The sequence below is a fragment of the Coccidioides immitis genome, assembly GCF_000149335.2.
Source record: "Coccidioides immitis RS genomic scaffold supercont3.1, whole genome shotgun sequence".
Classification (NCBI taxonomy): domain Eukaryota; kingdom Fungi; phylum Ascomycota; class Eurotiomycetes; order Onygenales; family Onygenaceae; genus Coccidioides; species Coccidioides immitis.
This window is the reverse complement of record NW_004504310.1, coordinates 2793288-2861862: the sequence shown is the minus strand read 5'-3', so window position 1 is coordinate 2861862 and position 68575 is coordinate 2793288. Positions and strand designations below refer to the sequence as shown.

Here is a 68575-nt window from a genome sequence, read left to right as displayed (position 1 = left end):
TATTACAGACAAAGAAGTATGAAGAGAATAAAGTGTTTCTACAATACTTTAAAAATCAGAAGAAACAACATTAGTTAGACAATTAATAAAAGACATGAGGTTGGCCTAAGTAGTTAGTCTGAGAACAAGAAAGATAGTACAGAAGATCTACAAGATCAGTTTTTGTACTATCTCAAAAAGCTTTAATTTCATTTATCAAACAAGTTATAAGATAGTTAAGTAAGACTTGAACATTTGCAACTTCATTTTCAATCTGAGAGAGAACAGTATGAACTGGGCTTGATGAATAAGAGAACTCAGACAGACTGTCTTTAATAAATTCTATTTCAGACACAAGGTCCACAGTCTTAGCTATATGGCATGAGACAGAACAATAATGTTTCATGAAAGATTCTTCAATAACAGAAGTGGCCTAGCAGCAGCAACATTTAGCAGCTTCTGAGTTGAGCCCACAAAATTCACATATGAGTATACTTATGCACTTAATATTGTACAGATGATGTGAATTAGCTGCATCAAAACTATAGTATTCTTCTTGAAGTTACAAGAGCTGACAAACTAGTTCAACAGCAGATTCTGAAATCTACAGTTATCTCAGAACAATAAGAAGAATGAATAAAGATACACTTACATTATAATAGATACAGATTTAATATTCTAAATAATAAGAACAAGATTTCTTTTCAGTATTTCATAAATAAGACTTATTTTTATCCAGACAGTTTATAAATATCAAGTAAATACAGATGAAGTACAGAAAAGTGTTTTCTTTATTGTGTGCAACAGAGTCTTTTAATAATGACATCATGACAAGTTATAAAATAAAGAGGAACAACACCTGAGCCTAAACAAAGCAGAAGAAAAGAAGAAAGAAAAGGGCCAGAAACTCTCTATTTATACTCATTATAATACACTAAGATTGCTAGTTCTACAACTTGTTGATAAACAATGTGACAACAGACAACAGATAATATAGCAACCAGACAAGCAAACAAACAAAGAAATGAGTATATGATAAAATGCTGAACTTTTATAATAAAATAATTGCTGTTCTATAATAAAGAATGTCTACTGCAATCAGCAGTAATACATATGCAGGATGTTTATATAGATAAGCAGTAGTAATGCAGAAGCTTGCACATTCAAGAATTTACAATACTTCACCAATAATAGAGAAGCTATAATAATATATGAAAAAACTACTTTGGTGGCTTTATGTCTTGAAGTTCAAGATCTCTGAGAGGGAAGATAGTGTTACAAACATAGATCTAGACTAATCAAGTATCAGATGATATTGAATGTTCAGAGGTATTCATATGGCTCTAACTCTGAACATATAAGAATCACACAATTTACATGAATTATGGAAACTTCAGTATTCAGTCTCCTAGTTAGAGAATCTCTATATTCTATGCATGACTCTCTCCCATCAGTTGCAGGCATTGTACATACTTAGCTCTTTCATACTCTAATCCTGGAAAAACCTATGTAATCTACAACTGGTTCTCCTAACATAAGTTGTAATATTAATTAAAGACAGTTGCAGAACTACAAGAACAAGCAACTCTTATTAAGTTCATTTTAAAAAAGAAGAAGCAAAGACAGAATAACAAGAATTTGAATGAGAAGAAACAGAAAATCTCAATCTCCCAAGAAAAAGATGTGTTTCAACAGAATAATAAAGAAAAATTCTTATAGTTAAAGAAGACACCTGTGAAACCACTTCTGAAGATATCTGAAGAGAAACACAAATAATAAATAAAGAAGAGACTCTGCCTAAGATATAATCAATCAGATTATAAAGCAAACTTTTGTTCAAACAGCTCCAACAAGTTCCAGCAGATAGACAAAAAGAATAAGAACTGGGTAAAAACTAGAGCTGTAAAGCCTATGTATGAACCAGATCAAATATTAGAAAGATGGGAAGTCAATTCATTAAAGAAGACAAGCAGACACAGTATGTGTTTGTTGATCATACTGACTATATCATCAGATGGTTTTATGGAACAAGCTGTACTGTTGGACTCAGGTACTACAGTAAACAGTATTTTCTATAAACTGATGTCCCAATTGAACTGGAATCAGCTGGAGATATCTATAGAAGTTATTGAGATATTGAATAGAGCTGAGGCTGACTGATATAATATCTACAAGGCCCAACTCACTATAATAAACTTCATGGAGATCACAAAGATAGTAAGATAAATATTTGCAGTGATCAATATAATTAATGTGAATGTAGTTCTAGACATGCTGTAGTTAGAAGATTTCAACCTGAATATTAACTGGAAGAACAAGATATAGTATTATTGATCTTTAGAGAAAACAGTAAAACTTCTGAGTGCAGATAAATTTCTCTAAGCAGTGCACATCAAGAACAAATTCTTCTATATTATTTTTGCATCAGACAATAATCAAGTTCTGACAAAGATGTTTGAGTGGTTGAGAAACTATAAAGATGTTTTCTCAGAAGAAAAAGCAGCAGAATTACTAGAATTAATAAAGATCAGTTATTCAATTATTCTTAAAGATGGCTGTAAACCCCCACACATGCTAATCTATAAACTATCATTAAAGTAGATAGAGATTCTATAAGAGTATATCAAGAACAAGCTCTACAAGAGTTGGATATATTCATCATAAAATCTGGTAGGAGCTTCAGTATTGTTTGCACTCAAGACTGATAAAGAACCCAGACTCTGTATTAATTATTGTGATCTTAATGTAGTTACTGTAAAGAACTATTACTCTCTGCTGTTAATAGATAAGATGTTAAGTCAGTTAGTGGGAGCATGTTACCTTTTCAAGATGAATCTACATGATACCTACTACCAGATTAGAATTAAAGAAGGAGATGAATGGAAGACCATATTTTACACAAAGTTTAAAAGTTTTGAGTATCTTGTCATGCTTTTTAAATTATTAAATGCACCAGCAACCTTCCAGTTCTATATTAATAGAGCACTGACAGGCCTGGTTGATGTATGCTGTGTAGTTTATCTAGATAATATTCTTATCTTCTCAGCCTCAGAGAAGAAGCATGAGAAGCACATTAGATTAGTTATGAAGTGTTTAAAAGAATACTAGTTCTTTGCAAAGCTTGCTAAATATACTTTTAAAAGACAAATAATCTTGTATCTTGAATATATTATTAATACTGAAGATATTAAGATAGATCTAAAGCAGGTACAGATAATTATAGAATGGTCTTTACTATAAAGCTTTTATAATATTCAGATATTTCTGGGCTTCACAAACTTCTATAGAAGATTTATATGTAAGTACTTGATTATTATAGCACTGTTGACAGATCTCTTGAATAGCAGTAAAAATAGAAGAAAGAAAGAATCTTTTCTTCTGATATCTGCTATCAGAAAAGTGTTTTACAAGTTGCAGATAGTTTTCTCCAGAGAGCCTGTCATCTAGCACTATAATCCAGAATATAAAATATATCTGGTGATGAATACTTCAGAACATACTGCAGATATAATATTGCTATAGCTGTTTAAAAATGAATGGCACTCAGTTGCCTATTAGTTATTCAAGTTTGATCAGACTCAACAAGTCTATAGTATGCTGGATAAGAAGATGTTAATCATTATTCAAGTATTTGTTTATTAATAGCAGCACTTAGAAGAAACAAAGTATTCTGTAGAAACTATTATAAACCATGTGAATCTTTATTTATTTATAAAGTCCATAAACAAGATGGCACAATAATGACATGTAAGATAGATTGAGATTCTCAGAGTATATAACTTTGAGATTCTCTACTGCTCTGGAAAGTATAACCCAGCTAATGCACTATCATAAAGACTGAACTATATTAAACTAGAAGAGAACATTAGTTTGCCAATGTATACACTTAAATAATGTGATGCAGATGATGTTTCAGAGTAGAATTCATTTAAAAAAACTTTCTTTAACAAAGAAAGTATCCAAAGACAATATGATGTGAATAATATTTCAAAGTAAAGCTCATTCAAAGAAACTTTTTTTAATGAAGAAGATATTCAAGAACATGCTGCTTGCACTGTCCAAAGCAGCAGAATAGAAATAGTACAGGAAAGATCTAATAGCATCAAGACAATAGTTAAGTTAGTTCAAGAAGCACTGGGGAGACTTAATATAGAAATTGCAGAAGATTCTTGATTCCTTATGTGTGTATGAATATAGCAACAAAAGACAAAAAGATTTATAATAAATCAACTATAAGCATGTTGAATCTGCTGCTAGAAGTACAGAAAAATAATTCTTCTGTACAAGTAAGATTTACTAAGATAGAATCTCAGTAGTCAGAGTGAAAAATAGATAAACAAGATCTTTTAACAAAAAGCAGCAGAATCTATATTTCTAATAATCTGGCTCTAAGACAGAAACTACTACAAGTCCACCATGATAATCTATTTGCTGATTACTTTAGCATGGTGAAGATGTTTGCCTTGCTCTGACAAAAATACAAATAGCACTCAATAAGACAAGATATCCAGATGTATATATGTGAATGCCAAATCTGCTAACAAGAAAAGACTTTAATACACAAATTATATAAGCTGCTTGCTTCATTACTGACATTCAGTGATCTCTAGTATTTAATATTTTGTGAGGATTGTACGTGTGGATCAGCATGACAATGAATCTCTAGAAGGAATATACATGGAAAAAGAGTATGTGAGGTAAAAGGTCTGTATTCTGGCAACTATGTATGATCTGTAAACAAGATTGCCACTGGCTTTCAGCAAGAGATTCATGCAGTGATGGCCTTTTATGTGTGCTCACAAGCACATGACTTAGTGCCTTGTGAGAACACATGCAACTCCCAGCAGCTTGCAAGCTGAGCCTTCTGGCCCTCACAGGTGCTGTTTGTCTGTATAAGGGGTTTGTGGCAAATCCTTACATATTTATAGACTTTATAACAGATCTTTCTCTAAGTGAGAAGGAGAGAAATCCATACAATATAGTTCTAGTTATTATGGATTAATTTACAAAGCTTGCATGTTTTCTTGTATGTAGAAAGAAGATTGATGCACCAGAGATGACAAATCTTTTGCTAAAGAAGATATTTAAGAACTTTGGATTTTCAGATAATATTATCTTGAACTAGGGATCTGTATTTACAAGCAAATATTAATCAGAGCTATGTTTCCACATGAAAGTTAGATAAAAACTTAGTACAGCTTTTCACCCACAAACAGATAGTCAAACAGAGATACTGAATAAGATCTTGAAGAAATATCTCTGTGTCTATTGTAATTATAAACAAGATAATTGGAAGAAATAACTTGTGTATGCAGAGTTTGCATACAACAGGTCAGTACACTCTGTAACACACATGTTCTCATTTAAAGTAATGTACAGCTTTGAATCTAGAGAACCAGATGAGATTTAGAAGTTCACTGATGATACACAGATAATATCTGACAGAAGACTGAGAATAATCTCTGCATTAAGAGATAGTCTGGTAGAATATTTGATAAAAGCAAAAGAAGATCAAGCACAGTTCTATAACTACAAACAACAAGACAAGATGTATGCACCTGGTGATGAAGTGATGTTATCATCAAGAAATTTACAAATAATATATCTCTGTAAAAAGTTAGATGACAAGTACTACAGGCTCTTCTCAGTGGTAGAGGCCATAGAAAATAACATATATTGACTGAAGCTCTCTCTGAGCTATCAGATTTATAATATCTTCCATGTCTCATTGTTGAAACTGTATTACACAAGAAACAGTGAGATGCCAACACATTCTCCTGTGATACTAGTGAATGACCATCATGAGTGGAAAGTAGATGAAATCTTGAACAACAAAGTATACTATTATAAGAAACATTATCTAGTAAAATGGAAGGAATTTTCTATTGAGAAATCAACATGGGAACCTGAGGAAAACCTTGAAAATACACAAGAAATTCTTAAGAATTATCTATAAAAAAAGCAAAGTCATTCTAAGACAAACAAACCTATATACAAAAAGAAGACTAGATGCTAAAGATCATCACATGTAACAAAACTAAACAACTAGTAACAAGAAGAAGTATCACAAAAGCATCTGAAATACAGCTACAATAGAGACAAACCAGTCAAAGACAGATATGGTTCTGGAGTCACTAGAACAGATGGTATCACAACAGACAGTACTGCACTGGAAGTAAACTTAACAGGTAAAGAAGTATAAGAAGAACAAATTATATCTATAATACTCCAGAAACCAGAGAAGATAATATCAGCCAGACAGTTAATGAAAGATGTAAGATTAGCTTAGACAGAAATTAGTCTGACAACAAGAAAAAATAGTGAAGAAAATCTACAAGACTGCTTTCTATAGTATTCTGAAAAGCTTTAGCTTCATCTATTAAATAAGTAATAAAATAATCAAATAAAACTCAGATGTTTCTGATTTTATTTTCTATCTGAGACAGAACAGTACAAACTGGAGTTGTTAAATAAAGAAGCTCAGACAGACTGTCTTTAATAGATTCTGTTTCAAATACAAGGTTCACAGTTTTGGTTTTATGATATGATGCAGGATGACAGTATTTTGTAAAAGATTCTTTGAGATAAGAAGTAGTCTGGCAGTAATGATATTTGACAGCTCCAAAGTCAAGCCCATAAAACTCTTGCATGAGTACACTCATGCACTTTACATTGTACAGGCAATATAAATCAGCTATATTGAAACTATAGTATTCTTCTCAAAGTTACAAGAGCCAACAAACTAGTTTGATGATGGATTCTGGAATCTACAGTCATGTCAAAACAACAAGAAGAACAGACAAAAATGCACTTACATCACAACAGATACAGATTTGATATTCTAAATAATAAAAACAAGATTTCTTCTTGATGTTTTATAGACAAGACTTACTTTCATCCAGATGGTCTGTAAATATTAAGTAAATACAGACAGAGTACAGAAGAGTGTTTTTTTTATTATACATAACAGAGTCTTTCAACAATAATATAGTGATAAGTTATAAAATAAACAAGAAACAATGCCTGAGCCCAAACAAAGTAGAAGAAAAAGAAGAAAGAAGAGAGTCAGAAACTCTTTTTTTATACTTATACTGCAACACACTAAAGTTGCTAGTCTCATAACTTGTTAATAAATAATATAATAACAAACAACAGATAATATAGCAACCAGACAAGCAAACAAACAAAGAAACAAGTACATAACAAAATACTAAATATTTGTAATAAAATAATTACTGTTCTATAATAAAGAATATCTACTGCAACTAGTAATAATACATATGCAGAATATTTATATAAACAAGCAGTAGTAATGCAGAAGCTTGTACATTCAAGAATCTACAATACTTTACCAATAATAGAGAAGCTATAACAACATATAAAAAACCACTTCAGTAGCTTTATACCTTAAAGTTGGAGATCTCTGGAGGGGGAAATAGTGTTACAAATATAGACTTAGATTAATCAAGCATCAGACAATATCAGATATTCAGGAGTACTCACATAACCCCAACTCTGAATATATAAGAATCTCACAATCCACACAGATCATGAAAATCTCAGCATTCAGTCTTCTAGTTAGAGAACTTCTACATTCTACACACAACTCTCTTCTATTAGTTGCAGACATTATACCTACTTAGCTCTTTCATACCCCTAATTTTGGGAAAATCTACATAATCTACAACCAGTTCTCCTAATAACCACTTTCTGTACCAGCTAGTATACAACTATCAAGATAACTGTACAATGCTAACCCTCCAGAAGACCTGGTTATTTTTGCAGTTTTGCTGACTAACTCTTCATCTAACCAGGTTACATGGGGTGCCTGAATAGTAACCTGCCACAACCTGCCACCCCACTAACTAATAATAACTGATGATTGGGTAGAGATAGTGGGTTCATCTAGCATCTAGTGAAGCTAAAATAATGCAAGTAGGTAGGCTCTACTGTACTACTAAAAGCTACTCCACCTAGTAATTCAATAATAACTAATAATTAGGTGACTACGTGAGGTGCCAATTCAGGGGAATAGATTTGAAAACCACCTGACAAGGGCACCCCTAGTTATCTAGAGATGGTTGACTATCTCTAGAGATAATTGGTTAATCATTAGTAAAATGGCGAGACCATGACAGCTAATTGGTAGGCTGGGATGCTGAGATTAGCAACTGGAAGGCAAGGTCTAGTTATTAGATCAGTAAACTGGGCAGTAGTGGCTTAACTAGAATCAGAATAGTTAATGCTAGCTTGAGAGGATAGTTTGTAGTGGTCAGTTATTATAGGCACATATATAATAGCTTAAGATGTATCCCTCTGCATTTGCATGCCCTACAGGCCTAGTTGACCCCTGGATGGGCCTTAGAGACTCCAGGGTTAGAGTGGCTGTAGGGCCAGGGGCTGCTTTAAAAAAGATTCTAGGAGCTTTTAAAACCTCTCCAGTATATGCTATAGAGATTGAAGCTGCTATCCCCCCTGCCAAAGTAAGATTTAATAGACTATGTAGAAACTATGCTTATAGACTATTAAAAATGTCAAAAGAATATGCAATCAGAGAAAGAGTATCTTCTAGCTTTCCACCATATAATAATGATGTTGATCTTGATTGGAGAAGGTTTTTAAACTGGAATCAATCAGAACTAAATAATGAATATGTTGAACAAGTATCAACTAAAAGAAAAAGAAGAAAAATCAATAAACAAAAAAAGTATCCAAGTCAACTATTCAGAGTTTGTTCAATGATTTCAAACATATTATCTTCTCTAAAAACAGAGAAAATCAAAGCAAAAGGGAATGCACCTTGGCTTGAAAATTTAGCTGATTTAATAGATATTCAAATTGAAGAATCAGACAAGAAAACAGCTAAAAATAGTCATCTAAATAGAATTAAAAATCTAGACAATAGATCTTTAATTCTCTATTCAGATAGACCAAAAGCTGAAGAAAATCAATATGCTGGTGCTAGTGTATACAATTTACAAGATAATATTAGATTCTTATAGAATCTAGATAAATATCTTGAAGTCTTTGATGCAGAACTCTTTGCTATAGATAAAGCATTTAAATTAGCAAGTTTCATCTCTGAGTCTTAATCAAGATCAATATCAGATATCTGGGTGTTTTCTAATAGTCAAGCTGCTATTCAGAAACTTATAAATCAAGATCTTAATTCTGGCTTATATTATCTTCAATCTATAAGAAAAACTGCTAAGTATATTAAAAATCAACAAAGTAATCTACATCTTCATTGGGTTCCTGCACATGTAAATATACATGGAAATGAAGAAGCTGATCTAGCAGCAAAAAAAGCTACAGAATTAAATCAAGTTTATTTAGAGAGATATATATCTCTTACTTATATAAAAAGACAAATAAAAAACAAGCAATAATAGAGTGGTATAAAGATCTTTTTAATAGAGAAAGCTCTACAAATTACTACTTTTAATTTAAAATAAAGCTCAGATGAAAAGCATCAGCTCTTTCTATATTCAAGAAGATATAATCAACTATTTGTCAATTAAGGCTTGGTCATGAATATTTCAGATCTTATCTAGTAAGATTATCTGACTACTCTTCCAACTTATGCTCTTTCTGCAATTATATTGAAAATCTAAAGCATCTATTATTAGACTGCTCAGCTTATTAAAGTGAAGGAAGAAAAATTTAACAAGAGCTTGATATTTCTCAACTATCTTTAAATTTTATTTTTGAAACTGAATTAAGTCTAAGATGGCTAGTTTTATTTCTGAAATGTACTGGAATAGCTACTAGACAGTGGCTTTCTCAAATATGTTAACTTTATTTCTTTGATTTATGTTACACTGCTATAAGAATTTTGTTTTTCTTTGAAATTTATTTTATATACTATCTGTTATTTGACTTTTGTGGAGAAAGAACATCTTATATTGCCTTGAAATACTGTAATTCTTCTATTTTTCAGCTTTTACAATGTACACTAAATAAAGTCTAACAGATAAGCGGCTAGGTAGTCTTCATAGTCACTGACTGCATAAGACTATAATAAATAATAATAATAATAATAATAATAATAATAATAATAATAGTCTATCTTCTTCAGCAGGAGATAATTTGTGTGAATTTGCACATAAATTCATTCATGAAACTTGTTCTTTTAGCTGATTATAAAGTGTAGTGTAGGGAATATTATAGACTCTAGCAGCTTCACAAATAGAGGTAATTTCTTGATTTTTAATAGATTTTATCACAAGTTCAATTCTTCCCTTTCTCTCAATTGAATTCAAAGAATTTTTATTGTGAATTGGTGGCATAATTGCACATTGAAGTGGAAGAGTTCTTTAATTAAGTGGAATTTTAAAATAGTAATTGGTTTGCTTGGGTGATCAGCTCACTTGGGAATTATGTTAATGTAATCCACCACCAAGCCAGCTAATGTAATCTACAAGCAAGCAAAATCTGCAAGTGAGTAAAAGATATTTTTTCAACTTTCTCAACCATCTACTTCAACACATCACAATGCCACTAATTTGCAATAAAAATGCAAGATTCTCTATAGAAATAGAGAGCAGGATTGAACTTGCTATTTCTACTTTTAAAAAGCAAGAAATTAGCTTAATTACTAAAGCTGCACAGCTATTTAATATATCTTATACTATCTTATACCATCAAGTGAAAGAAAGACATGCACAAATCAGTCTATATACAAATTTAACCAAATTAACTGAGTCTGAAGAAAATCAGCTGGTTTAATAAATTCTAGATCTAGCTAAATAAGAAATTCCTCTCTGACTGGTATTTGTTGAGAATATGACCAATTACCTTCTTACCATATAAGATTCTATCTCTTCTCTTCTCTGTATTGGCTAGAACTAGGTATTAAATCTAATTAAATACTATACAGAGCTCAAATATTGTTATTTCAGATACTATAATTATGAGTAAGCAAAATATAAAAATAGAATGATTATTCAAGATTAATTTAAAACTCTAAAGAATATAATTACTAAGCATGGAATTTTAATAGAAAATATCTATAACTTTCATAAAACTGGATTTGCAATGAGTTTCTACATAATTATTAAGATTATTACTAGTGCTGAGTACTATAACTGAGCAAAGCTTCTACAGTCTGGAAATTAAGAATAGATTACAGTAATTAAATTAGTTAATGCCTCAGACTAGGTCTTGTCTCTGTATATCATTCTTAAGAGACAAAATCTACAGAAAGGCTGGTTTGACAGACTTCCATCTGGCTGAAGACTTAATATTAGTTTTAATAACTGAACTACAAATAAGATAGAAATTAAATAACTAACTAGACTATTTATTTCTGCTGCAAATTTATAGAGAATTAGCACTCATATACTTCTTATTCTAAATAGATACAGTAGTTATCTTACTTCAGAATTTAGTTATATCTGCAAGAAAAATAAGATTATTTCTCTGTATATGTCAGTATATTTATTCTATCTCTTGCAGTTTCTTGATGTAAGTATTTTTGCAGTTTTGAAGCAGACATATGATAATCTAGTTAAACAGCAAATATAGCTTGAAATTAATATTATTAAAAAGACAAATTTTCTGGATACTTATTCTACAGTATATACAGAGATCTTCAAGACTCAGAATATTTAAAGTAGCTTTATAGCTACTGGAATAGTCTTATTTAATCTAGATTAGGTTTTTCAGCAGCTGAATATTTAACTCTGGACCTTTACTTTCTTAGCTAGCCAATCTAGTAACTTGATGTTATTCTGAATTTTACAAACACCTCACAACCCCCGGCAATTGCATAGGCAGGCAGATAAGGTCAAGAATCTTATAAAACAGAGACTTGAAAGCTTACTCCAGGATTTAGTAGAAGGATTTGATTGAATTATCAAGACCTGTGAGTATAAAATAATCAACATCACTATTATAAAGAAGTAATATCAGGATATATTTGCTGCAAATAAGAAAGAGAAGTAAAAATATATGAGATCTAAGTGCTGAATCCAATATGAAGAAGATCTAACAAGAAAAGAGATTGCTGAGCTTGCCATTCCACCTGCTTAATCTATTGAATAGACAGTTGCTCAACTCTCTAAGTCTGCAGTCTCAGAGTCTGTATCATATTTGTGAGCACTACCAAGATGTATAAACTGCCATATTTTAGGCCATACAAGAAGAAGCTGCTGCAGTTCTATTGCAATATAATTTAATCTATTTAGGGGTTGTTGAGTGTAGATATTTTGGGTTAAATTCTAGTTAGTTGAGATGCCTTAATTTAATCTTTCGCTTGCTTGTGGATTTCACTCACTTGTGGATTACATTAACCTAGTTAACTAAGTTACAACTAGTTAGTTACTAAGTCGGCTACTAAAATCAAAATATCTTCAATTCCCTAGTCAAGTCACTTCGAAACTCTACGGAGTACATAGAGACTAACTAGCGTCCTGACAACTGGAATACTCTGCTGCCAAGCACCAACCAGCGGCTTTGATATCAAAATGCTTGCTTTTGATTTTTGCGGGTCTACTCCAAAATGAATTCCTATAAGAAGCGTAAGGGCCGTCGAATCGGTGGTGAAGATGGCTCTGAATTACGAGCCTCCCAAGAGCAAGGTACGTTTTTCGCCCAATACTTCAGGCAAAAGGCATCATTACGGACTTAGGTGCTAATGTTTCCGACAGATCCTGAGGTATCGGGACAGAAACCGAGTACAAATCTCAAAAGGAATTTAAAATTACGGTTATCGTTCGAGCCGGATCCCACCGGAATGATATCTGATGATCGGAGTGGTACTGGGATACGTAGCCGAAAAACACCGAGTGGGAGATCATCTGCAGCGAATGCAAGCGTGTTTCAAGAATCATTAACAGGAAAACTGTCTCCCCAGAATCCCACTCTAGGACGATTAAGCCAGGGGGCTGGTCCCGTATATGATCTCGAACATCTCAAAGAGCTTCAAATTTCTACCCTTTCGCCGCTGAGAAACGTTCCCATCCATACTCACCCCCTAGAAGAGCAAATCACAGTGAGATCCGGTGGCGAATGTGGCCAAACGGGCGAAAACTCTGCGCTATTTATACATTCACCCGATGCTAACGTCCGAGAAGGAATGGAAGGGCGGATGCACTCGGCTATGGACCAGGATTACATTTCACTAGAATCAAAAGCGGAAAATACCTTAATTCCTCGACCACGGACGTCCCGTTCCGATAGGCGGCTAGTCCCTGATGCTGTGAATTTTACAGCAGACTTTGAAGATTCTGATGACACCTCTGCGTTGCCACTTAGCATGAACATGCAAGGTGATAAAGTACGGAGGCGTCGCACGAAGATTCAGAGGCTGATTGATGAAGCAGAGACTGCATCGGAAGGAAATGGATCTGAGTGCGCTCGTGGAGCTATATATGAGATAATGCAGCTTCGTGCAGGTATGGAAGGCCTCAAAAAGGGCAGAGAATCCCATTCGCGGCTGGATACCCCGGCAAAGGTTACTCCAATTCCCAGTCTAAGCTCTGCTATCGAGGATTTTTACAACAGCTTAGCCCTTACGGAGAATTGTAAGAGTGACCTAATACAGAAACTCGAAATTTTGAACCATGAGGAAATCAAAATCCTAGAACAGAAAAAAGATATTCAAAGCTTGCTAAAACATGCTGGAAACACCTATGAACACATCTACAGAACCTGAGGATGGAATGCGGAATCCAGATCCAGCCACATGTGTCAAAACTAGAGGAGGAAGAGCTAGGGAGCTGAAACTGTTCCAAAAAAAAAAAAAAATTGCATAGAGCATTCTTTGTAACATTCAATCTAATGAGGGAACTAAGCCACACAATATAACTACCCAATGGATGTGATGGGTGACATACATTGAGTGCGAAAAAGTTTTTGTAGTTGTACTCTGTACTCCATAAGGTGGCTCACCACTCAACGAGCCAAACCACTCAACAAGCCAAATTTTCGCACCATCAAATTTCTTCAACACTCAACTTCAATATGCAATAGCATGGTCAACAACAAAGCAATTAAGCTTGCAATTGAAGATCTTGAATTGCAAGAGACTCCAAATTACAGTGTGACTGTAAAAAAATATTCAGTCAGCTGAGAGACCCTGCACTGGTGGCATCAAGGCCTACAAGTTAATCACCATGAAGCAACCTCCAGACATAAGAAGAAGCTCACCAATATACAGGAGGATGAGCTCCTAGAGTATATAAACAAGCTCTGCAACTGTGGCCTTGCTTCTACACCTCAAATCCTTCAAAATGTTGTGCAAGAGATGATGGGAGAGGACATGGGAATCAACTGGGTGACACAGTTTTGTGAGCACCACAAGAACAAGATCAAGTCTGTTTATCTCAAGCTGCTTGACAAGAATAGACAGGTAGCAGATAATTACCACTGCTTTCAGCACTTCTATAGTCTTGTACTTGGATGCTTTTTTTGCTTCTTTGCAAGTGCAGTTATTGAATTTGGCTAACTTGTTGTGCTGCTGCATTTAGTTGAGCAAGAAAATCAGCCAGTATAATATTACACCAGAAAACACATACAACTTTAATGAAAAGGGATTCCTTCTAGACTCCTGTCATGCCTCAAAGTGCCTTGTCTTTATTAAAGCTCTACAAGCTGGTAAAAGTGTTGCAACTCAGGATGGAAGCCAGAAATTCCTCTCACTGCTCTGTTCAGTCTCTGCAGATGGGATTGCATTGCCTCCAGCTCTTATTTATCAGGGTGAATCCAGAGATCTTCAGGATACATGGCTGGATGATTTTGATGGAAGCAAATATGCCTACTTTGCAGTCTTAGTGAATGGCTGGAGCAATGATGAATATGGCCTGGAGTAGTTGCAACAGGTTTTTAATCTGCATACAAAGGCAAAAGCAGGTAGGGCAAGACATCTGCTTCTACTAGATGGGCATTCTTCCCATATAAATATGAAATTTATTGAATATGCAAACCACAAAAGAATTCTGCTGTTGATCCTTCCACCACACTCTACCCACCATTTGCAGCCTCTTGATGTTGGTGTTTTTGGGCTGCTGGACAAGACATATTCCAGCAAGCTGGAATCCCTACTATGCTGTGGACTGGGCTATATTCAAATGACAAAAAGGGATTTCTGGAGACTATTCAATGCAGCATGGAAGAAGGCTTTGACAGGTGACAATATACATGCTGGCTTTGCAAAGACTGGGATTTATCCCCTGGATCCCCAGCATCAACTAAGCCAATTTGAAACTGCTGATCAACAAGGCCCTGCATCACTAGTTAAGCCTTCCATCCCTACAAATATACAGGAGCTTCATCAAGAGGTTAAGGGTATTCATCTTCAGCACAGCTTAAATTTGCAGAGTATTGAACAGGTTATCAAAGCCAGCAAGCAATTTGCAATACAAAATGAACTGCTAGAGCATGAAAATTGGGCTCTAAAATCAACTATCATGACAGAGAAACAGCACTGCAAGTGAGGCAAGCCCCTAGGCCTACTCAATCACAATAAGCCAAGCCAGGCCCAGTTCTGGAGTCCTACAAAAGTCCTGCAGGCTTGGGAACACCAGAATGAAATAGAGGCTGAGAAAGCTCACAAAATTGCTCAAACACAAGAGGCAAAGCTTCAACAGGAGCTTCAAAGAGAGCAGGCAGCTAGAGAGGCTGAAGAAAAACAGATTGAATGAGAGACTGCCCATATGAAGACCTGTGAGCAATGAGAGGCTGAAAAGCTTGAATGTGCTATACAACAAGAGGCCCAGCATGTTGCCCATGAGAAGAAAAAGGCTTTACAACAAGCAGAGAAGGAGAGACAGGCTGTTGAACATGCTAGTAAACACCAGCAGTCAGAGCTTCAAGCACCAGCTTCAAAGTGCTGTCGGCATGGCCTCCCTATGAAAGAACCTCATCACAGCAAGCCTATACAATCTTCCCAAAGCAGTAGTAAGAGCTCTACAAGCCTCCCTAACAAGCCTTTACACTCTCTAGCTGAGAAATCTACTGCTGACATTCCTTTACAATCTTTCCTATCCACCCCCCATATCTCTCGCTCTGGCCGCAATATCAGGCTGTCCACATGTTTATTTTCATAGCCACACTAATTTCTATGCTTCAAAGAACACACTCATTTAATATTTAATAGCTAGTTTAATAATAATAATTCGTTGTTGAGATAATTAATAAATTCGTAGCGTGGAGCATTGAAAGGAATTTGGCTCGAGTGGTTTGGCTCGTTGAGTGGTGAGCCACCTTACTTGGCCACCTAAATAATTGCTTGTTGGGTTGGTCAGCTTGATAAATATGGTACAGGCCACAATAGTTTGGGAACAGACACTCAAACTCATCTTCAGAGGATGACGGTACGCTGGTCATAACTAGCTAATCATGTACAACTCTAGACAAAATATGCCAAAGTCTAGTTCCAGAGCACCACTGATGATTTTAAAGATGTATTGCCAAAAGTGCCACACACTTTTAATGGTTGATGACGATTCACTTGATGCATTGAACCCGGCTCCTCTTGGTCTCATAGGTAATGTTCCCATGTTGGGTCGATTCGGATGCTAGCTTATCTTTATCATAGCTTCACCTGGAGCTTGTTGCCTCGGATTCTCCAGTCACGATCCCGGTTCCTTCTACGGGAGGCTTCATCAATGGCGAGACTCATTTCAGCCGGCCTATGTACCTGTTAATAAACGAGAAACCCCTCAATTAGTGCACGAGCATAATACTGGCCCAAGACCTCGAGCAGGACTCAAAGATGGACCAAATATGTCGTTTGTCGTGCTCACAGAGTCCCAGCTAAGCGGAACCGCGGGGGCATCTGGTATCACTGATGACGGCCCGCAACATCCAAGACCCAAAGTTGGACAAGAAGGTGGTGACAAATCATTTTCTCACTTTGAGAGGGCTACATATTTCTTTGAAACTGTATCTGCACGTACGGATATAGATCAACCAGTTTGTGTTGATTGTGCCGAGCTTCTTGCCGCTGGTGTTCAAAGCCGCTTAATAGGTGCAACAAGGGAACGAGATTCCTATGTCTCGTTCTTGAGAAATGTGAATGCATCCATCCCTTCCCAGGAGGAAGTAAACGCGGCTCGACAATCTCTACAAACCATACTGGAAGCGGAAGGCGATGCGTTTCATGAGCTACAAATGCTTGAAAATGAGAAGTTCGCAAGTGACAGGGAAATCGCGATCTTAGTTGAGCAATGCCAGCAACTCGATCGGGACGAGGAACAGTTTTGGACTGACCAAACCACATTTGGGCTAACTCTTGGGGGTTTCTTGAATGATCGTGATACCCTGAATGTTAAATTCGATCATGATTCTCGACAGCTTGAACGTTTACAACGCACGAATGTCTACAACGATACTTTTTGTATTGGCCATGACGGGTACTTCGGCACCATAAATGGACTACGGTTGGGACGTCTTGGAAATCCTCCAGTTGAATGGGCTGAAGTCAATGCTGCTTGGGGTCAGACTGTTTTGCTTCTTTCGACAATTGCTAATAAATTTGGCTTTCAATTTGAGGGATATAGACTGCGGCCGATGGGTTCAGTTTCAAGGATTGAAAAGGTAGAGCAAAGTCAACGAGAACCAAATTTTAGGACAGGTCGCGACGACAACCTGTCACCCATTATCACTTCCCTTGATCTCTTTTCCTCCGGGGATCTTCCACTTAACCTACCCTGGCTTCACCGACGCTTCGATGCTGGGATGGTAGCGTTCCTCGAGTGTCTTCGACAACTTGGCGTCTACCTTGAAAAGGTACCACTTTCGAATGGAGTTCCAGCTGCGTCCTCAACTGCAAGTGCCCCGAGGGAACACAGAAATGTGGGTTCTTACTACAGATCTCAGAGCCATTCACAGCCATCAACTTTTGGCATGAAACTACCTTACGAGATACAAAAGGATAGGATTGGTGATACTAGCATTAGGCTTGGGTTCAACCAAACTGATGAGTCATGGACACGTGCATGCAAATACATGCTGACATGTTGTAAGTTTCTGCTTGCAAATGCAAGCAACTTTGGCACTGCAAAATTTAACAATTGTGCAACTGAATCCAGTTATGAGCATTGATGATTTGGTATCAATGAAAGCTTTGATTCAGAAAATATACTAGAAGATGATGGAAGTGATTAAGCACAAAACAATTCTATGTGAGAATCATACAGTGTGAGAAGAGATCTCTAATAGAAAATTGTGTCACATCTTTCACAGTGAACTCGGACACATGGTGAACTCGGACACTTTTGCACATGATATAAAACTGTCACAGGCCGAGCTGAAGCTACTAGCTAGGCTCTACAGTATATATACAAATGTATTGCTTGGGAAAAGGAAAAAGAAGGAGGGTAGGTAAGTGTGTGTATGATATATTCACAACATTTGTGTATGGTGCTAGGCCAAAAGAGGAAGTGGAAACTAAGCCAAAGAGGGAATAGCATAGAAGTCTCTTGTGCAGCATGTCATTGAGAAGCTCAGTCTGAGATTCTTAGCACAGCATAGTATCAAGAGCTCAGTCTGAGAAGAATAGAGAGTTTAATCCTCTACAATATCTCTCTTCTGTTTCTCAGGCATTGCACTGTTGCTGGTGTTTGTGAACACTAAAAGTCTTCTCTTGATACTTATAGTACTTTTATTTATCAAGAGCTACTAGTCTTCTTTATGAGTATGGTATTATTCTATATTGAATATGTATATTCTCTTTATTTAACAAGGTATTCAAGATGTTGATGATTTTTCTGCTCTTTAAGAATTTTCTCCACCTTATACTTTTTTCTGTTCTCAGTTATTATCTCTAATGATTGCCAATTTGACTACTGCTAGCTGGGAAAAGGATCTGTGGTAGCTGGGTGGAGAAGCTGCATATGAAAGATATTGTACATTCTTAGAGATATATGCAGATGATAGCTATATAAGCTGACCATCTCAATAACTGTAAACTTGATATTTTTTGCATTTAGCTTTTTGCTCTGATAATCTATCTTGATATTGTGCAGATCCAGATCTTGTGTAAGAATTTGCCCGCGAACCCCTTATACAAACAAACAACACCTGTAAGAGTGGAGAGTCTTAGCTTATAAGCTGTTGGAAGTTGCATGTGTTCTTATAAGATGCTAAGTTACATGCTCACAAATACATATAAAAGACTGCTACTGTGTAAATCTCTTGCTGGAAGCCACTGGTAATCTTGTCTATAAGTTATATATAGTTACCAGAATACCAGAACTTTTATCTTACATACTCTTTTCTATATATATTTCTTCTAGAGATTTATTGTCATATTGATTCACATATACAATTCTCATATTTTGCTACTCTTCTTTAATAATGCTTAATAATAGTATCTATACAAAGAAGTTAACTCTCTGAAGCTTATAAATCTGAGACACTAGCAGAAAATCTATCTGAAGAACAAATTCAAGTTTGTAAGAAGATTACAAATCTTGAAACCACATTACCTCTCTCAACTGTTGATGAAATTAAAACTAGTATTATGATCTCAGAAAGAGAGTTTACTTTAAAAAATAAAATCCAACAACTTCACAAGAAAATCAAACTACTAAAGAAAATAACAAAATAGCAAGAAAAATTAAATACTTTTCAGATTATTCAAAAGCACTTATAAAGTAAATCTCTTGATCTAGCTATTTTTAATTCAATATCTGTAAAGCATTGGTCAGTCTTAAGACTACTACAACATACAAAGCTCTACCAGACTGGCATCTATATAAAATATTAGCAGTTCACCTCCAATATTAAATTTATTTATAATGCAAGCAAACTGAATAATAAGAAAGCTCTTGTATACACTTTTATAAAACTTGACTATATTAAAAAAAATCTTAAGAAATTTTTCTATATAAAGCTAGAAGATTCAGCACACTACACACAAAACTTTTAACAAATAATCTTTAGTTTTTACAAGATTTAGATAAAACTGATCAAGTCTATCATCAATAATTTCTAGAACTCATAACAGAAATTGATGAAGAATTTAAAAGCTTTAAAAAAATAAAGAAGAATTTGTATATAGAAATTTTGAATAAGCTCATGCAAGCCAAACTAAATAAACAGCTGGAAATATTAGATAATATTAATGATATAGTAGCACTGACTACCCAACTTTAATCAAGTATGTCAGCAGCTCATGCAAAGAATATCTTGCATACAAAGTTTACTAATTTAGTTAAAAGTACTTGTAAAAATATAAAGATTAATAATAATAATATTATTATTATTCATTATAGTCTTATGCAGTCAGTGATTATGAAAACTATCTAACAGCTTCTCTGTTAGAATTTATCTAGTATATATTGTAGAAACTGAAGAAAGGAAAAATTCAAGATATTTCAAGGCAATATGAGATGTTCTCTCTCCACAAAAGCCAAATAACAGATAGTACATAATATTAATTTCAAAGAAAAACAAAAATTCTTGTAGCAATATGATACAAATCAAACAAAAGTAAGCTTAGTATATTTAAGAAAGCTATTGTTTAGTGGCTATTTCAGTACATTTAAGAAATAAAACTAGCTATTTTAGATCTAATTGAGTTTCAAAAATAAAATTTAAAAATAGTTGAGAAATATCAAGTTCTTGTTAAATTTTTCTTCTTTTAGTATGATAAGCTAAGCAGTCTAATAGTAGATGCTTTAAATTTTCAACATAATTGTAGAAATGGCATAAGTTGAAAAAGTAGTCAGATAATCTTATTAAATAAGATCTGAAATATTTATAATCAAGTTTTAATTAGCAAATAGTAGATTATATTGTCTTAGGTATAGAACAAGTAGATGATTTTTATCTGAGTTTTATTTTATTATTAATAATAATAACATTATTATTATTTATTATAGTCTTATGCAGTCAGTAATTATAAAAACTATCTAACAGCTTCTCTGTTAGAATTTATCTAGTATATATTGTAGAAACTGAAGAAAGGAAAAATTCAAGATATTTCAAGACAATATGAGATGTTCTCTCTCCACAAAAGCCAAATAACAGATAGTACATAATATGAATTTCAAAGAAAAACAAAAATTCTTGTAGCAATATAATACAAATCAAACAAAAATAAGCTTAATATATTTAAGAAAGCTACTGTTTAGTGGCTATTTCAGTATATTTCAGAAGTAAAACTAGCCATCTTAGGCCTAATTTAGTTTGAAAAATAAAATTTAAAGATAGTTGAGAAATATCAAGCTCTTGTTAAATTTTTCTTTTTTCAGTTTGATAAGCTGAGCAGTCTAATAATAGATGCTTTAGATTTTCAATATAATTGCAGAAAGAGCATAAGTTGAAAGAGTAGTCAGATAATCTTACTAGATAAGATCTGAAATATTTATAACCAAGCTTTAATTGGCAAATAGTTGACTATATCTTCTTGAATATAGAAAGAGCTGATGCTTTCCATCTGGGCTTTATTTTAAATTAAGAGTAGTAATTTGTAGAGCTTTCTCTATTAAAAAGATTTTCATACCACTCTATCATTGCTTGTTCTTTTATTTATTTTTTTATATAAGTAAGAGATACATATCTCTCTGAACAAACTTAATTGAATTCTGTAGCTTTTTTTGCTGCTAGATCAGCTTCTTCATTTCTATATATATTTACATGTGCAGAAACCCAATGAAGATGTAGATTAATTTGTTGATTTTTCATATACTTAGCAGTTTTTCTTATAGATTGAAGATAATATAAGCCAGAATTAAGATCTTGATTCATGAGTCTCTGAATAGCAGCTTGGCTATCAGAAAATACTCAAATATCTGATATTAATCTTAATTGAGACTCAGAGATGGAACTTGCTAATTGAAATACTTTATCTATAGCAAACAGTTCTGCATTAAAGACTTTAAGATATTTGCCTAGATTTCATGAGAATCTAATATTATCTTGTAAATTGTATACACCAGCACTAGCATATTGATTTTCTTCAGCTTTTGATCCATCTGAATAAAGAATTAAGGATCTATTATCTAGACTTTTAATTCTATTTAGATGACTATCTTTAGCTGTTTTCTTGTCTGATTCTTCAATTTGAATATCTATTAAATCAGCTAGATTTTCAGATCAAGATGTATTCTATTTTGCTTCAATTTTTTCTGTTTTTAGAGAAGGTAATATGTTTGAAATTATTGAACAAATTCTGAATAATTAACTTGAATACTTTTTTTATTTATTAATTTTTCTTTTTTTTCTTTTAGTTGATGTTTGTTCAACATATTCATTATTTAATTCTAATTAATATCAATCTAAAATTCTTCCCTAATCAAGATCAACACCATTATTATAAGATAGAAAGCTAGAAGATACTCTTTCTCTGATTATATATTCTTTTGATATTTTTAATAGTCTATAAGTATAGTTTCTGTATAGTCTGTTAAATCTTACTTTGGCAGGAGAAATAACAGCTTCAATCTTTATAATATAAAGTAAAGAAGTTTTAAAAGCCGCTAGAATCTTTCTTAAAGCAGAGTTTTGAAATTTCTCATACTTATTAAGAAGATTCTTTTGATTCATTCACCAAATCTCAATATTATAATCAGCTACTGAGATAATACAAGCTATATAAAGTTGTTTTATAGCTTGAAAAGTAAGATGTTTTTCAGTATTTAAGAATCTAATTATTTAATTAAAAATTCTTTCAGCAGCTAATATCTTAATGTTAATATAGTTCTTAAAAGTAAGAGTATTATTAAGCTAAATACCTAACTATTTCACTAGCTTTTTTGATTTGAAAACTTGATTATGTAGTTTAACTGAGTTATCTTTACTAAATGATTTAGTGAATATGAGGATCACATGTATAGATCAGCATGACAATGAATCTCTAGAAGAAATATACATGGAAAAAGAGTATACAAGGTAAAAGGTCTGTATTTTGGCAACTATATATGACTTGTAAACAAGATTACTACTGACTTCTAGCAAGAGATTTGCACAGTGACAGTCTTTTATATATACTTGTGAGCATGTGGCTTAGTGTCTTGTAAGAATACATGAACTTTCAACAGCTTGTAAGCTGAGACTCTTAGCTCTTATAAGTGTTAGTTTGTCTGTATAAAGAGTTTGTAGCAAGTTCTTATTCATATAAAAAATTACAGGTGAATTCTTATTCATGTAAGAGATTTACAGATAGATTCTTACAGATTCTCCTCTCTTGTAAGTCTTAGTTTCTCAAGATGGCTGTCTCATTAAAAATCTTCATAAGTGGAAAACAAAAACCTCTTAGAACAAATAAAAATTTCCTTATAAGAAAAAAAGTACAGTCTCACTAAAGATGTGATATTAATACAACTCTAATAATACAACAGAATCCAATAACACAATAATATATAGAAAGTCTTTATTGTTCTCACTAGTCCTGTATCACTATTAGATAATGAACACTAGCTTAAGAAAGAGCTTTCTCTTGCTTTTTCTTTCTCTTCTTTTCTTCTCTTTCTTCTCTAGTCTATTTATTTTTATTAAAGATAAGTGAACTCTCTAAGCACTGCTTCATATAGAAGGTAGGCTTATAGAAGATCTCTAATATTCTGGAAGAAATAATATAACTTCATCTTAATGTTCTGCATGTTTGGCCTTGTGACTACAAGTTGGTAAGTTCACTCTTGATTGTGTCTTTGCTTCATATAATTATAAGATTTTGTCTTTGTGTGGGGTTTAATTTACAGAGAGACTAATACTTGCTAAAAGTTTCTGCTGGTATGTAGTTCTCTTTTTCTCTCTCTTATAACTTGTCTCTGCTTTTCTTTCTTGAGAGAACTCTCATCCCCCTCTTTATAAATAAGATTGAGCCTTCAGTAAGTAGTCAAAAAAAGTTAAGAAGTGTTTGTAACTGATAGTTCTAGAGTGTTGTTGCTCTCTCTTTCTCTTTCTGCTAGTTATTACTTTTTTTCTGCTAGCCTAAGCTGTAAGTACTTCTTATAAGCTGACATTAATTTGTGTGCTGATGGAGTTAGGGTTCTGCTACTCCCCTCTTTGCAGTTGTTGTTGCTCTGACCCTGACTAGAAATGTGAGTATCTGCTATTATATTTCAGTTTGTGGCTAATCTTCTCTAGATTATTATTGCTGTTCTCTCTGTTCCAGCATAGTCTGTAAGTGTTGTGATTCTGCAGAGTGCTTGAGACTGCCCAGTACTTCTTCTGCAAAACTAAGAATAATAATCTCAGATTACTCTTATCTTCTTGTCATCAGCTGCTATCTTTGCTGATTCTTTACAAGTCAATCTGATGATTTTTTCAGATCTTTTTCTCTACACAGGAGTACAAGCTTTGTCTGTCTGTGAAAGAGCATGATATTGTGAGTCTATTTAAAAATCTGTGCTTATTGCTGGTTTGAATAATTTAAATCAGTTAGCTATATATGCTTAGCTCTGCAAGAGTATCTTTGCAACTTGAGCTGGGGTCCATCTATTATCTGAATAGAAGTGCTTTATCTGCAAGAGAGCTTAGCAAGACTATAGTAATATAGTCTTTACAGAGTGCATCTCTGTAAGCTTGGGTTAAAAGTATAACAACTGCCTATATTATAAGCATCTTGCTTGCTCTTTCCAGCAGTAAGATTATAGGTAGTTGTTACAGATCTTTATAAAAGAAGCTGGAGGCTCTAATTATATAGTCTTAGTTTAGTTTTTCTTTTTTTAAAACCAATTTAATTTGATTTAGTTCAGACTATATCTTTTCTCTTTCTAATCTATTTTCTAGCTCTACTATCTTCATTCATCTCTTTCACAAACCAGGCTGGTCTGGGTTTCTACTATGAAATTGTTGGAGTAGCTTTTTTAGTAAATGAATATTGCTTATGAGAACTTATGTCTTGTTCTTCTTATTATTATATTCTTTCCAATATACTCTGTACTACAGCTTGTGACTTTCTCTTTTTGAGTTAATTATCTTGTGAATTTAATACTTCTTTTTATTCTTATCTGTCTTGTGAACTTATGATAAGATGAGCTATTAATTTCTTTATAAGTCTTGTGCTTGCAGAGCAGAAATACATAAAAGATATTATAAGTTTGTAGATCTGGAGACAGCTTCAGTCTGTAGACTTATAGATTTATCTTCTTCATAATTATACAAGATCTGTGCCTTAGCAAATTTAGCTTTTTGTTAGACTGTGTAGTCTTAATATTGTGAAGGTCAAGCAACATCTTGTCTTCTATCTGAAAGATTTTTATAATGTACTTCTGATTATAATACTTTTTCTGATAGACTTGTGTCTTTGTGAGTGATTTCTTGATCTCTTTATAAAGCAATCTTATTGCCTCTGTCTAATTTCTTGAATTCTTGCACATATAGTCATATCAGAATTCAAGAGATCTGTTTGTAGATTTAACTTATATATCAGTTAAAAAAATAATTTCTGTGTGAAAGCCTGCTGTGAGCTATTGTATGTGAACTCAGCCATTAATAATCACATTACTCAGTTATCTTGATCATAACTGATATAGCTTTACAGATACTGCTCCAGCACACTATTCAGTCTCTCAGTCTGACTATTAGTTTGTGGGTAGAAGGCTATATTTATTACTTTTGTGATCTTCAAGATATAAGTTAAATTATATTAAAATTCACTTGTAAACAGAGATTCTTGATCTATTACTATATTTGTAGATAATCTGTACAATCTTACTATCTTGTAAATAAAGAGATGTGCCAATTTCTCTGATATCAGCTTTTTTGTTATAGATATAAAGTGAGCTATCTTTGTAAGTTGATTCACTATAATCAGAATACAGTTAAACTGCATCTTTTTAAAATTCAGACTTGTGAGAAGATCTGTAATAATATCTATACTAATGAATTTTCAAGAGTAATTTGAAATTGGTAAAAGTGATAGTTCTTCTTGAGATTTTCTGTAAACTCTTCTTGAGCTCTGGCAGACTTTACAAACTTTATAATACTTCTTCACCAGTTCTGTTATGAATCTTGCAGCACGGCAGCCAAAGGCACAGAATGATTAGATGAGGCCTGACAAGGTGAAGTCACAGACTGTTGTAGAGAAATCTTAGAATAAAAAGTTATATGATTAGTGATAGAACTGATAAGCTGACTGATCATACTGAGCATGATAGAACTAATTAGAGAATATAGCAAGTATACTGTAATAGAATGAATAGAACAGCTTAGTAGAACTATCACCAGAAAGCATCATGTATATAAGAATATTTATTACCAGAGATCTGATGAACTTGTTTATTGTGATCAACTTTTCTATCTATCTTACAGATATCTTTAAATCAGATATCTTCATATCTTGATTACTTTCTATATTATTGAAGTCTTGTGATACTGTATAATTGTACCTGATTCTGCTACTCTTGAGAAGATATAATAGTCTTGCTCTGACTCTGATATATCTGTATAGAAACTCTTTGTTATCAGAGTAAGACTGCCCACTTAACTGGAGCATTATTGAACTATTGATCACTACTCAATCTATTGTTATTCTTTTATAGCTCTTTGACATTCTTTAAATTCTAAAGAACTTCAGAAGAACTCCAGTCAACACAACACATTAATTACTTCTGACTCAGAAGAGAGTATATCTGAGACTCTAGAGATTGCATACAAAAAAAGAACTTTCTGCATCATATTAAAGATAAAAGTATGACTCTATTCCATGTCAAGATTTAATAAAATATAGAAATCATGTCTGTATTCAAGACATCAGCTGTTAATGCTCAAGATCTTATAAATAGAATCTTATAGCTTAAACAGATTACTGAGAAGCTTGGAGAGTAAAACTGTAAATTAAAAGATTATAATAAGCAGCTTGAGGCCTAAGCCATGATCATTCCATTCATCAGATAACAGAAAAAGAAAGATAAAGCTGTAAGAATTCACCCACAAACTCCTTACACAGACAAATAACACCTGCAAGGGTTCAGGGCCTTAGCTTGCAAGCTGTTAAAAGTACATGTGTTCTTGTGAGGCACTAAGTCACATGCTCATGAGCACATATAAAAGACTGCCACTGCATGAATCTCTTGTTAGAAGCCAGTAGCAACCTTGTTTACAAGTTGTATATAGCTGCTAATACCAGATCTTTTACCTTGCATACTTTTTTCTATATACAATTTCTTCTATAGATTTATTGTCATGCTGATCCACATATACAATTCTCACATTTTGTTACTCTTCTTTGGTGATGCCTGACAATGATATTAACATGAAAAAGTCAACCCTCTGAAGCTTGTGAACCTGGAACACCAGCAGAAAATCTATCTGAAGAATAAACCCAAGTTTGCAAGAAGATAACAAATCTTGAAATCATCTCAGCTTGCTTAACTGTGGATGAAATCAAAACTAGTATTGCAATCTTAAAGAAGAGAAGTACTTTAAGTGTGATCAAAAGAGACATCTTATAAAAGACTGTCTCAAGAAGAAGAGTAGCAAATAGAAAATTGGGGGGCTGCAAGTAGATAGAATCAATATAATGAAGTTGTTCAAGAAAAGTCTTCTTGCTCTCCTCTTCATTATTCTAGATACATAAAGCTCAACTGACAGAAGTATTATCTGGTCAGCACTAATAGATTCTGGTTGTCAATCTCTAGTGATTAGTTTGTGATTGGCTGCAAAGCTAGCACTAGAGATGCACAAGATGCCTATAGAGATTGAAACTGCTATAAATTATGAGAATGTTACTCTTGTGAAAGAGATTGTGAATATATTCTTTGAAGCCTGTAACTCTCAGAGAAACTGGCAGTTGTTTCATGAACAAGTAATGATTATGAATATAAAAAATGAGATGCTAGTGAGTTTAAGCTGGCTGCAGCAATACAATCTCAAGATATATTTCAGAGAACTAAGGCTAGAGTTCCAAACTGTATGTTGCAACCTGCTTGTGAAGATTAAACTAGTTAATTTCTTAAAGCTAGTGAAGAGAAGAAAGCTCATCTATATGATGATTCTCTGTAAATCAGAACAGATGATGACAGCAGATCTAGATCTCCAGATACTGGAAGCCTACTGTGAACTTGTGAAAGTGTTTAGTAACAAGAGAGCTTGAGAGCTGCCATCACACTGTAAAGATGATTTGGCCATAGATCTTGAGCCAGAAAAGCAGCTAGAATTTGAAAGAATATACAGATTTTCACAAGCTAAACAAGAGACTTTTCACAAATATCTGAGTAGTACTCTAACTTATGAGTTCATCTGCTCTTTCAAGTTATCTACAGAAGCACTCATTCTGTTCACATTTAAGAAGAATGATGAACTAAGAATGTGTGTGAACTATTATGATCTGAATTCAAAAACAGTCAAGAATAAATATTCTTTACTACTGATTGAAGATGTATTGTATAAGCTTGCAGAAGCTGTAATATTCACTCAGTTAGATATCAAGAATATCTATTATAGATTGAGAATTTGTGAAGAGAATAAGTGGAAGACTGTATTTTGAACTTTACAGAAGCTATTTAAGTACTTGATAGTGTCTTTTAAACTTGTGAATGCACTGACAGCCTTTTAATTGTATATTGTGAAGGCACTTAATGAATATTTGAATGTGTTTACAGTAGCCTATCTTGATGATGTGGTTGTGTACTTAACTTGTGAGAAAGATCATGGAGAGCATGTGAAATTAGTACTTAAGGCACTCAAGAATGCAGACCTTTATTACAAGCTGGCAAAGTGCAAGTTCAATGCTTGCAAGATTGACTATCTTGAGTATGTTATAACACCAGAGAGTGTTCTTATGGAGAAGAGCTGTATAGACACTATTCTTGACTAGTCAGAGCCAACTAGTAAGAAGAAGATTTAGATCTTTTTAGAATTTGTGAACTTTTACAGGTGCTTCATCTCAAGATTCTTTAAGATAGTCTGTAGCCTGACTGCTCTTCTAAAGAGAGGAGAAGCAAAGCTAAGTAGACATGTGTGAAGAGAGATGAGAAGAGAGATTAACACTTTCATGACTAAGAAAGATTGTGAAGTCTTTATAGATCTAAAAAGAGTGTTTGCAGAAGCTGTTATGCTTCACTATTTTAATATAAAATAGAAGATCAGACTGGAAACAGATGCATCTGGCTTTGCAGTATGTAGTATTCTATTACAGCTGGTGAAGAATGGTATTTGAGTTCCAGTTGAATTTTATTTGTGGAAGATACAACTTACAGAGATGAATTATGGCATTCATAATCAAGAACTGCTTGTGATTGTAGAGTCATTTAGATATAAGCACTGCTGGTTGGAAAACTTGTGAATACCAGTTCAAGTTCTTACAGATCATGATAGCTTGTGCTATTTCTAGACTGCTTAAGATCTCTTGCAAAGACAGATCCACTGGGCACAAAGACTGACAGCCTTTTGGTTCACAGTTAATCATGTGAAAGAAATCAAGAACCTGGCAGATGAACTCTTGTGAAGACCTGATTATACTAAGAAGACTGGTCTAGATAACATGGAGGATCACAAGACTGCAAACCAACTGAGAATGATGTTTGTGAAGAAGCAAGAGACTATAGAAAAGTTAGAACTGACAGCTCAAGTTTCTCTCAATCAGAGAGAAGAGAAAGAAGATAAGAATGTGTAACTTATCTCTATAAAGCTTTGAGTTGTGACCAAGAAACTACTTGTGAAGGTTGTCTTGAAAGACATGTGCAAAGTAAAGAAAATTGCAATGCAGGTTCAGAAGATTAAAGATCTGGTTTGTGAGAAGAATTCTTATAAGAAGAGCAGCTCCAACCTGTTAGCATCATTACCAAATCTACTGCAAAGTAATGACTATACAGCTGAAGTCCACAAAGATATTAAGATGAGCATGAAGAAATTTATAATGTAAAAAGAGAAAAGAAGCATTCTCTATAAAGATAGTTACATGTACATCTCTCAGAATGAGGTCTTGCAAATAAAGCTGATCAGATATCATCATGATCTATCTCTTGTAAAGCATTTTGCTACAGCAAGAATGTATGAGCTTATAGCTTGCAAATACTTTTAGTCAAGAATAAGAGAACTGGTGAAGAAGTACTGTAAAGTCTGTAGAGTCTGCCAGAACTTAAGAAGAGTTTGTGGGAAATCTCAAGAAGAACTATCACTCTTATCAATTCTGAATTGCTCTTGAAAATCTATTAGCATGGATATTATTACAGATCTCCCCACAAGCCTGAATTTTAAGAAGATGCAGTTTGACTGTATTCTGGTTGTAGTGAACTGGCTTATAAAGATAGCTCACTTTATCTCTATAATAAAGAAGCTGATATCAGAGGAATTAGCCCATCTCTTTATTTGTGAGATAGTGAGATTGCACAGATTACCTGCAAGTATAGTAATAGATTAAGAATCTCTGTTCATGAGTGAATTTTGGGGTGATTTGACTCACATCTTGAAGATTATAAGAGTAATGAGCATGGTGTTCCACCTGCAAACTGATGATCAAACTAAGAGACTGAATAGTGTGCTAGAGCAGTATCTGTGAAGCTATATTAGTTATAATCAAGATAACTGGATGATGTGATTGCTAATGACAGAGTTTATGTACAATAACTTACAGCAGGCTTTCATACAGAAATCATCTTTTCAGCTGATATATGAGTTGAATCTGTAAACAGATTTATTGAACTCTGATAAGTATAACTATATGTGCAAGAATTTAAAGAATCAGATGAAGGCAATAAGATTACTCTGCAAGAAGATCAAGAAATCACTCATAAAGACACAAGTCTACTAGAAGAAGTACTATAATCAGAAGCACATTATGAAGACTTTTCAGGTAAAAGACAAGATGTAGCTTGATCTTCACAATATCAAGACCATGTAGCTTAACAAAAAATTGGATTTGTTGAGACATGAGTCTTGTAGAATTATAGAGAAGATAGACTTATGAGTCTACAGACTGGAGCTGCCTTCAGATCTGTAAACTTATGATATTTTTTATGTATTTCTGCTCTGCAAGCACAAGATCTGTGAAGAAATTGATAGCTCACCTTATTATGAAGTTTGTGAGACAGACAAGAATAAAAAGAAGTATCAAATCTGTAAGATAATTAACTTAAAAAGAGAGAGTTGCAAGCTGTGGTACAAAGTATATTGAGAAGATTATAATAATAAGAAAAACAAGACATGGATTTCTGTAAGCAATATTCATCTACTGAGAAAGCTACTTCAACAATTCTATAGTAGAAATCTGGACAAGCCTGGTTTATGAAAGAGATGGATGGAGATAGTAGAGCTAGAAAATAAGTTAGAGAGAGAAAAGACATAGTCAAGCTGAACTGAATCAAATTAAATTAATCTTAAAAGAAGAAAAAACTAAGCTAAGAACTATATAAGAGTCTCCAGCTTCCTCTCATAAAGATCTGTAATAACTATCTATAATCTTACTGCTGGAAAGAGCAAGCAAGATGTCTATAGTATAGACAGTTATTACATTTTTGATTCAAGCCTGTAAAGATGCACTCTGTAAAGACTATATTATTATAATCTTGCTGAGCTCTCTTGCAGACAGAGTACTTCTGTCCTGATAACAGCTGAGCTTCAGCTTGAGTTATGAGAATACTTTTATAGAGCTGGATGCAGACAGCTAACTGATTTGAATTATTCAAACCAGTAATAAGCATGAATCTTTAAATAGACTCACAATACTATGCTCTTTTATAAGCAGACAAAGCTTGTGCCCTAGTATAGAATAGGAGACCTGGAAGAACCACTAGATTGGCCTGCAAAGCATCAGTAAAAGTAGTGACTGGTAACATTTAGATGAAGATAGTCTGAAACCACTATTATCAGTCTTGCAGAGAAGATGCTGGATGATTTCAGGCATTCTGCAGAACTACAGCACCCATAAACTCTGTCAGAGCAGAGAGAATGACAACAATAATCTAGAGAAGATTAGCTGCAAACTGGAATGTAATAGAGAATACTCATATTTCCAGCTAGAGCTGGAGCAATAACAACTGCTGGAGAGAAAGACAGAGCAGCAGAACTCTAAACTTCATCAGCATGCAAATCAAATATCAGCTTATAAGAAGTACTTACAGCTGGAGCTGGTGAGAGAAGAGTAACAGCTGATAGAGAAGAGAGAGAGGAAGAAACAGTAATGCTCTAAAACTGTCAGTTATAAACAATTCTCAGTCTCTAAGTCTATTTACTGAAGGCCCAGACATCTCTTCTTTAAAGAGAGAGGATATAGGTATTCTCTCAAGAGAGAAGAGTGGCAACAACTTATAAGAAAGAGAGAAAAGAGACTTCAAATCAGTAGAAACTTCTAGCAAGCATCAGTCTTTCTGCAAATCAAACCCCACACAAAGACAAAACTTCATAACTATATAAAGCAAAGATGCAACCAGAGGTGAACTCACCAGCTTGAGACTGTAAGATCAGGCATGCAGAATGTTAAAGTAAAGCTATATTTTCTTTTAATTATTAAAGATCTTCTATGAGCCTGTCTTTCACACAAAGCAGTACTTAAAGGGTTCACTTATCTTGATAATAGTAATATAGACTAGAGAAGAAAGAGAAGAAAAGAAGAGAAAGAGAAAGTAAGAGAAAGCTCTCTCTTAAGCTAGTACTCATTATCTAATAGTAATACAGAGCTAGAGAGAATAATAGAGACTCTCTATATATTGTTATGTTATTAAGCTCTGTTGTATTATTATGTTGTGTTGTATTATTAGAGTTGTGTTAATATTATATCTCTAGTGAGGCTGTACTCTTTTTCTTATAAGAAAATTTTTATTTTTTTTCAAGAGATTTTGTTTTTCTACTCATGAAGATTTTTAATGAGACAGCTGTCTTGAGAGATCAAGACTTACAAGAGAGAGAAATCTGTAAGAATTTGTCTGTAAACCTCTTATACAGACAAATAACATCTATAAAGACTCAGAGCCTCAGCTTGCAAGCTGTTGAGAGTATATATATTCTTGTAAGACACTAAGTCACATGCTTGCAAGCACATATAAAAGACTGTTACTGCACAAACTTCTTGTTAGAAGCCAGTGGCAATCTTGTCTACAAGTTATATATAGCTGTCAATACCAGATCTTTTATCTCATGTACTCTTTTCTATGTACAATTTCTTCTATAGATTCATTGTCATGCTGATCTACACATACAATTCTCACAAAAGCCAAAGTAAATCTGCTAAAACTTTTCAAAAGTGAATGAGAGAAATTATAAGCTTTTTTGAAACAACTACACATCTATATAGATATGAAAGACAAAGAACTTAACAATGACAAAGACAAGATAATAATAATAATATTATATTTTTGCAGAGCAGTATTTGATTGACTTAATATCTATCTGCAGAATTACTATAAAAAAGATAAAGTTAATCAGAATAATAACATACTTATGATTATTGACAGTTATAATATTTTTATTCAGACATTGAAAACTATTTTCAGAGAAGTTGAAAAATGAAACACAGCAGCTCAGCAGTTATATTATATATGATAAAAGATATCACTACAAGACTATACTATAAGATTCCAGCAAGTCTGTGTCAACACTGATTAGAATAATAAGACCTTAGCTGATACTTTCTATCAAGAATTATTTAATAAGATTAAAAATAAAATAATGCAATTAAAGAAACAATCATACACTCTGATTAAGATAATCAAAGTAGCAGTCAGGATTGGAAACCAACTTTATGAATAAAAGATGAAAAAACAAGAAAAAGCATCATAAAAGTAATTCAGTTTATTGAATTATACTGGAAGCTGAGGCCAGAACAGAAACATACAATCAGACTCTTATAAACATATATTCATAAAGCTGAACACAACAAAAGTTGACATACTTGATAAGAAAGAAAAAAAGCAGAGAAAGAAAGAGAAATAATACTTTTATTATGCTAAGTCTGGACACCAAGCAAAGCAGTGTAAAATAAAGAAAATAGATTAAAGAGACAAGAAACTTAGAATAATCTCAAAAGAAAATAGAGAAAACTCTGATATTAAATAATATCTCTGAGTGATAACTCAGAAAGAGCAAACTGAAGAGAAACTTCAACAGCAGTTCAGAAAAATATTTGAAAAGCAAATTATGAAAGCTTATTTGAAGCTACTCCAGCAGCTGCAAAATGAACTGAAGTGCCAAAACAAGCTAGATAATGAGAAATAGAAGTTATGTGAAGAATTATATGTGAGAACAAGAAGCAAACTAAGTGATGATTAGAGAATTTGATTACTTGACTGTAAATATCACTACAAACAGAAAATGAATGAAATTCAGAATCTAAAGCACAAGAAATATACTCAATATCTGATCTATAGATGTTCATGTGAGCTTCACCAGAAATAACAAGAAGAGTTTGAATAATGAATATAGATTATGGAAGACTTCATGTATTATAAAGACTATAATTACAATATTAGAAATTGCCAGTGTTGCAGATGTGATACTGAGAAAGAAGAATGAGAAATACCAGATTCACAAAATATCTTATATATAAAGCATTCAGATCATGCCAGAATTTATTAGAGCTTTTGCTATAATAATGATTGCTCTATTTACAGAAATAGAAAGAATAATAAATACTGCTTATAACTACTGAAGAAGCTGTAAGCAACTCAGAAACAAGATAATAATAATAATGAAAAATATTGATTAAATAAAGAACAGACAAACATACTGAATCTGAAGAAAGAATCAAGTTGAGAAATATTAGAATTTGAGAAATATGAAGAAGATATCATAAAGAAACTCAGTCTTATGGAAAGTATGATACTTGAAGAGAGAAAATACTTAATAACAAGAATACTATAAATTCAAGACAACCAATTGCACTAAATCATATATGAAGAAGAAAATAAATTACTAGCAATAATAATATGCAACCAGCACTGGAATAAAAAATAAAAAAAGATGAAAGAACTGAATCACTCATGTCATGATAAATTTGAGTAGAAATACTAATGTGAATTTCATAAAGATAAAAGATTTTGGAAAATGATGAGATTCCTGCATGATTTAGAAGAATGTGAAAACTGCACAAAATGCAAAGACAACTAATATATATGAAAAATATACAAGAAATAGTGTACTGATAAAGACAATTGCAAGATATATAAACAGACACTCAAGATAACTCTTGTTAATTTAGAAAATAAGCAAGCTGTCATGAATAAGAATCTGTAAGCAGTATGAATAGGCAAGTGAAACTGTTAGTCATTAATAGATAAATCTGTCATCTCAGAGTTATAGTAATCTTACTTAAATCAAAGTGTGCAATAATCTTAGTGGACTCAGGAGCAACTAAACTATTCATCAACAGAAGATTTACTGAATGAGCTGGTATTGTAAAGTAAATGAAGAAATATCTCTACCAGTTATCATGTTGTGTTGACTGGGGTCTCCTGGGGTCCTTTGGAGCTTGAAGAGTATTAAAGAGCTCTAGAAGAATAACAACAGATTGGAATGTAGTAATCAATAGTTCAATAATGCTTTGGTTGAGTGGGCAGTCTTGCTTTAATGATAAAGAATTTCTGTACAGATATATCAGAGTCAGAGCAAGACTATTGTGCCTTTTCAAGAGTAGTGAGATCAGATATAATTGTACAGTATCACAAGACTTCAATAATATAAAAAGTAATCAAGATATGAAGATATCTGATTTAAAGATATCTGTAGAGTAATAGAAAAGATTGATTATGATAAACAAGTTCATCAGATCTCTGATAATAAGTATTCTTATATATATAATGCTCTCTAATAATAGTTCTGCTAAGCTGTCTTATTCATTCTATTGTAGTATGCTTGCTATATTCTTTAATCAGTTCTATCACACTTAATATAATCAGTCAGGTTATTAGTTTTATTACTTGATCACATGACTTTCTGTTTTAAGATTTCTTTACAATAATCTGTAACTTCATCTTGTCAGATCTTGTTTAATTATTCTGTGTCTTTGGCTGCTGTGCTGCAAGATTTATAACATCATTCTCTTCTTTTACAGTGTATTGTCCTCAACTACTTTGCTTTATTATCTTCTTGAGATATAAAAGAGTAATCTTCCATTCTTTTTCAGACTTTTACATTTTTCTCTTATTTTCTTGTTTTTAGTGAGTGTTCTTATAATTTTCTTTTATTATGTTGTCTGCTTCTAATATTTGCAAGAATAATCTTCTTTTTACTATTAAGTAATCTGAATTTGTTATGCTCTCTTCCTGCTCTTGATGTTTTTTATTAAATAAGACTTGTCTAAAGTTAAGTCATTCTTCTTGATATAGTGAGTGTGTTTGTGCTGGTTGTTGTTATATTTATAATAATGATTCTTCTGCTGCTAATTAATAGAAGTTGTTTAAGACTCAGAATAAGCTTGAGTATACTAAGCAAGAAACTTTCTCTCATCTTCTTTATCTTCAAAAGCAGAAAAAGTTACTTTATAATCAAGCTGATAAATTTCTTGAATTTGAATTAAAGTCTGTGGAAGGCCTGGAATATCTTGAGAAGAAGAAACAGAAAAGAGTAACTGAGCAAACAGAAATTTAAAACTTACTTGCTTTATTAAATAATTTTTCTTTTTTGAGTTTTCTTCTGGTTATTTTTAATTTGTTTGTTAATACTTTACTGAGTGAGAGTATTATTAATGATATATCTTAATAATTATTCAGATGTTCTTGAGATTTTTTGTTGATTTTCAGATATTTTCTGAGGTATTATACTTTTTCTATTTCACTAAGTAGTGAAGTTTTCTGCTGATCTTCTGATAATCTAGTATCTGTTTGACTTTATATTCTTGTTCTTTGTTAATCTCTGTGAGCATTTATTTAGTGTGTAGCAGTGCTTTTTCCAATAATAAGACATGAAATACTAGGTGTATTCTTATCTTTTTAAGTAGCTGGAGTTTATAGTTAACTTTTTCAATCTGCTTTGTAATTCTGTATAGTTTCAATTTCTTGAAATTGAGTTTTTTGCTTGATCTTTTGATTTTGATAATCTATTAAATTAGAAATACTTTTTCTCTCTCTTTCAGAGTTAGTGTCTTCTGACATCTTCTGTTGTAGTAATGTTTCATTCTCTTATTCAGAAATTTAATATCCAGTTTTATCTGGTCTTGCAATTCTTGTAGTTATATTACTATAAGTTCTGCTTCTTAAGCTTTTTATTATGTAATTCTTGTTTGCTTCTGTATTTCCAGTTCTCTGCTGTAGTTTATATAGAATAGTATTATTTCTGTATTAATGTTTTTTGCTTCATTATATGCTAATTATGCTATAAGTAGTAGTGAAACTCAATTATTCTGCTGGTAGTTAACATATTCTTACAAATATTATTTCAATATTTGGTTCAGTCACTCTATCTGTTCATCTGTCTGTAGATGATAGACTGTTGATATCTTTTGTTCAATTCCCAGTTATGCTATTAATGTTATTCAGAATTTGCTTGTGAATCTGGTGTCTCAGTCTGTAATTATCTCTTCTAACATTTTGTGATTGATGAGTACATTTTATAATACTATTAGTGCTGTGTCTGGTGCTGTTGTTGCTTTTCTAAATAGTAAAAAGTATCTGTACTTTGTCAATCTGTTAGTAATTACTAGTATTAAGTTGTAGTTCTTCTCTTCCATATTCTTTGAATTCAGAAGTTTCATGATGAAATCCATCACTACAAATCTTTATAGTTCTTGCAGTTGTAATATTAACTGTAGTCTTCTGTATGATTAGTGTTTGTCAGTTTTGCTTCACACACACATCTTACATTCTTTAATATATTGTTGAATATCTGTTCACATTTCTGGCCAGTAGTAGATTCTTGTGATTTTCTCCATCATTTTCTCAATTCCAAAATGTCTTGCAGTAATTATGTCATGTTCTTGTATCATTACTTGCTTTCTGATCTCTCTGGGTACATATATTAGTTTATAATATAGTATCATTTCATTTTCTTTCTTGAAGTTATTATTTTTCTTGTCAATCTTCTTTGCATATTTATCATTCTTTATTGCTTTTTTGATCTTTTCTTCAATATTCAATTCTTCTATAGTGATTCTTGTTGCTCTTAATATTTATTAGTTCAGAACTATATTCTTTGTTTCTTCCAACTCTTTAAAGAGTGTTCTTGAATCTTGTTCTTTTCTTATAAGATCTGGTTTTTAACTTAATATGTTCACCCAGACATTCTTTGTGTTTTTGCAGTATCATATTCTGAAATTATAGTGCATCAGTATATCTGCATATCATCTGGCTTGTTATCTTGTAAGCTCTTTAATTATTATAAAGTATTACAGATTGTCATGATCTGAAATGATTTCTATCTGATGTTAGTTTTCTTGTAGTTTAATCTTCTATTTCTTTAATAATGCTACTATTATAAGTAGTTCTTTGTTATGAATATTGTAGTTCTGTTCAGCTGGTGTCATTATTCTTGCATAGCATGTAACTAATTATAGTCTTTCTTGCTCATCTGGTTGTTGTAATCTTTCTGCTATTATACAGTCTGATACATCTGTATCAATTACACATCTTTTTGTCAGATTGTAGTGTTATCTCATTTTTTTTTTCTGAACTTGTCTTTTATCACTTCAAACACTTGTTGACACTTTATTATTTATTTGAATAACTTATCTTTCTTGAATAGCTGTGTGAGCAGTCTTACTTTCTTTGAAAATCTATATATAAACTGTTAGTAGTAATTCACTAGTCTGTAAAACATCTGAACTTTCTTGACTTTCTTTAATATCAGCCATTGTAGTATTTTGTTAATTTTTTCTGGTTTCATTTGTATTTCTTCTGTTGATACAATGTGTTCAAGATATCTGATTTCTTTCTTGAAGAAATTACACTTCTTTAGCTTTGCTGGTAGATTGTACTTCTGTAGCTTTTCCAGTACTTTCTTGACTTTTTCAGTATGATTCTTTTAGTCTTCTTTGGTGAATATAACCATATTATCAAGATATGCAATGACAAAATTGTCTAGATATTCTTGCAATATATTGTTAATGAGTGCTTGAAATATTGCTGGTGTATTTGTTAATTCAAATAATATAATATTGTATAGTTTGTATTATATTCTAAATACTGTTTTCCATTTATTGCCTTCTTTAATCTGTATCTGATGGTAGATATCTTTGATATTGATTAGAGTAAATTATATTACTTTCCTTAATCTGTCTTGCACTTCTTTAATCAATGATATCAGATAACAGTTTTTGACTGTAATGCTGTTCAACTGTCTGTAATCTATGCATAGTTATAGAGTTCCATTTTTCTTTGGTATGAACAGTATTAGATATTCTGCTGATAATATTGACTTTCTGATATAATTTTTCTTGAGATTGTTTTTAATATATTTCTTCACTTCAGCTGATTCTTTCTTATTCAATCTGTATATTGATAGTTTTGCTGATTATTTTTCTTTTTATAGTTTTATCTTATAGTTTCAGAGTTTGTGTTTTGATAAACTGTTGTTCTGATTTCTGTTTCTGAATATATTAATGTATTCCCAGAATTCTTCTGGTAGAGTTTTCTTAATCTTTTTATTCTGATTATTCTTTTGTACTTACAGCTGTGCTGAGTTGTTGAGATTCTTTATAACTTGATCTGCTTTGTTATTATAGATTAAATTTCTATGGATTTCTTCTATATTAATTAATTATTCTTCATGTGGTATCTTTTGTTTAATCTGACTTATTATGGCTAGTGTCTTGCCTAAGTTATTTCTAAATGTAGGTCTTCAATCATGGTATACTGATTTGAGAAAGCATCTATAATTTGTTAGTTTAATTTTTTCTTCTTGTTAGTTAATTTCTAGATTATGCTGTTTCAATCAGAGTATCTCAAGACTATATTATAGTTCTCTAGATTTGTCACTTCAAAATGTACTTTCTTGTAATATTGTTCTATTCTTATTCTGATAAAGTATGTTTTCTCTTTAACTCTATCAAGAGTTTCTTCTTCCAGTTCTGATAACTGATAGAGATATTTCTTCATTCACTTTACAATACCAGCTTGTTTAGTGAATTTTCTGTTAATAAATAGTCTGGTTACTTCTAAGTTCACTAAGATTATTACATACTTTGATTTGAGTAAGATTGCTGTAACTCTAAGATAACAGATTTGTTTATTGATAGCTAATAATTTTGCTTGTCTATTTATACTGCTTACAGACTCTTATTTATGGCAGTCTGCTTATTTTCTGAATCAACAAGAGTTATCTTAAGTATCTATTTATGTATCTTATAATTGTCTTTGTCAGTACATTATTTCTTATGTATTTTTTATATATATTAGTTATCTCTGTATTCTGTGCAGTTTTCATATTCTTCTAAATCATGCAGAAATCTCATTATCTTTTAAAAATTTTTGTCTTTATGAAATTTGTATTAGCATTTGTATTCAAATTCATTATAATATAGATGATTCAGTTCTTCTATCTCTCTTTATTTTTCATTTCAGTGCTGGCTACATATTATTATTACTAGTAATTCATTTTCTTCTTCACATGTGGTCCAGTGTAATTAATTATCTTAAATTTATAATATTCTTGCTATTGAGTATTTTCTCTCTTCAAGTATTATACTTTTTATAAGACTGAGTTTCTTCATGATATCTTTCTTGTATTTCTTAAACTCTAGTATTTTCTAACTTAATTCTTTCTTCAGATTTAGTATATTTGTCTGTTCTTTACTTAATTAATATTCTTTGTTACTACTATTATTATGTTTCTGGATTACTTACAGCTTCTTCAGTAGTTATAAATAATATCTATCATTTTTTTTATCTTTATAAATAGAGCAATTATTATTGTGACAAAAGCTTTAATAAATTCTGGTGTGTTCTGGATATCTTATATATAAGATATTCTGTGGATCTGGTATTTTTCATTCTTCTTTCTCAGTGTTACATCTGTAATGCTGGTAATTCTTAATATTATAATTATAGTTTCTGTAATATATGAAGTCTTCTGTAACTCATGTTTATTGTTCAAACTCTTCTTGTTATTTCTGGTGAAGCTTGCATAAACATCTGTAGATCAGATATTGAGTATGTTTCTTGTGCTTTGAATTCTGAATTTCATTTATTTTCTGTTTGTAGTGATATTTACAGTTGAGTGGTTGAATCTCTTAATTATTACTTGATTTGCTTCTCATTCTCATACATAATTCTTTGCATAACTTCCATCTTTTGTCATCTAGCTTATTTTAATACTTTGATTTGTTCTCCAGCTACTGGAGTAGCTTCAGATAAGTTTTTATAATTTACTCTTTAAATATCTTTCTGAACTACTGTTGAAGTTCTTCTTTAATTTACTCTTTCTGAGTTGTTGCTTAGAGATATTATTTAGTATTAGAGTCTTCTTTATTTTCTTTTAAGATTGCTCTGAGTTTCTTATCTCTTTAATCTGTCTTCTTTATTTTGTACTGCTTTGCTTAGTATTCAGACTTAGTATAATAAAAGTATAATTTCTCTTTCTTTCTCTGTTCTTTTTCTTTCTTGTTGAGTGTGTTAACTTGTATTATGTCCAGCTTTATAAGTATATGTCTGTAAGAGTTCAGTTATATATTTCTGTTCTGGCCTTGACTTCCAGTATGATTTAATAAACTGGATTATTTCTATAGTACTTTTCTGATATTATAATATACTCAAGATAGTTAATCTTACAAGTATTAAACTTACACTTTATCAGCTTGTAATAAAGATCTGTATTTTTAAGTATCTTAAGTATTAATTTCATATACTTCTCATAATCTTTCTTACAAGCTGAGTACACAATCATATTATGAAGATAGACCACTGTGAACACATTTAGATATTTGCTAAATATCTTTGTGATATAGAATTGGAAAGCTGCTGGTGTGTTTGCAAGTTCAAAAAGCACTATTAAGTACTTAAATAACTTTTGTAAAGTCTGAAATGCAGTCTTTCACTTATTCTCTTTGCAAATTCTTAATCTATAATAGATATTTTTGACATTTAACTAAGTGAATACTGCAGCTTCTGTAAGCTTATATAATATATCTTCAATCAGTAATAGAGAATACCTATTCTTGACTTTTTTTAAATTTAAATTGTAATAATCTACACATATTCTTAGTCTGCTGTTCTTTTTGAATATGAACAAGATAGATGCTTCTGTAAATAACTTGAAAGATCAGATAAAATCATGAATTATTATTATTATTATTATTATTCATTATAGTCTTATGCAGTCAGTGACTATGAAGACTACCTAGCAGCTAATCTGTTAGGATTTAATTAATGTACATTATAGAAACTGTAAAAAAAAGAGAATTCAGAATATTTCAAGGCAATATAAGATGTTCTCTCTCCACAAAAGTTAAATAACAGATAGTATATAAAATTAATTTCAAGAAAGCAAAAGTTCTTGTAGCAGTGTGATGTAAATTAAGAAAAAAAGATTAACAAATTTGAGAAAGCCACTGTCTAGTAGCTATTCCAGTACATTTCAGATATAAAACTAGCCATCTTAGACCTAATTTAGTTTCAAAAATAAAATTTAAAGATAGTTGGTGAATACCAAGTTCTTGTTAAATTTTTCTTCTTTCAGTTTGATAAGCTGAGTAGTCTACTAATAAATGCTTTGAATTTTCAATATAATTGCAGAGAGAGCATAAGTTGAAAGAGTAATCAGATAATCTTACTAGATAAGATCTGAAATATTTATAACCAAGCTTCAATTGACAAATAGTTGACCATATCTTTTTAGATATAGAAAGAGTGGAAGCTTTCTCTCTGGGTTTTATCTTGAATTAAAAGTAGTGATTTGTAGACTTTTCTCTATTAAAAAGATCTTCATATCACTCTATTATTGCTTGTTCTTTAATTTGTCTCTTAATATAAGTAAGAGATATGTATCTCTCTAAACAAACTTGATTTAATTCTGTAGCTCTTTTTGCTACTAGATCACCTTCTTCATTTTGATGTATATTTACAGATGCAGGAACCCAATGAAGATGTATATTAATTTGCTGGTTTTTAATATACTTAGCAGTTTTTCTTATAAACTGTAGATAATATAAGCCAGAATTAAGATCTTGATTCAAGAGTCTCTGAATAGCAGCTTGGCTATCAGAAAACACCCAGATATCTGATATTGATCTTGATTGAGATTGAGAGATAGAACTTGCTAATTTAAATACTTTATCTATAGCAAAGAGTTCTGCATCACAGACTTCAAGATGTTTGCCTAGATTCCATGAAAATCTAATATTATCTTGTAGATTGTATACACCAGCACCAGCATATTGATTTTCTTCAGCTTTTCATTCATCTGAATAGAGAATTAAAGATCTATTGTCTAGATTTTTAATTTTATTTATATGACTATATTTAGCTGTTTTCTTATCTGATTCTTCAATTTGAATATCTATTAAATCAGCTAGATTTTCAGATCAAGGTGCATTCTATTTTGCTTTGATTTTCTCTGTTTTTAGAAAAGATAACATGTTTAAAATCATTGAACAAACTCTGAAAAGTTGATTTGAATACTTTTTTTATTTATTGATTTTTCTTTTCTTTCTTTTATTTGATGTTTGTTCAACATATTTATTATTTAACTCTGATTGATTTCAATTTAAAAACCTTTCTTAATCAAGATCAACACCATTATTGTAAGGTGGAAAGCTAGAAGATACTCTTTCTCTGATTGTATATTTTTTTAGCATTTTTAATAGTTTAAAAGCATAGTTTCTGCATAGTCTATTAAATCTTACTTTGGCAGAAGAAATAGCAGCTTCAATCTCTATAGCATAGATTGGAAAAGTTTTAAAAGCTTCTAGAATCTTTCTTAAAGCAGAGTTCTGAAGTTTTTCATACTTATTAAGAAGATTTTCTTGATTCTTTCACCAGATTTGAACATTATAATCAGCTACTGAGGTAATACAAGCTATATAAAGTTGTCTCATAACTTGAAATGTAAGATCTTTTTCAGTATTTGAAAGTTTAATTATTTGATTGAGAACTCTCTCAGCAGCTGATATCTTGATTTCAACATGTTTCTTAAAAGTAAAAGTATTGTCAAGCCAGATATCTAACCATCTCACTAGCTTTTTTGGTTTGAAAACTTAATCATGTAGTTTAATTGAGTTTTCTTCACTAAATGACTTTGTAAAGCAAATTAGCTCATTTTTTTCCATATCAAACTGAACTACATGAGACTCTTGTCTATTAGACATTGCTTGCAAAGTTTTATCTAATTTAGAGCAGTTTTTTTCTATTGAAAAAGAGAAGACAACAAGTTCAGTATTATCTATATCACTAGAGATTCTGATATCTTTAAGATCTAAATCTTTATCATTCTTGAAGAGAAATATAGTATATATAGAGAATAGTATTGGAGACAGAGGTGAACCCTAAGAAATTCTAATATTTATAGATATCTTTTCTTGTTGTTTCTCACCATCAAAAACTAGTTGAATTTTTCTAGTTTGCATAAAGTAAAAAGTTTATATAGCTAGTGATTTAGGTAGTTGCAAATCAGAGAAGATTTTTAAAAGTCTATTTAATGAAATATAGTCAAATGCTTCTTTTATATCAATAAAAAAAGCTGAAGCTATTAATTTATTAGCTTTTGCAAGTTGAATATCATGTACCAAACTTATTACAGTATCTATAGCAGAGCATTACTTCTTTTCTTCAAACTGATCAATATTTAATAGTTTATTTTGGAAAACTTAATAAGAAAGTCTAGAAGTAATAACTCTTTCTATCACTTTTCCGAAACAGTTAAGAAGAGAGATAATTCTGTAAGATTTTAGTATTGAAGCTTTTCTATTTAACTTTTTTAGAATAACTCCAGTAGCTTCTCTCCAGATTTCAGGATGGTACCTCTTTTCAAATAGTGTAGAGTATAGCTTGAATAATCTATCTTTAAGTACTGGATAGATTTTTTGTAGTATAAGAAAAGATATACCATCTGGACCAGGTGCACTAGTTATAGACCTGAAAATATAGAGTTTTTGATCTCTATTTCTTGAAGACTAGGCTAATTTTAATCTTGATTTTCATGATATTCATTCCAATCTATTGATAGATAACTTGATGGTTCTTTAAAAAGAGTTTTTATAAAAGCATTGCACTTTTCTTTAAATGAAATAGCTTTATTTTCTATTTTATTTTCAGAATCTGAAAATTCTAGAATTGAAGATTTTTCTACTTATTTTTCTTTAGTATATTTATATGCTTTAAAAATCTCTTTTTCTTGAGCATTTTCAAGAAATTCATTTCAACATGATGACTTTGCCTTTTTAATAGCATTAAAGTAGTCATTTCTAATTTGTTGAAAAAATTCTAGGCTAACTTGCTTATTCTTCAGATCTCTAAAAGCCTTTATCATGGCTTTTCTCTTGACTTTTAGCTTATTATTCTACCAAGATTTGGATCTTTTAGTTATTCTCTTTTTGAGAATGTGTTTTTCAATAGAGACTTGAATTAGATTTCTTAATTTAATTGCTTCTAGTTCAAGTTCTGATGGAGTGTTTTCTATTAAATTCCATTGAAACTCTTTTTTATCTAAATTTTGAAGAAGAGATTTATTCACTTCATCCCAATTAGCTTTCTGAAGTTATATTGATTTGAATAAAGTGGATTTTCAACAAGATTTTCAGTATTTAGTTCAATACTAAACTGAATAATTTCATGATCAGAGCCAGAGTAAAGAGCTTCATCAATCCACCACTCATATAACTTTTGGGTTAAGTTGGTAAAGAAAAAGGTCAAATCTATAATTGATTTAAATGATAGATTTGGTCTGAAGAAAGTTTCTTTGTCTATCTTATTTATCAAATTCATATTATTCATTTCAAGCTATTTTACTAGTGCTTTAGCTCTAACTAAATTGACTATATTTAAATTCCACCATGAGTGATGAGCATTCATATCTCTAGTAACAATAAAAAGTTGAAAGACTAAGATATTTACTAGTTCTCTTTCAATAATCCAGAGATTTGAGTTGTCCTTTAGATCTTTTTTATTATAGATATTTATCAGTTGAATGGTTTCAAACTGATTATATTTATCTTTAATATCTCTCACTAGAAGATCATTACTAGAGCATATATCAGATCTTAAGCAGGGTTGGTATCTGGACTGTTTTCTAGCAAAAAAACTACTTTAGATCTTAAATCTTTTTTTTCAGGAAGAATGCAGTAATATGCATTATAAGAGACTGTAAAATGATTATCTGAGCTCATCCATGGCTTCTGAAATAAAATATAATCAACTTTCTTTTCAAATCCAATATCAAGACATGTATGCATTGATTTCTCATTTCTTCCAACATTATTCTGAAGAAAAGTCAATTTTGAAGAAGTATTAAAAGTTTTATTTAACATAAATTAATAAATAGTGGTCTAACTTCAATCTTTTTTTTAGAGGATGGAATTTGATTTTCATCTTCAGAATCTGTTTTATAAGATCTCTTAGAAACAGTTTTAGTTGTTGAAAGATTCTGTTCAGCTCTCACTAGCTGTAAGAATTTGCCTGTGAACCCCTTATACAGACAAATAACACCTGCAAGGGCCCAGGACCTCAGCTTGTGAGCTGTTGGAAGTACATGTGTTCTTGTGAGACACTAAGTCACATGCTTGCAAGCACACATAAAAGGCTGCCACTGTGTGAACCTCTTGTTAGGAGCCAGTGGCAATCTTGTCTACAAGTTATACATAGTTGCTAATACCAGATCTTTTATCTCATGTACTCTTTTTCATGTACAATTTCTTCTATAGATTCATTGTCATGCTGATCTACATGTACAATCCTCATATTTTGCCACTTTTCTTTAATGACACCTGATAATAGTATTAACACAAAGAAGCCAACCTCCTGAAGCTCACAAATCTGAGACATCAGCAGAAAACCTACCTAAAGAACAAATCCAAGTTTATAAGAAGATAACAAATCTTGAAACCACCTCAGCTCTCTTAACTGTAAATGAAACCAAAACTAGTATTGTGACCTCAGAGAGAGAGTCTATCTTAGTATTAAGAGATGAAATCCAACAACTTCACAAGAAAATCAAACTACTAAAGAGAATGATGAAATGGCAAGAAAAGTTAAACACTCTTCAAATTATCCAAAAGTACTTGTAAAGTAAATCTCTTGATATAATTATCTTCAACTCAACACTTATGAAGTGTCTGTCAGTCTTGAGATCACTATAATACATGAAGCTCTATCAGACTGGCTTCTATACAAAATATCAGCAGTTCATCTTCAGTATTGAATTCACTTGCAACACAAGCAAATTGAATGATGAGGAAACTCTTGTATACACTTTCACAGAACTTGATTACATTGAAAAAGATCTCCAGAAGATTTACTGTGAAAATAATCTATTAAAAAATAACTGGAATGATCTCAAGAAATTTCTATGTGTGAGGCTAGAAGATTCAGTAAATTACATGTGAAACTCTTGGCAAGCAATCTTCAATCTTTGCAAGAGTTTGGATGAAACTGATCAAGCCTACTGCTAATGATTTCTAGACCTTGTGACAGAAATTGGTGAAGAATTTGAAAGCTTTAAAAAAATGAAGAAGAACCTATATATAGAAAACTTGAATAAGCTCATGTAAGCTAAACTGAATGAACAGCTGGAAATACCAGATAATATTGATAAGATAGTAGCACTGACTACCTAACTCTGACCAAGTATTACAGCAGCTCTTGAAAAGAATGTCTTGCATGTGAAGTCTGTTAATTCTGTTGAAAGTACTTGTGAAGATATAAAGACTGATGACTCAAGACTGTAAACAGATAAGAGAAGTCAACTCCAGAGATCTGCTCAGAAGATGGGAAAAGATCTTATCAAGAATTGTGAAGCTTTAAGAAAAGAAGAAAAGTGCTTTGAGTGTGGCCAAAAGAAGCATCTTGTAAAAGACTGTTCCAAAAAGAAGAGTAGTAAATAGGAAATTAGAGGGCTGCAAGTAGATAGAATTAATATAATAAAGTTGTTCAAGAAAAGTCTTCTTGCTCTCTTCTCCATTATTCTAGATATACAAAATCTAACTGACAGAAGTATCATCTGATCAGCACTAATAGACTTGAGTTATCAATCTCTAGTAATTAGTTCACAATTGGCTATAAAGCTAGTGCTAGAGGTGCACAAGATGCCTATAAAGATTGAAACTGCTATAGATTATGAGAATGTTACTCTTGTGAAAGAGATTGCAAATATATTCTTTAAAGTCTGTAACTCTCAGGAAAACTGGTAGTTATTCTATAAACAAGTAATGATCACAAACATAAAAGATAAGATACTAGTGAATTTGAGCTGGCTGCAGTAACACAATCTCAAGATGTATTTTAGAGAACTAAGACTAGAGTTTCAAACTGTATATTATGACCTGCTCACAAAGATTAAACTAGTTAATCTCTTGAAGCTAGTGGAGAGAGAGAAGCTCATCTATATAATGACTTTCTGTAAATCAGAACAGATGGTGACAGCAGATCTAGATTTCCAGATACCAGAAGTCTACTGCAAACTTACAGAAGTGTTTAGTGACAAGAGGGCTTGAGAGCTGCCACCATACTGTAAAGATGATTTGGTTATAGATCTTGAGCTGGAGAAGTAGCCAGAATTTGAAAGAACATACAGACTTTTGCAAGCTGAACAAGAGACTCTTTGTGAATATCTGAGCAGTACTCTAATTTATGAGTTCATTCACTCTTTCAAGTTATCTGTGAGAGCATCTATTCTGTTTGTGTTCAAGAAGAATGGCAGACTAAGAATGTGTGTAAACTATTGTGATCTGAATTCAAAAATAGTCAAGAATAGATATTCTCTATCACTGATTGAAGATGTGTTGTATAAGCTTGTGGGAGCTGTAATATTTACTCAGTTGGATGTCAAGAATGCCTACTATAGATTGAGAATTTATGAAGAAAATGAGTGAAAGATTGTATTTTAAACTCTACAGAAGCTATTTGAGTACTTGGTAGTATTTTTTAAACTTGTGAATGCACTGGCAGTCTTCCAATTGTATATTGCAAAGGCACTTAGTGAATATCTGAATGTGTTTACAGTGATCTATCTTGATAATGTGGTTGTGTACTCAGCTTGTGAGAAAGATCATGAGAAGCATGTGAAATTGATACTTAAGGTACTCAAGAATGCAGGCTATCTTGCATATATCATAACACCAGAGGGTGTTCTTATAAAGAAGAGCCACATGAACACTATTCTTGACTGGCCAGAGCTAACCAGTAAGAAGAAGATCCAGATCTTCTTAGAATTTACAAACTTTTACAGATGCTTCATCTCAAGATTCTCTAAGATAGTCTGCAGCCTGACTGCTCTTCTAAAGAGAGAAGAAGCAAAGCTAAGCAGATGTATGTGAAGAGAGATGAGAAGAGAGATCAACACTTTTATGACTGAAGAAGATTGTAAAGTCTTTATAGATCTAAAAAGAGTGTTTGCAGAAGCTGTTATAGTTCACTATTTTAATATGAAATGGAAGACCAGACTGGAAACAGATGCATCTGGCTTTACAGTATGTGATATTCTATTACAGCTGGCAAAGAATGGTATTTGGGTTCCAGTTGAGTTTTATTTACAGAAGATGCAATCTGTAGAGATGAATTATGACATTTATAATCAAGAACTGCTTGTGATTGTGGAGTTATTTAGATATTAGTGCTGCTGGTTAAAGGACTTACAAACACCAGTTCAAGTTCTTACAGATCATGATAGCTTGCACTATTTTCAGACTGCTCAAGACCTCTTATAAAGATAGGTCTGCTGGACACAAAGACTGACAGTCTTTTGGTTCACAGTTAACCATATGAAAGAAACCAAGAATCTGGCAGATGAATTCTTATAAAGATCTAATTATGTTAAGAAGACTGGTCTAGATGATACAGAGAGTCATAAAACTGCAAATTAACTGAGAGTAATGCTTGTGAAGGAGCAAGAAACTACAGAAAAGTTGGGACTGACAGCTCAAGTTTCTTCCAATCAGAGAGAAAAGAGAGAAGATGAGAATATATAACTTATCTTCACAAAGCTTTAAGTTGTAATCAAGAAACTACTTGCAAAGATTGTCTTGAAAGACATGTGCAAAGTAAAAAATATTACAATGCAGGTTCAGAAGACTAAAGAACTGGTTCACAAGAAGAATTCTTATAAAAAGAGCAGCTCTAACCTGTTAGCATTATTGCTAAACCTACTGCAAAGTAATGACTATACAGCTAAAGTCCACAAAGACATTAAGATAAGCATGAAGAAATTTGTAATGTGGAAAAAGAAGAGAGGTATTCTCTATAAAAATAGTTGCATGTACATTTCTCAGAATAAGATCTTGTGAATAGAGCTGATCAAACATCATCATGATTTATCTCTTGCAGAGTATTTTGCTACAGCAAGAATGTATAAGCTTATAGCTTGCAAATACTTTTAGTTAAGAATAAGAGAACTGGTGAAGAAGTATTGCAAAGCCTGTAAGATCTGCCAGAACTCAAGAAGAGTTTACAAAAAACTTCAAGAAGAACTATTACTCTTACTAATTCTGAATTACTCTTGAGAATTTATTAGTATGAATATTATTACAGATCTTTCTGTAAGTCTGAATTTTAAGAAGGTACAGTTTGACTGTATTCTGGTTGTAGTGAACTAGCTTATAAAGATGGCTCACTTTATCTCTACTGACATCAGAAAAATTAGCTCATCTCTTTATTTGTAAGATAGTGAGATTGTACAGATTACCTGCAAGCATAGTAACAGATTAAGAATCTCTGTTCACAAGTGAATTTTAAGATGATTTGACTCACATCTTGAAGATTGCAAGAGTAATGAGCATGGTATTTCATCTGTAAACTAATAGTCAAACTGAGAGACTGAATAGTATGCTAGAGCAGTATCTGCAAAGCTATATCAGTTATAATCAAGATAACTGGATGATGTGATTGCCAAAGGCAGAGTTCATGTACAATAACTTACAGCAGGTCTCCACACAGAAATTATCTTTTCAGCTGATATATAGATTGAATTTGTAAACAGATCTGTTGAACTCTGAGAAGTATAATTATGTGTGCAAGAATTCAAAGAATCAGATGAAGACAATAAGATTGCTCTACAAGAAAATCAAGAAATCACTTACAAAGACACAAGTCTACCAGAAGAAGTACTATAATCAAAAATACACTATAAAGACTTTTCAGATGGAAGACAAGATGTAGCTTGACCTTCATAATATCAAGATCATACAGCCTAACAAAAATTGGATTTGTTGAGGCATGAGCCTTGTAGAATTATAAAGAAGATAGACTCACAAGTCTACAGACTGAAGCTGCCTTCAGGTCTGTAAACTCATGATATTTTTCATGTATTTCTGCTCCACAAGTACAAGACCCACAAAGAAATTGATAGCTCATCTCATCATAAAGTTCACAAGACAAACAAGAATAAAAAAAAGTATCAGATCTGCAAGATAATTGACTCAAAGAGAGAGAATCACAAGCTGTAGTACAGAGTACATTAAGAAGATTATAATAATGAGAAGAACAAGATATGGGTTTCCACAAGCAATGTCCATTCACTGAGAAAGCTACTCCAATAATTCTATAGTAGAAATCTGGACAAGCCTGGTTTGTGAAAGAGATGAATGGAGGTAGTAGAGCTAGAAAATAAGTTAGAAAGAGAAAAGATATAGTCAAGCTGAACTGAATCAAATTAAATTGATCTTAAAAGAAGAAAAAACTAAGCTAAGAACTATATAAGAGTCTCCAGCTTTCTTCTGTAAAGATCTGTAACAACTATCTATAATCTTACTACTGGAAAGAGCAAGCAAGATGTCTATAATATAGATAGTTATTATATTTTTGACTCAAGTCTGCAGAGATGCACTCTGTAAAGACTATATTACTATAGTCTTGCTGAGCTCTCTTGCAGGTGGAGCACTTCTGTTCTGATGACAGCTGAACTCCACCTCAAGTCATGAGAATACTTTTATAGAGCTGGGTATGGACAGTCAACTGGTTTAGATTATTCAAACCAGTAATAAGTACAGATTTTTGAATAGGCTTGTAATACCATGCTCTTTTGTAAGCAGATAAAGCTTGTGCCCCAGTATGGGGTGAGAGATCTGGAAGAATCACTGGATTGACCTGCAAAGCACTAGTAAAAGCAGTGACTGGCAGTATTTGAATGAAGATGATCTGGAACCACTATTGTCAGTCTTACAGAAGGGAATACTGGACAATTTCAAGCACTCTGTGAAATCATGACACCCACAAACTCTGCCAGAGCAGGGGGAACAGCAACAACAATCTAGAGAAGATTAGCTGTAAACTGAAATGTGATAGAGAATACTTACATTTCTAGTCAGAGCTGGAGCAGCAACAACTGTAGAGAGAGAAGACAGAGCAGAACCCTAACTTCATCAGCATGTGAACCAATACCAGCTTACAAGAAGTACTTACAGCTTGAGCTGGTAAGAGAGAAGCAGTAACAACTGGTAAAGAAGAGGGAGAGGAAGAAGTAATAATGCTCTAGAACTATCAGTCATGAATACTTTCCAAATTCTCAAGACTACTTACTGAAGGCCCAACTTCTTTCACAAAAAGAGAGATGAAGATTCTCTCAAGAGAGAAGAGTGGTAATAACTTGCAAGAGAGAGAGAAGAAAGACTGTAAATCTACAGAAACTTCTAGCAAGCATCAGTCTCTCTGCAAATTAAACTTTACACAAAGACAAAACTTCATAATCACATAAAGTAAAGATACAATTAAGAGTGAACTCATTAACTTGTAGTCACAAGATCAAGTATGCAGAATGTCTGGATAAAGTTATTTTTAATTCTTCTAATTATTAGAGATCTTCTACAAGCCTGCCTTCCATATAAAGCAGTGCTTGAAGGGTTCACTTATCTTGATAATAATAATATAGACTAGAGAAGAAAGAGAAGAAAAGAAGAGAAAGAGAAAGTAAGAAAAAGCTCTCTCTTAAGCTAGTGCTCATTATCTAATAGTGATACAGAGCTAGTAAGAACAATAGAGATTCTCTACATATTGTTGTGTTATTGAACTCTGTTGTGTTATTATATTGTGTTGTATTATTAGAGTTGTGTTAATATTACATCTCTAGTAAGACTGTACTCTTTTTCTTATAAGGAAATTTTTATTTTTTCTCAAAAGATTTTATTTTTCTACTTATAAAGATTTTTAATAAGACAGCTGTCTTGAGAAACCAAGACTTACCAGAAGAGAAAATCTGTAAGAATTTGTCTGCAAACCTCTTATATAGATAAACAACACCTACAAGGGCCCAGAATCTCAGCTTGTGAGCTGTTGAGAGTACATGTGTTCTTGCAAGACACTAAGTTATGTGCTCATGAGCACACATAAAAGGCTGTCACTGTGTGAATTTCTTGTTAAGAGTCAGTGGCAATCTTGTCTACAAGTCATATATAGTTGCCAATACCAGATCTTTTACCTCATGTACTCTTTTTCACATATAATTTCTTCTATAGATTCATTGTCATGCTGATCTACACATACAATCCTCACACTAGCTTTATTAATTTACCAGTATTTTATGCTGAATAATTAGATTGATTAGATTTTTTGAAGAAAGCACACTCTGCACTTCTAGCCACATGATTTTCTGAGCAGTTAGCACATTTTAATGTAGAGTGTATACATTTTCTTCCAGTAATCTTACAAATTAAGCATTCATGCATACTTGTTTGATGTTTTTGAATACAGATATCATATCTAGCTTCTTTTTTACAGTTTGGTGCTGTATAATTATAGATTTAATAGTTAAAGCATTGTACAGTGCTTCTAAATCTTTCTGGCTGTTTATATTTACAAACTTTAAGGGTCTGTCCAGCAATTATAACTGTTTTCAGATTTTCAGCTATAATAGTATTTTGAACATGGAAAATAGGAGATGTATTTTTTTCTGTGTTCTATTTTCAGAAGAAGATAGCCAGATTGAGGTTCTTTTTAGAGAAATAGAATTAAAGACTTTTATTTCTTCTTTCAGAAGAGATAATCTATTCTCTATATTAAAGATTTCTGTAAAAATACCATAAACTACAAAGACTTTCTAGTACTTATCTTTGTAAATTTTCATACTTTCTATATCAAGATTCATTAGATCTGAGAATATAGATATTCAAGTCTGCTTGTGCTTTTCAAGAAAATCAGCTGAAAAGTTTTCTGTTGTTATCAGAATTAGAGATTAATCTTTAAATAACTTAGCTATTGAAGAAATAACTGGTTTTTTAGTGATATTTGCTTCAGTAAAGCTGTCATTTATTCTATTTCTAAAGAAGAAAACTTTGTTACTGATCTCTTCAAGTAGTTAAGTATTTATCTTAAGAACTAATCTCTTTTCTCTAAAGAGCTTTAACTTAAAAGATCTTTTTTGATCTTTAACTTTACTGTTTAGTTTAGAAGATGAAGAAAGAAAAGAAGACTTAGCTAAAGATTCAGTATTTAGTCCAGTCTTTAGAGCAGAAGAGTATGATTTGAAAGTATTACTAGCAGATACTTTGTCTTAAGAGCAGATTTCTGAAGTATTATTATTATTACTTTTAGTAAATACTTTCTGATTTTCAAGCTGTGTAATTCTTTTCTCAAGATTTAGCTATTTAGGATTTTCAAAGACAGTAGTATCTTGTGTTTCTTGAAAAGAAAAGATTTTTTTGAATACTCAAAATACAAGTATTTAGTTCTTTTTGCACAAGAATATGATTCTTTTTCTGAGATTCTTTAGCAAGAAGATTAAGAATTGACATTAAATCTTGCTGTTCAGAATCAGAAGTAAAAGATATTTTGACTATATTTGAAGAAATATCTTCTTGAATAAGACAACAGAAGATAATCTTTTAAAATAAAATTCTCTGAGGTTATTTTGTATCTTACTTGCTAGTTAATCTAAACTAGTTCAGTTGTTTTACTGAAAGCTGAAAATCTCAATATAGTAGGTTTTTCTTTAGTCAGAGCAACATCTATTAAATTCTGAACTAGTTTTTTGAGAGAACTAGCAAACTATATAGTTTTTTTGAAGACTATAATCATGGAAACAGCTTCTAGGGTAAAAACTATAGAAAAACTATTAGAGGAGCAGAGGGCAAGAGAACAAGCTAGTAAATCTAAGAGATATAAGTAATTATGTCTTAAAAATTAGTTAGATTAATACTAGCAAGTATATTTTTTGAAGAGAAATATCAAACTAGAGAGCTTTTTGCAGAGAAGCTTTCAGAAACCAGCTGAGAATATTCTTAAATTTAGTAGCAAAAACCTATATTCAAGATGTCAAAGTCAGTACTATAAAAATAAGATATACTCTGAGCAGAGAAGTAAGAAGAGCATCTGGTTTTTTTATACGTAGCAGTACCAGAAAGCTAGCATATTTTTTATCAGATGAAAAAGATAGCAAACCTGTCAAGTCACTAGAAATCTAGCTGGATTTTCTTCTTAAATGCAGAAAAATTAATAAAAACTGCTCTGATTTGCAAAGTAGTCTATATTATAGCTTGTTCCTAGTTTAAAAACTTAGTTACTATAAGTATTTGAAAAGCTATTTTTCACTAATTAATTCTGATTTCTCAGCTACCAAACAGTATAGAACATACTAGAATTTAGTAGTGATTGGTCAGAATTTGCAGGAATCAATTTGGCTCAGCTATACCAAGAGTATCAAGTTAATGGAGCTGATTTAGTGCTGGCACAAAGTCTGGAAAGCAAAGATCAGATGAGAAGAGGTAGAGAGATAAGATAAGAGTAGATAAGATAAGAACTCTAGCTTACTTGGCACACCTCAACAAAAATATAAGTAAGCAAGAGTCTTGACAAGGAAAATCAAAACAAAAAAGTATCTAGTAAGAGATTTTTCAGATAAAAATAGTGTAATAACACAACAAATAATAGAGATATAATAAAGAAAATTTGGTAGTTTGTATAAAGAGTACTATTAAGGTTGTCTCTTAAATTTTAGATGAAAAAACCATGTGATTGCTGAGTAATAGTGTGAGAAGTATTTCTGACAGGTGTGAAGCTGGCACCATCTATTTCCACTTATATCTCAACAACTTGCAGGGCAAATCCACTGAAAATTGGAGAAATTCTTAGGTAGAGATGTTATGAATCTTGTGGCACAGCAGCCAAAGGCACAGAATGATTGGACAAGACCTGACAAGACAAAGTTACAGACTATTGTAGAGAAACCTTAAGACCAGAAGTCACATGATCAGAGAGTAATACAAGCAAGACAAGATATAAGAAAAAGAGTATTATGTATCATAATACTACAGCATGAGTAATCTAAGAGAAAGTATCACAAGTATTATTAAGAAAGCATCATGTATATAAGAATACTTATTACTAGAGATTCAATAGACTTGTTCATTATAATTAACTTTTCTACTTATCTTATAGATACTTTTAAATCAGATACCTTTATATCTTGATTACTTTTTATATTATTGAAGTCTTGTAATACTGAATAATTGTATCTGATTCCACTACTCTTGAGAAGGCACAATAGTCTTGCTCTAACTCTGATACATCTGTACAGAAACTCTTTGTCATCAGAGCAAGACTATCCACTCAACTAGAGCATTATTAAACTATTAATTACTATACTCTAATCTGTAGTTATTCTTCTAAAGCTTTTTGATACTTTTCAATACTTTAAAGAACTTCAGAAGACCTTAACCAACACAATATATTAATTATCTCTAACTCAGAAGAGAATATATCTGAAACTCCAGAGATTGTATATAAAAAAAGAACTTTCTGCATTATATTGAAGATAAAAATATAACTTCATCCCACATCAAGATCTAACAGAATATAGAAACCATGTCTGCATTGAAAACATCAGTTATTAACACTCAAGATCTTATGAATAGAATCTTGAAGCTCAAACAGATTACTAAGAAGCTTGAAGAGCAGAATCATAAATTGAAAGATTATAATAAGCAGCTTAAGATCTAAGTCATGGCCATTTTATCTACTGAACAATAGAAAAAGAAAGATAAAGCTAAAGTCAACTCACTAGAACTTTTCAAGAGTAAATAAGAAAAATTACAAGCTTTCTTAAAACAATTGCACATCTACATAAATATGAAAGACAAAGAACTGAACAATAATAAAAACAAGATAATAATAGCAGTATTATATCTTTACAGAGCAGTATTTAATTAATTTAATATCTATCTGTAAAATTACTACAAAAAAGATGAAGTTAATCAGAATAACAATATACTTAAGATTATTGACAGTTACAACATCTTTATTCAGATATTAAAAACCACTTTCAGAGAAGTTGAAGAATAAAATGCAGCAGCTCAGCAGTTACATTATATATAACAAAAGATATCACCACAAGACTATACTATAAGATTTCAGCAAGTCTGCATCAATACTGATTGAAATAATAAAGTCTTAGTCAACACTTTCTATCAAGAACTATTTAATAAGATTAAAAACAAAATAATATAATTAGAGAAACAATCATGCACTCTGATCAAGATAATTAAAGTAGCAGTCAGAATCAAAAACTAACTTTACAAATAAAAGATAAAAAAGCAAGAAAAAGTATTATGAAAGCAATCTAGTTTATTAGACTACACTGAAAGTCAAGACCAGACCAGAAATATATAATCAGACTCTTATAGACACACATCTATAAAGCTGGATACAACAAAAGTTAACACACTTAATAAGAAAGAAAAAGAGCAGAGAAAGAAAGAGAAACTGTACTTCTATTATACTAAGCTCAGATATCAAGCAAGACAGTGCAAAACAAAGAAGATAGATTAAAGAGACAAGAAACTCAAAGTAATCTCAAAAGAAAATAAAGAAGACTCTGATATCAAATACTATTTTCAAGCAACAACTCAGAAAGAGCAAACCAAAGAGAGACTTCAACAGTAGTTCAGAAAGATATTCAAAAAACAAGTTGTAAAAGCTTATCTGAAGCTACTCCAGCAGTCAGAAAATAAATCAAAATACCAAAACAAGCTGAATAACAAGAAATAAGAGTTATATAAAAAATTATGTGTGAGAACAAGAAGCAAATTAAGTGATGATTGAAGAATTTAACCACTCAACTGCAAATACTACTACAAACAGAAAATAAACAAAATTCAAGACTCAAAGTACAAGAAATGTATTTAATACCCAATCTACAGATATTTATACAAGCTTCATCAGAAATAACAAGAAGAGTTCAAATAATGAATACAGATTACAGAAGGCTTTATGTATTATGGAGACTATAATTACAATATCAAGAATTACCAGTATTAGAGATGCAACACTGAGAAAGAAAAATAGAAAATATCAGACTTATAAAATATCTTAAATATGAAACATCTAGATCATGCCAGAATTTATTAGAGCTTTTGCTACAACAATAATTACTCTATTTGCAAAGATGAAAAGAACAGCAGATACTATTCATAACTATCAGAGAAGCTGCAAGCAATCTAGAAATAAGACAATAATAATAATAAAGAATATTGATCAAGTAAAGAACAGACAACTACATCAAATCTGAAGAAAGAATCAAGTTGAGAAATACTAGAATTTGAGAAATATAAAAAAGATATCATGAAGAAACTTAGTCTTATAAAAAGTATGATACTTGAAGAGAAAAAATGCTCAACAGCAAGAATATTATGAATTCATGATAATTAATTGCACTGAACCACATGCAAAGAAGAAAACAGATTACTAGTAATAATAATATACAGTCAGCACTAGAATAAAAAAATAAAAAGAGATGAAAGAATTAAATCACTCATATTACAACAAATTCAAGTACAAATGCTAATGCAAATTTCACAAAGATAAAAGATTTTGAAAGATGATAAGATTTCTGCATGATTTAAAAGAATGTGAAAACTGCACAGAATGCAGAGATAATTAATATATACAGAAAATACATAAGAAATGATGTACTAATAAAGATAATTGCAGGATATACAAACAGGCACTCAAGACAACTCTTATTAATCTGGAAAACAAGCAGACTGCCACAAACAAGAGTCTGTAAGCAGTATAAATAGGCAAGCAAAGATGTTAGCCATTAACAGACAAACTTGTTATCTCAGAGTTACAGTAATCTTACTCAGATCAAAGCATGCAACAATCTTAGTGAATTCAGAAGTAACTGAACTATTCATTAACAGAAGATTCATCAAATAAGCTGACATTATGAAGTAAATAAAGAAATATCTCTACTAATTATCAGAACTGGAAGAAGAAACTCTTGATAAAGTTAAAGAAGAAATATACTTCATCAGAATAAGAATAGAACAATACTACAAGAAAGTATATTTTAAAGTGACAAATCTAGAGAACTATAATATAGTCTTGAGATACTCTTGATTGAAACAGTACAATCCACAGATTAACTAGTAAGAAAAAAAAATTAGACTGACAAATTATAAATGCTCTCTCAAACCAGTACACTATAATCAGAGATCTACACTCAGAAACAATTTAGACAAGACACTGGCCATAATAAGTTAGATCAAACAGAAGATACTGCATGAAGAATAATTAATTAATATAAAAGAAATTTATAGAAACTCAACTTATAACAATAAAGCAGATTAAGTTATAAAGAACTTCAACAACTCAGCACAGCTGCAAGTACAAAAGAATAACCAGAATGAAAAGATCAAGAAAACTTTATCAGAAGAATTCTGAAAATACATTAATATATTCAGAAAAAGAAATCAGAACAACAGTTTACTAAAGCATGAACTCTGGAATTACAAGATAAAACTACAAGACAGAAAACAATCAGCAAAACTGCTAATATACAGATTAAATGAGAAAGAATCAGCTGAAGTAAAGAAATATATTAAAGATAACCTCAAGAAAAATTATATTAGAGAATTAACATCACCAGCAGAATATCCAATACTGTTCACATCAAAAAAAGATGGAACCCTACAACTATGTGTGAATTACAGACAGTTAAACAGCATTACAGTCAAGAACTACTACCTGATACCATTGATCAAAGAAGTGCAAGACAGATTGAGAGAAGTAACATGGTTTACTCTAATTAATATCAAAGACATCTACTATCAGATACAGATTAAAAAAGGTGATGAATGAAAAACAGCATTCAGAACATAATACAAACTATACAAATACAACATCATGCCATTTGGACTAACAACAGCACCAGACACAGCACTGATAGTACTGCAAAATATGCTTGCTAACCATGGAATACTAGAAGACATAATTACAGACTGAGACACCAGATTCAGAAGCAAATTCTGGACAACACTAATAGCACAACTGGGAATTGAACAAAAGATGTCAACAGCCTATCACCCACAAACAGATGAACAGACAGAGCAACTGAATCAAATCTTGAAACAATATCTGCAAGAATATGTTAACTACCAGCAGAACAATTAAGTTTTACTATTACTCATGGCATAATTGACATACAATAAAGCAAAAAATGTCACTACAGAGATGACACCATTCTACATGAACTACAGCAGAGAATCAGAAATACAGAAGCAATCAAGAATTGTATAACAAAGAACTCAAGAAGCAGAACTTACAGCAATATAACTACAAGAACTGCAAGATCAGATGAAACTGGACATCAAATTCCTGAATAAGAGAATGAAACACTACTACAACAGAAGACACCAGAAGACACTAACTCTGAAAGAAAGAGAAAAAGTATTTCTAATTTAATGGAATATCAAAACCAAAAGACCAAGCAAAAAACTCAATTTCAAGAAATTGGAACCATACAAAATCATGAAGCAGATCAGAAAGGTTAACTACAAATTCCAGCTATCCAAAAAGATGAGAATACATCTAGTATTTCATGTCTTATTATTGGAAAAAGTACTGCTACACACTAAAGAAATGCCCATGAAGATTAATGAAGAACAAGAATATAAAGTCAAACAGATACTAGATTATCAGAAGATTAGCAGAAAACTTCACTATCTAGTGAAATGGAAAGAGTACAATATCTTGAAAAACATCTGGAAATCAACAGAAAATCTCAAGAACATCCAGATAATTGTTGAGACATATTATTAATAACACTCTTACTTAGCAAAGCATTAATAAACAAATCAAAAACAACCAGAAGAAAGCTCAAAGAAGAAAGATCATCTAATAAAGCAAGCAGATTCTGAACTTCTGCCTGCTCAGCCACTCTTTTCTGCTCTTTCTCTTCCAGATGCTCCAATTTCTTCAAAAAAGAAAGATCTTAAACTATTATATCACTACCACAATATTTAAAAAGAAACTCTTGTTTTTGAAGACAAAGAAGTTTTGAGAAAATACAAATCTGTTTCTCAAGAGCCTGGTATTTCTCTAACTCTAGCTTCTTCTGAGCTTTTTCAAGAGAATGCCACTTCTTAGTGAAAGAATCATTGTTGTGAACACATGAACAACCAGAATGTATGCATTCACTACATCAAGAGAAACAAGAGAACATAATACACATCTTGTTAAGAGAAGAACAACAAACATAAGAGAAGACTATAATAAAGTCTGATTTTTTAATATTAGCAATCAGAGCATTCTTGTGAATAGCAGACTTGAAAGCCATGGTTAAGCCATGAAGACACTTACTTAAAAAAAAACACAAGAAGATACAAGAAGAGAAGATTACTCTTTTATATCTTAGAGACAAGAAGCAGAGTGATTGGGGACAATGTGCTGTAAAAGAAGAGAATGATGTTATGAATCTTGCAGTATGGCAGCTGAAGACACAGAACAATTAGGCAAGATCTGACAAGATAAAGTTATAGACCATTGTGAAGAAACCTTAAGACAGGAAGTCACATGACCAGAGAGTGATCTAAGTGAGATGAGATATAAGAAAGAGAGTATCACATATTATAATACTACAGCACAAGCAATCTAAGAGAAAGTATCACAAGTATCATCAAGAGAGTATCATATATATAAGAATGCTTATTACCAGAGATCTGATGAACTTGTTTATTGTAATCAACTTTTCTACTTATCTTATAGATATCTTTGAATCAGATATCTTCATATCTTAGTTACTTTCCATACCATTGAAGTCTTGTGATACTGTATGATTATATCTGATCCTGCTACTCTTGAGAAGACATAATAGTCTTGCCCTGACTTTGATACACCTGTATGAAAACTCTTTATCATCAGAGCAAGACTGCCCACTTAACTGGAGCTTTATTGAACTATTGATCACTACACTTCAATCTGTTGTTATTCTTCTAGAGCTTTTTAATACCCTTCAATACCTCAAAGAACTCTAGAAGACCCCAACCAATACAACAAGAGAGAACTCTTTCAAATGAATGTAATTTCATCTAATTTGAACAAGAATTGACTGAGTTGTGAAAAGAGCATGGTATTTGTTAAGCTTGTCAGATATTATTATAATTTATCTCTTACAAAGTATTTTGCTACAGCAAGAATATACAAGCTTATAACTTGCAAATATTTTTGATTAAGAATAAGAGAACTGGTCAAGAAATATTACAAAGTTTGTAAAATCTAATAGAGCTTAAAAAAAGTTTGTAAGAAATCTTAAGAAGAATTATCATTCTTATCAATTTCAAATTACTCTTGAGAATTTATTAGCATGAATATTATTACAGATTTTTCTGTGAGTCTGAATTTTGAGAAGATGCAGTTTGACTGCATTCTAGTTATAGTGAACTGACTTATAAAGATAGCTCACTTTATCTTTAAAATAAAAAAGCTGACATCAGAAAAGTTAGCCCATTTCTTTATTTATAAGATAGTGAGATTGTACAGATTACCTGCAAGTATAATAATAAATTAAGAATCTCTATTTATAAGTAAATTTTAAGATAATTTAACTTATATCTTAAAGATTATAAAAGTAATAAGTACAGTATCCCATCTGCAAACTAATAATCAGACTAAGAGACTAAATAATGTGCTAGAGTAGTATCTGTAAAGCTATATTAGTTATAATCAAGATAACTAAGTGATATAATTATTAATAGCTGACTTTGTGTTCAATAACTTACAGCAGACTTTCACACAGAAATTATCTTTTCAGCTAATATATGAATTAAATCTGTAAGCAGATCTTTTAAACTCTGATAAGTATAACTATATATACAAGAATTTAAAAAATCAGATGAAGATAATAAGATTGCTCTGTAAGAAAATCAAGAAATTACTTGTAAAGACACAAGTCTATCAGAAGAAGTACTATAATCAGAAGCATATTATAAAGATCTTGCAGATAGAAGACAAGATATAGCTTGACCTTTATAATATTAAAACTGTATAATCTAACAAAAAATTAAATTTGTTGAGATATAAGTCTTGTAGAATTATAGAGAAAATAAACTTGTGAGTTTACAGACTGAAGCTGGTGTCAGATCTGTAAACTTATAATATTTTTTATATATTTCTGCTCTGCAAGCACAAGATCTGTAAAGAAATTAATAGCTTATCTTATTATAAAGTTTGCAAGGCAGACAAGAATAAAAAAAAGTATCAGATCTGCAAGATAATTAACTTAAAGAGAAAGAGTTGCAAGCTATAATACAGAGTATATTAGAAAGATTATAATAATAAGAAGAACAAGATATGAGCTTTGACAAGTAATATCTGTTTACTGAGAAAGCTACTCCAATAATTCTATAAAGAAATCTGGACAAGCCTGGTTTACAAAAGAAATAGATAGAGATAGTGAAACTAGAAAATGAATTAAAGAGAGAAAAGATATAGTTAAGCTAAATTAAATCAAATTAAATTGATCTTAAAAAAAGAAAAAACTAAGCTAAGAATTATATAAAAGTTTCTAACTTTCTTCTGTAAAGATCTGTAACAACTATCTATAATCTTACTACTGGAAAGAGAAAGCAAAATACTTACAATATAGATAGTTATTACACTTTTAACTCATGTCTGCAGAGATATACTCTGCAAAAACTGTATTACTATAGTCTTGCTAAGCTCTCTTACAGATGAAGTACTTCTGTTTACATAATAGCTGGACTTCAGCTCTAGTTACAAGAATAATACTTTTGCAGAGCTGAGTACAGACAGTTAACTAATTTAAATTATTCAAACTAGTAATAAGCATGAATCTTTAGATAGACTTGTGATATCATGCTCTTTTACAGATGGATAAAGCTTGTACTTCAGTATAGAATAGAAGATCTAAAAGAATTACTAAATTAGCTTGTGATGTAGTAGCAAAAATAGTAGCTGGTAGTATTTAAATGAAGATGGTCTGGAATTATTATTGTCAGTCTTACAGAGAAGATACTGAGTAATTTCAGATACAATGCAGAATCACAGTACTTATAAATTCTGCTAGAGCAGAGAGAATAGCAACAATAATCTGGAAAAGATTAGCTACAAACTGAAATGTGATAGAGAATACTTATATTTCTGGCTAGAAGTGAAGCAAGAACTGCAGAGAGAGAAAGTAGAACAGGATTCTAACTTCATCAGCATGTGAATTAATATTAGCTTGTGAGAAGCACTTACAGCTGGAGCTGCTGAGAGAAAAGTGACAGCTAGTAAAGAAGAGAGAGAAGAAGCAACAGTAATACTCTAGAACTATTAGTTACAAATAATTCTCAATCTCTAGAGTCTACTTACTGAAGACCTGAACATCTCTTCTTCAAAAGAAAGAAGAGTGGGTGTTCTTCTGAAAAAGAAAAGTAAAGACAATTTGCAAGAGAAAAAAGAGAGAGACTGTAAAGTATTGTGAACTTTTAGCAAGCATCAGTTTTTTGGTGAACCAAACTCCACATGAAGATAAAATCTTATAATCACATAAAGCAAAAATACAATCAGGAATAAACTCATCAACTTGTGGTCTTGCAGTCAGACAGGTAGAGTATTAAGATATAGCTATATTTTTTCTTTCAAATATCAGAGATCTTTTGTAAGCCTCCCTTCTATATAAAGTAGTGCTTGAAGAGTTCACTTATCTTGATAATAATAAATTAATAATATAGACTAGAGAAGAAAAAGAAGAAAAAGAAAGAGAAAGAGAAAGCAAGAGAAAGCTCTCTCTTAAGCTAGTGTTTATTATCTAATAGTAACATAGAGCTAGTAAGAATAATAAATACTCTCTACATATTATTATGTTATTAAGCTCTGTTGTATTATTATGTTGTTGTATTATTAGAGTTGTATTAATATCACATCTCTAGTAAGACTGTACTCTTTTTCTTACAAGGAAATTTTTATTTTTCTCAAGAGATTTTTTGTTTTTCTACTCATGAAAGTTTTTAATAAGACAGCTGTCTTGAGAGATCAAGACTTACAAGAGAGAGAAATCTGTGAAAATTTATCTGTAAATCTATTATACAGATAAACAACATCTGTAAAGATTCAGAACCTTGACTTGCAAGCTGTTGAGAGTACATATATTCTTGCAAAATACTGTCACATGCTTATAAGCACATATAAAAGACTACCACTGCATGAATCTCTTGTTAAGAGCTAGTGGCAATCTTGTCTACAAGTTGTATATAGTTGCTAATACTAGATCTTTTTATCTTGCATACTTTTTTCTAGATACAATTTCTCCTATAGATTCATTGTCACACTGATCCACATGTATGATTCTCACAAGATAATAAACAGATATGAATCAAGAATCTTCTTTAATTAAAAAAGCAGTCACCAGAGAAAGCTCTATTATTCTAAAACAGAAAAATCAGTTATAAGAAGACTTAAAGATGAATAAGATCTTTACAGAAGATGTGAAATAAGATTCAACAAGATATAAAGAAGAGACAAAAAGTTATAAAGATTTAAATAAATAAGCACTACTGTAAATCTGATTTCAGTGTTAAAGATAAGATATTTCTATCTGTAAAAATCCACTTGCAAACTCCTTACACAAATAAGAATTTGTCTGTGAACTCTTTATATGAATAAGAACTTGCTGCAAACTCTTTACACAGACAAACCAATATCTGTAAGAGTCAAGAGCCTCAGCTCACAAGCTGTTAGAAGTCACATGTGTTCTTGTAAAGCACTAAGTTACATGTTTGTAAGCACACATAAAAGACTGTTACTGCACAGACCTCTTGCTAGAAGCTAGTAGTAATCTTGTTTACAAGTTATATATAGTTGCCAGAATATAGATCTTTTATCTCATATACTTTTTTCCACATATATTTCTTCTAGAGATTTATTGTCATGCTGATTCACACATACAATTCTCACATTTTACCACTCTTCTTTAGAGACACCTGACAATAGTATTAACATGAAGAAGTCAACCTTCTGAAACTTGTGAATCTGAAACACCAGCTGAAAATCTATCTGAAGAACAAAATCAAGTTTATGAGAAGATAATCAATCTTAATATCTTATCTCTCTCAACTACTAATGAAACTGAAACAAACTTTGCAATCTTAAAAAGAAAGTCTACTCTTATATCAAAGAATGAAATCCAACAGCTTTATGAGAAAATCTAACTACTAGAGAAAATAGTGAAATGGTAAGAAAAGTTAAATACTCTCCAGAATGCTCAAAAGTACTTGTAAAGTGAATCTCTTGATATAATTATCTTCAACCCAATATCTGCAAAGTATCTGTTAGTCTTGAGATCACTATAACATATGAAGTGCTATCAGACTGGTATCTATTCAAATTATTGCTGGTTCATCTCTAATATTGAATTCATTTGCAATACAAGCAAACTGAATAATAAAGAAATTCTTGTATATACTCTTACAGAACTTGATTATATTAAGAAGAATCTTTAGAAGGCCTATTGTGAAGAAAACTTATTAAAAAACAACTGGACTGATCTTAAAGAATTTCTATATGTTAAGGCTAGAAGACTCAGTAAACTGCATGCAAAACTCTTAATGAGCAATTTTTGCTCTTTGCAAAAGCTTAGATAAAACTGATTACACTTATTGCTAATAATTTCTAAAGCTTACAGCAGAAATTAGTGAAGAATTTGAAGACTTTATAAAAATAAAGAAGAATCTGTTTATATGAAGCTTGGATAAGCTCATGCAAATTAAACTGAATAAATAGCTAGAGATTCTAGATAATATTAATGAGATAGTAGCACTGGCTATCTGGCTCTGACCAAGTGTATCAGTAGCCTATATGAAGAATAGCTCACATGTAAAGTCTATTAATCTAGTTAAAAGTGCTTGCAGAGATATAAAGATTAATAACTTAAGACTATAAATAAATAAGAAAAGTCAACCTCAGAAACCTGCTCAGAAGATGGAAAAAAATCTAAGAATTATAAAGTCTTGAAAAAGAATAAAAAGTGCTTTAAGTGTAGTCAAAAGAGCTATCTTGTAAAAGACTGTCTCAAGAAGAAGAAGAGTAGTAAATAGAAAGTTGGAGAGCTGTAAGTAGATAGAATTAATATAATAAAGTTGTTTAAGAGCAGTCTTCTTGCTCTTCTCTTTATCATTCTAGATGTGCAAAGCCTAACTAATAGAAGTATTATCTGGTCAGCACTAATAGATTCAGGCTGTCAATCTCTAGTAATTAGCTCACAGTTGGCTGCAAAGCTAGCTTTAGAGGTGCACAAAATGTCTATAGAAATTCAAACTATTATAAATTATAAGAATATCATTCTTGCAGAAGAGATTGTAAATATATTCTTTAAAGTCTGTGACTTTTAGAGAAACTAGCAGTTATTTTATGAACAAGTAATGGTTGTAAATATAAGAGATGAGATACTAGTGAGTTTGAGCTAGCTGCAGTAACACAATCTGAAGATGTGTTTCAAGAAACTAAAACTAGAATTTTAAACTGTGTGTTATGATCTGCTTGTGAAGATTAAACTAGTTAATTTCTTGAAGCTTGTAAAAGAAGAAAAGCTTATTTATATAATAACTCTCTGTAAATCAGAACAAGTGGTGACAGTAAATCTAGATCTTTAGATACTGGAAGTCTACTGTAAACTTATAAAAGTGTTTAGTAACAAGAGATCTTGAGAGCTGCCACTATACTGTAAAGATGACTTGATTATAGATCTTGAGCCAGAGAAGCAGTCAGAATTTGAAAGAATATACAGACTTTTGGAAGTTGAGCAAGAAACTCTTTGTAAATATCTAAGCAGTGCTCTAATTTATAGATTTATCTGATCTTTTAAGTCATCTGTGGGAGCATCTATTCTGTTTGTGTTCAAGAAGAACAGTGGACTGAGAATGTGTGTAAATTATTGTGATCTGAATTTGAAAATGATCAAGAATAGATATTTTCTACTACTGATTAAAGATATATTATATATCACTTAGTTAGATATCAAGAATGTCTACCATATATTGAGAATTTATGAAGAGAATGAGTGGAAAACTGTATTTTAAACTTTACAAAAACTATTTAAGTACTTGATAGTGTTTTTTAAACTTGTAAATGCACTGGCAGCTTTTTAATCATATATTATAAAGGCACTTAGTGAATATTTAGATATGTTTACAGTAGCTTATCTTGATAATATGGTTGTGTACTTGACTTGTGAGAAAGATCATGAGAAGTATGTGAAATTAGTACTTAAGATACTCAAGAATGCAGATTTTTATTGCAAGCTGGTAAAGTACAAGTTTAATGCTTGTAAGATTAATTATCTTGAGTATGTTATAATATCAGAGAGTGTTCTTATAGAGAAAAGCTGTATAAACACTATTCTTGACTTGCCAGAGCTAATCAGTAAGAAAGAGATTCAAATCTTCTTAGAACTTGTGGACTTTTACAGATGCTTTATCTCAAGATTCTCT

General features: G+C 31.6%; 3 protein-coding genes across 3 annotated transcripts; 2 read left to right on the top strand and 1 right to left on the bottom strand.

Moving 5' to 3' along the window:
* Positions 1 to 12377: 12377 nt before the first annotated feature.
* On the top strand, positions 12378 to 13918 carry CIMG_10875 (beclin 1). Its single transcript, XM_012358930.1, has 2 exons — positions 12378 to 12560; positions 12630 to 13918. The coding sequence occupies exons 1-2, from the start codon at positions 12482 to 12484 to the stop codon at positions 13634 to 13636; spliced, it is 1086 nt and encodes a 361-aa protein (XP_012214353.1). The 5' UTR covers positions 12378 to 12481; the 3' UTR covers positions 13637 to 13918.
* A 2381-nt stretch (positions 13919 to 16299) lies between these two features.
* On the top strand, positions 16300 to 18130 carry CIMG_10876 (autophagy protein Apg6). Its single transcript, XM_012358931.1, has 3 exons — positions 16300 to 16322; positions 16384 to 16468; positions 16520 to 18130. Exons 2-3 carry the CDS (start codon positions 16384 to 16386, stop codon positions 18025 to 18027), a joined length of 1593 nt encoding a protein of 530 aa, XP_012214354.1. The 5' UTR covers positions 16300 to 16322; the 3' UTR covers positions 18028 to 18130.
* A 33658-nt stretch (positions 18131 to 51788) lies between these two features.
* CIMG_10877 (uncharacterized protein) lies at positions 51789 to 52601 on the bottom strand (the record flags this gene model as incomplete). Its single annotated transcript, XM_012358932.1, has 6 exons — positions 51789 to 52016; positions 52093 to 52128; positions 52175 to 52231; positions 52281 to 52349; positions 52398 to 52495; positions 52598 to 52601. 6 exons carry the CDS (start codon positions 52599 to 52601, stop codon positions 51789 to 51791), a joined length of 492 nt encoding a protein of 163 aa, XP_012214355.1.
* Between the last annotated feature and the right edge of the window lie 15974 nt (positions 52602 to 68575).

Bases quoted from the DNA above. Each gene is read 5' to 3' on its own strand.
- CIMG_10875 (XM_012358930.1), top strand. From the start codon at position 12,482: ATGAATTCCTATAAGAAGCGTAAGGGCCGTCGAATCGGTGGTGAAGAT. The intron at 12,561-12,629 runs GTACGTTTTTCG...TGTTTCCGACAG, and splicing joins ACGAGCCTCCCAAGAGCAAG to ATCCTGAGGTATCGGGACAG.
- CIMG_10876 (XM_012358931.1), top strand. From the start codon at position 16,384: ATGTATTGCCAAAAGTGCCACACACTTTTAATGGTTGATGACGATTCA. The intron at 16,469-16,519 runs GTAATGTTCCCA...TCTTTATCATAG, and splicing joins GGCTCCTCTTGGTCTCATAG to CTTCACCTGGAGCTTGTTGC.